Below are 72,089 nucleotides of genomic sequence, written 5' to 3' on the forward strand. Positions count from 1 at the left end.
CCTCAGAATTGTCCCACTGAAGGACAGGAGGCTGGGGCACTTATCTACTCAACTCCCATCTGTCATTGGTTGAGGATTACCGTCAGGGGTATTAACTCCCCTGCACCTGAAGGATGCACCTGCCAGCACGGGGTAAATAGCTCCTGTAGCTTCAGAGAAAGTCCAGAGTCAGGGAAGCAGAGAGACGCTGCTGTGAGAGCTGAAGGAAAGACTGGCAACATGCAAGGAGCTAAAATCAGTGAACCAAGATGAAGTAGCAAGGGTATTCCAAGTGTAGGCCACTCAAAGAAACAGGCTGTAGGGCAGGGTTAAGGAAACTGTTGATATGAGGTGTACCATGAACTCCCACCACCCACTCTTCCAGGTTGATGGTATCAATCCTCCCAATCCTAAGAGGCCCCTTCCACTACCTTGCACTGTCCAACGCTGCTTTTATAACTTCAGATGGAGAATTCATGAAGCAGTGTCTTGCCTCTAGATCTCACACTTCCTGGGTCAGACCGTCCCCCTTCTCCCTCACCTCGACTCCTTGGAGCTTATATGTCCTGCGGTGTGTTCACATGGGGTTAGACAGGGACAGAGTGAAGTTCTATGGTACCCTAAGATGGTGGGGGGAGGGGGTGGCTTCAGAGAGAAGTTCTTCTATGCAGCAGAGTACAAGGCCTGGGTACTAGATGCTGGCGATGGTAGTTAAGCAAGTATCATCCACTGCTCTGGGAAGCTCTGAACATTGGCGACGTTACCTCATATCCATGCTTCAGCCCAGGATGTTAAGTGCCCTGTCCGGTAACATAAATTGGATCCATAAAAAAGACTATGGCCCAGGAAAGTTATAGAAATATTTTGCCTTCCTTCAAACCTCAATCTGGTTTGAGACCCTCTTTAGTTGAAAAATACTGTTTGCTTTGGAGGCGTGATTGTGTCTTTTGGTCTAAGACAGGAGTTGGCCAACTTTTTCTGTAAAGGATCAGAACTGGAAATATTTTAGGCATCATAGGCCGTGTATGGTCTCTACTGCATGTTCTTCTATTTCATAACCCTTTAAAAATGTAAAAACCATTCTTAGATTGTGTGCCATACAAAAACAGGACACAGTGGTTCGCAGGCCATAGTTTTCCAAGTCCTGGTCTAAGAGGTTGCTCCCGGGACATCAGGAGCCAGCAGAATATCCAGACGAGTCCCTTGGGGTGGGAGAGGAGAAGGAAAAGGAAGAAGGCAAAATGAAAAGGAATCCGTTCAGCTCGATCTGGGCTGGACTTTGACCAGCCACAATGGATTTATTTATATCTAAATGAGTCAGGCCTCAGGAGCCGCGTTAGAGTGGCTGTGATTGCCTTTTTTTGTGCCAGGGGATCACGACACAGCCTGTGAGTGGGGAGGAGGTTTCCTCTGAGTCAAGAAATTATAGTCGTTGCTGCATCAGAAAAGAGGCAGCCCTTCGATTGGGAGCACAAAGACATGTCCAGTCACGAAAGAGAAACGACACAGTAATCTGAACATGGAAAGATTAATATAAAGAACTATTACTATTATTACTATAACAGGATACTGAAGTATCAACAGATTGGCCAGTAAGAAGTAAAGAACACAACCCAAAATTCGTTGCCATCAAGTCAATACTGACTCATAGGGACGCTTCGGAACAGAGTAAAACTGTCCCATAGGGTTTTCAAGGAGCAGCTGGTGAATCTGAACTGCCAGCCTTTTGGTGAGCAGCTGTAGCTCTTAACGGCCGCACCACCAAGGCTCCAAGAAGTAAAGAGAACTTCAAAAATATATGAGTACTACCCCTTGGAAACCCTTGTGGCATAGTGGTTAAGTGCTACAGCTGCTAACCAAAGGGTCAGCAGTTCAAATCCTCCAAGCGCTCCTTGGAAACTCTATGGGGAAGTTCCACTTTGTCCTATAGGGTCACTATGAGTCAGAATCGACTGGACAGCACTACGTACTACCTCTAGAGCTGAGATAGAAGACTCAAGGAAGATTCTCCCCTCCCCTGCTCCCCCTCTGCCCCAGGTCTGAGAACTCCTGGGCATAGCAGAGAAATTACTATGGTGCAGTGCCCGTAGAACATTCTAGAAATCTTCCCTTTAGAACTTTCTGGAAACTTTCCTCTAGTGTGCCAAAGAGAAGCTGTTCATGGGGAGTTGTCTCACTGCTGCCAGGTGAAGGGGGTGCCAGAAGAAGTTACTGGCCACTGGGCACAGCAGGAACTGGGCACTGGGAAGCCATCGTGCTGCAGGAATTTGGGGCTACAGGAACACACCAGAACCAGGAAACAAAATCCCTTCATTTCACAGTCTCTCCAGTGCCCTCTACTGGCAAAAGAAAAGGAGCCCAGGTGGCATAGCGTTTAAGCACTCAGCTGCTAACTGAAAGGTCAGCAGTTCAAATCCACCAGCCACTCTGTGGAAGAACGGTGTGGCAGTCTGTTTCCATAAAGGTTACAGCCTTGGAAACCCTAAGGGGCAGTTCTATCCTGTCCTATAGGGTAGCTATGAGTTGGAATCAACTTGACAGCAACAGGTTTGCTTTCAAGTTGGCAAAAGTAAAATACTTACGGGTGCAGTCTTATTTTCACAGCACAGGCAAAAAGGGTGAATTTGGAGCTGAGAGGCAATCAATAACAGGTACAAAGGAATTCCTCATTCCAGGAGAGAGGATTCTGCCTGGACCTTGACTGAGGAAGATGCCTCATTGGTGGGGCTTGAGTTTTCCTACCCAATCTGCCTCACTGACTCAGCAGTAGCCAGAATTTGAGTTTGGGCCTGAAGTCATTAAGAGTGGCATTTCTGTTAATCCTGGGATATCCTTCTGTGGAGCCATAGCCTGGGCTGAGTTGTCCTGTGAAGAATTGGAGGAGTAACCACTGGTGACACCATTTGGGGGTGCTGTGACCAGCAGATCAAGGGTTCGGGGCTGACTAAACAGAGTTAGCTACAGCAGCCTGGCGACCAGAGGACAGAGGTGGAGGAAAGGTCTAGAGGGATTGGCCCAGGAGCTCCCGCCTGCCCCAACTCCCAGGTCAACCCTTAGGAATCCATCCAAATAGTGGGGACTTGGGGGGATTTTTCTGAAATGGGGGGGAAGGCTGATGTTATAGTCATGTGAATATCAAAGGCAAACATAAAATAATGACATGGTCCAAGGCTATGGAGACACAGGAGATACACTTAGAAGAGAATAACATTTAGATCCAAAGAGTCAGTACAATTACTATTGAGGGCAAAGTTTAAAATTGTTTATTTCCTTCTGTATTTCCATGATTTTACATGATATGGGGATAATCCTGACTCAGAGCAACAATTTTGGAGTTCCCCACTCCAGCCCACAATAAAGAACTGAGAAAAGAAAGTTTCCCTTCCAACCACCTTTCCATTTGGGCCAGCAATGAATTCCTGTGTGCTAACATATTTTAACACTCCCATGATATAATTTATTGTACAGTCTTCTTGCAAATGGTAAGTTCATCATTTTTCTAGGTAACCTGATTCTGACACTAGCAAGTTGGGGATGCAGACAACTTCTCTGAGCCTCAGTTTCTTTATCTATCAAGTGAATGGAGAGATTAGTTGCTAAGACCACTTCTAGCTCTAACAGTGTGTTTCACTATAAAACCTGTTGCCATCAAGTCAATTCCACTCATCAGGAATAACCCGCAAAACTTAGATTTACAAATTAGATAAACTAGAGAGCAATTTATTTGCTTTACTAACAGGATTCTTTATTTCTCAAATGATTCACAACCGAATTTCTTTTAAAAAATTTACTCAGTGTCTTTTCAAGAGCATTTTTCAGGAATACGGTATTAAACAGTAATGCTGCCATTCTACCACATTAAATAGTGACTGTACACATGGACCTCACTGGATGGAATACACAGGAATCAAATTGACTACATTTGTGGAAAGAGACGATGAAAAAACTCCGTATCATCAATCAGAACGAGGCCAGGGGCCAACTGCGGAACAGACCATTAATTCCTCATATGCAAGTTCAAGTTGAAGCTGAAGAAAATTAGAACAAGTCCACAAGAGCCAAAGTACAACCCTGAGCATATCCCACCTGAATTTGAAACCATCTCAAGAATAGATCTGATGCATTGAACACTAGTAACATCAAGAATAGCACACACAAAGGAAGCAAAAGGTCATTAAAAAGGCGGGAAAGAAAGAAAAGACCAAAATGGATGTCAGAAGAGACTCTGAAACTTGCTCTTGAACACAGAGTAGTTAAAGTGAATGGAAGAAACGATGAAGCAAAAGAGGTGAATAGAAGATTTCAAAGGGTGGCTCAAGAAGACAAAGTAAAGTATTATAATGACACACTCAAAGACCTGGAGTCAGAAAGCCAAAAGGGAAGAACATGCTCAGCATTTCTCAAGCTGAAAGAACTGAAAAAAAAATTCAAGCCTCGCGTTGCCATACTGAAGGAGTCTATGGCCAAAAAATTGAACAATGCAGGAAGCATCAGAAGCAGATGGAAGGGATACACGGACTCATTGTACCAAAAAGAAGCAGTTGACACTCAGCCATTTCAGGAGGGAGCATATGATCAAGAACCTTTGGTACTGAAGGAAGCTGCACTGAAGACATTGCCAAAAAACATGGCTCCAGGAATTGACAGAATATCAACTGAGATGTTTCAACAAACAGATGCAGTGCTGAAGGGTCTCGCTCATCTATGCCAACAAATTTGGGAGACAGCTACCTGGCCAACTGACTGGAAGAGATCCATACTTGTGCCTATTTCAAAGAAAGGTGATCCAACAGAATGCGGAAATTATCAAACAATATCATTAATATCACAGGCAAGTAAAATTTTGCTGAAGATAATTCAAAAGCAGTTGCAGCCATGTAGCCACAGGGAACTGACAGAAATTCAAGTCAAGCTCAGAAGGGCCATGGAATGAGGGATATCATTGCTGATTATCAGAGGGATCTTGGCTGAAAACAGAAAACACCAGAAAGATGTTTACCTGTGTTTTACTAGTGCAAAGGCATTTGACTGTGTGGATCATAACAAATTATGGATACCACTGTGAAGAATGAGGAGTCCATAACAATTGTGCTCATTTGTGTACACAGACCAACAGACAGTTCTTCAAACAGAACAAGGGAATACCGTGTAGTTTAAAATCAGGAAAGCTGTGCGTAAGGGTTGTATCTTTTCACCATACTTATTAAATCTGTATGCTGAGCAAATAATCCAAGAAGCTGGGACTATTATGTAAAAGAATGGGGCATCAACATTGGAGAAACACTCATTACCAACCTGCAATATGCAGATGACACACCCTTGCCTGCTGGAAGTGAAGAGGACTTGAAGCACTTACTGATGAAGGTCAAAGACTACAGCCTTCAGTATGGATTACACCTCAAAAAAAAAAAAAAAAAAAAAAACACCTCTACAGAAAGAAAAATCCTCCCGACTGGATCAATAAGCAACATCATGATAAAAGGAGAAAATACTGAAGTTGTTAAGGATTTCATTTTACTTGGAACCATAGTCAATGCCAATGGAAGCAGCGGTCAAGAAATCAAATGACGTATTACATCGGGTAAATCTGCTGCAAAAGACCCCTTTAAAGTGTTAAAAAGCAAAGATGTCACTATGAGCACTAAGGTGCACCTAACCCAAGCCATGGTGTTTTCAACCACCTCATAAGCATGCAAAAGCTGTACAATGAATAAGGAAGAGTGAAGAATAATTGATGCATTTGAATTACAGTGTTGCGGAAGAATACTGAATATACCATGGACTGCCAGAAGAACGAACAAATATGTCTTGGAAGAAGTACAGCCAGAATGCTCCCTAGAAGCAAGGACTATGAGGCTTGTCTCACATGCTTTGGATATGTTATCAGGAGAGACCAGTCCCTGGAGAAGGACATCATGCTTAGTAGACAGTCAAGGAAAAAGAGGTAGACCTTCAACAAGGTTGACTGACACAGTAGCTTCAACCATGGGCTCAAACATGATTGTGAGGATGGCACAGGACTGGGCAGCGTTTTGTTCTGTCGTACATAGGGTCGCTACGAGTCGGAGGCAACTGGATGGCACCCAGCAACAACAGTGCAACCATAATTGTAACTAGTGTAGCTGCCGGTTACAAATGTTCAGGAATTCAGGATTTTTACGTAAGTTAATCAATCATAATAAGTTATCCCCTTACGCTTGTCCAAGCCCAGTCTTTCTTCAAATCAAGAAAATGCCCTTTACGTGGTGAGATTTTAGAGACAACAGTGAAGTCTTAGGCCCAGGGAAAAGCAAGCAAGCAAACAAAAAGATACAGTTCTTATCTGACATCATATCATAAAGGTTTCATGCCTTTGTCTCAAGGCTTCGAGAGTTCTTTTTTAAAGCGAATATCTTTGGTATGAATAAAACCATAATTTCTTTACAGATATTTACAACGTCAGTGTGCCTGGGTTAATTAGTTGCTCTCCTGAGGGGTCTTGAGAGAAAGGTGTTGGAAGCCGAGGGGTGAAGACAGACTGGAGGAGAGGCTGGTAGAGGCGGTAAGGGTGAGGTAGAACCACTGGGTACGAACTCTCTCCTATCCTTGATTTATTCCCGGCCACACGCTCAGTGCCTGACGCATGGGGGCGCTCAAAAAATATTTCCTGAAAGATTCTGAAGCTGCTTCGCCCAAAACTGGCTGTGTGGCAAGGTTGGAACCTGAGAAGGCTAAGCTGGCATCCTCGCGCCCACGAGGGCAAATTTCCAAGTGGAAGCAACGTCTGGGAGCCGGGAAGACCTCAGCAGATCCCACGGCTGGCCGGAGGGGGCGAAGGTAACTGTTATAGATATAGGTCCGGAGCGGCCCGAGGGACAGGAGCAGCACAGACTGGGGTCAAGGGTCAGGCTGGGGACGAGCCCTCTGGCTCTGGGAACTCGGTATCCGCGGTGATGCGAAGGCCAAGATCGAGGTCCTACTCTAGGGGCAGCCGCGGGGGCGGCGTTGGGGACCGAGGGTGGGTGGTCATCGCGACCGGATCACTTTGCGCGCCGCTGAGTCTTCAGGGAGCGCTCCCCTGGGTCACTGTAAAAGCGGCACTTTTGCAGAATAAGCGCTTCCCGGAACTGTGCGCGCAACGGCGGGATTTAACTCCGCAGACTTCGTGAGGCACGCTCTCGGGTGCGAAGAGTGCCCTCTTCGGGGATGGTGCGCGCTCTCCCCGGCGGTGCGCGCTCCCCTCGACAGTGACACAGGTCATCTTGCGCGCCGTCAATTTTGGGGAGCGCCGGGTCCCGAATCAGGGGCGGTACCCGCAGTCTCGCTCGGCTCCGCGCCCTGCCCCGGCGGCTCCTCCCCCTGAAGCACGCGGGCTTTTACTTTCGCTTTCGCTACAGCGGCCCCTCAGACCCCCGCACCGGAGTGACCGACGGAGCGGCTAGCTCTGGCTGCCCGACGGCCTTGGGAATGGTAACTGCGGCCTCCCCTCCGCCTGCCCTCTCCCTCTCCCTCGCTCGTTTCATGCGTGGTTTCCGCCGTTGCGAGCGCAGTTTGGAGACAGCTAGGAGCGGGGTGGTGTGGTGGTAGGAGCGGGGAGGGCGGCCCGGACGACAGGCGTTGAAACTTTGGGGGAACGGTTTACCCCGCCCCTAGCCCCGCTTGCTTTGCTCAGCTTGTCCTCCCTTCCCTCCTTGCCAGGGGGCTTAGGACACCCCATACTATACGGATTTTGCTAGAATCCCGCCTCCCCGCTTCTGCCCCCCGGCCGCAAAATCTTTTGCGGTCGAGTCGATTGCGAATCATAGCGACCCTAGGTTTCCAAGGTGCGGCTGGTGGATTCGAACTGCCGGACCCTTTAGTTTGCAGCCGCGCTCTTAACCACTGCGCTGCTAGAAAGGAGGGGTGCGATGTCTGGCACCGCAGTTAACACCAAGGACTCCAGGTCAGAGAGGCCTGGTGGAACCAGTCCCCTCACTTCTGCTTGCCGGCTGTAGGACCTTGACCTTGTCTGTGCCTGCCTGTTAAATGGGAATGATGGGATCCCGGGCTGAGGGTGGCTGCAGGCATGGATGGAGGTGATGGTGCACAAAAGAGCCTCAGTCCAGGCTCAATACCTGTAAGCTAGTACCCTCATTGTCGGACTAGCCTTGCTGCAGGGGCTCATGGAGTGGTCTCGAGGAGGTGAAAAAGGCCTGTGGACTCCCAGGCTACAGGCGACCTTGCAACCCTTCACCAGTGTACCCAGCTTTGTGGTTTATGGGGCAGTAAAGTTGCTTGCAAGAGCCATGGTGGCACAGTGGTTAACCACGGGGCTGCTAATCAAAAGGTCAGCAGTGCAAATCCAACGCTCTTTGGAAACCTGTGGGGTAGTTCTCTTCTGGCCTATACGGTCTGTCAGAATCCACTTGATGGCAACGGGCTTCGGTTTCGGTTTTGTTTTCAAGTTGCTTGCGCATGACTGTGGATGAGTCATGCGCCACCCTTTTCTCGGAAACACTTGGACTGGGTGATGTTTACTTAAGGGCTATTTCCTCCTTTAGGATCTTCTAGGCAACCAGCCTGACCTTCGTCCTCAGTATCACAACCCAGGTTCCAACACCTGGATTCAGAACCCATCTTCTGCACCTCTTTACTGTGTGGTGTTGGGCAGGTTACTTAGCCTCTCTGAAGAAACCTAGGTTACCTCAGCAAAACAGAGGGCAAGGTTCAAGTCTCCTGGCAGTGTTGTGGGGAGCAGGTGATACAGTGGAGCACTTGAATGCCCAGGAGAGCTGCCCCCAGGTGCAGAGGTGACAGGTGAAGGTCACCAGGGCTGCTTCTCTTTGAGCCCTGTAGAAAGATTGCCTTTATTTGGTCAAGAAGTGCAGCACAAATTGCATCATGTTGCTTTTCAGGAGAAACAGCTGCAATGAGTCCATTTTCTCCCTCATGAAAAAAAAAAATCCAAGTTCAGACAATGCTGGGAAGTGATTTCTTACCCAGATATGTACCAGTTGCCCTAATATGGGGGCAGTAATTAAGTGTGTTTTGAAAGAGTCACTAGAGGAATTTTGTTTCTGTCTTCACAAAAGCTGTTTAAAGCATGGACGTGGTTTTAAAATACCAGTGCAAGTAGATGGTCCAATGTCTCCTTAGTCTTGAGTTCTGTGGACAGTGATGATAATAGGGCTACTTATTGAACATTCAGAACGTGTCACAGTGTTCACAGCCACCTGTGACTTAGGTGCCAGGGTTTGCCCATTTTCCGGATAAGGAGACTGAGACTCAGAGACGTTGAGTACTTTGAGGTTTCATGGCGGAGTGTGGAGGAGCTGATTTGACCCCAGATCAGCTGATTGCCGTGCCTGGACTCTCAACTGTCCTCCTGGGTCCCTTTGGTTCCGTTGTCTGTCCTGTGTCAGCAGTTTATTCTGGCACTAAAGGATTTAAAAATGCATTTCAGTTATAACATTCATAAAGAAATATTTCTTGAGTGCCTGCCGTGTGTGGGGCACTTTTCTGTGCCTGATTGTCATGGATTGAACTGTGTCCCCCAAAAATATCAATTTGACTAGGCCATGATTCCCAGTATTGTGTGATTGTCCACCATTTTGTCATCTGATGTGATTTTCCTATGTGGGGTAAATCCTATCCCTACAATGTTGATGAGATGGGATTAGCGGCAGTTATTTTAATGAGGCAGGACTCCATCTACGAGATTAGATTGTATCTTAAACCAGTCTCTTTTGAGATAGAATAGAGAGGAGCGAGCAGAGAGACATGGGGACTTCATACCACCAAGAAGCCAGAGCTAGGAGCAAAGTGCATTCTTTGGACCCGGCGCCCCTGTGCTGAGAAGCTCCTCGACCAGGGAAGATTGATGACAGGGACCTTCCTCCAGAGCCGACAGAGAAAGCCTGCCCCTGGAGGTGATGCCCTCAATTTGGCCTTGTAGCCTACTAGACTGTGAGGAATAAATTTCTCTTTCTTAAAGCCATCCACTTGTGGTATTTCTGTTACAGCAGCACTAGATAACTAAGACACTGATAAAAGAAAGATGATTAAGATACACTCTTAGTCTGCCAGTAGTCAAGAGTTCTAGCTGACGTTAGCATTAATAGTAATAGGAATGACTAACAGAGTGTCACTGTTAGTGCTTTGTCTATCGTATTGACTTTTAAAGAGAAGGTAGACATGTTTAACAATCCAGTAAGGAGTATCCCTTGGATGACTGCTCTTTGCACCGTGGGCCTCCAGAAGGGGACAAATACAAGGAAATGGTGCCAGCAAGCTGTTTCCGGGTGGTGTGGCAGACTGAGATAGGCCTGGAGTTTCTTGCTGTGCCATGAGGATGAATGGAAATGAGGGGCCCATTTATACCAAGTCTTGGTTCTTGAGGCAGCTTCTTTCTTGATTGAAATGGTGTGCCTGGGATCAGGCACCCCACTCGATCACCCCCCTGGAGTATGAATGCCCTTTGGCTGGCTCCAGAAATCAAACTCAGCCTGAACGTTTAGCCTTATGGATTTAAAAAGGTTAGGTACCACCGGACTTGCAAAAATTCACTCTGGCAGGTGGGTGGAAGGAAAGCTACCTGCCCCGCAGGTGTTATTCAGCATCAACCCGCAGAGAGGCTATAGGTTTCAAAAAGAAGACTCTTATGGCCTAATGTTTGGAGGGAAAGTTCTGGAAAGCCTCCTGCCATTTGAGCCATAGAAATCCACCTGAACTTAATGTCTCTAGCCAAGTTCAAGTGTCTGGGAAGGATGAGATTAAACAGGGTGTTTAAACCTGGCCATATAGAGTTCCTTCTGACTTGAACGGTCCTCTCCATGTTCCATCTGCTTCCCATTTACCTAGTTGACCCCTACTTGTGGTTCAGTTCTCAAGGCGGACATTTCCTCTCCTGCAACCCTTCCCTGACTTCTCAAAGAGGCTCAAGGCTGAAAAGGCTCGGAGGCTTAGCTCGGTCAGGTCTCCTGGTATGGTTACAGTTAGTTCTGCTCTCGTGGCACTCACCTCCATCACAGATATTTACATGGTCCTTTTATCAATGTCTGTCCCCAACAAGGCAGGACCACGTCAGTTTTGCTCATGGGTAATCCCTGGCTCTGAGCACTGGGCCTGGTACGTTAGACTTCCAGTAAATGTTTATGGAAGAGAGTGAGGGAGGGGGTTTCCAAAATTCTGCACAGCCCCAACAGTATTTTAAAAAAAAATGCTTAGCTTATCAGGAGATATTGTGCTCAGGGTTTTCTTTTTTTAAGTGGTCACGTTGCTTTATGCTCATACATCCTAGGTTCAGCCTTTAAGATGAGCTTCAGCGGAAGGCTCAGGCTGAAACACTACGTGTCAAAGTTAGTGTCTCTTTCTGGTGGATTTTGTCTAACTTTAACTTGTTAGTTTTGAGACTATCTGAGTACTTTGTTAATAGCAACCAACACTGAAAGGTAACAGAGTCTATATAAACGGGACAGAATAAAAATTACCATGTGTTTTCTGTGTGCCTGGCCTTGCATGTGGCTCCTCTGGAGATGGGGTTACCTCTGTTGAGAAACATTTTGGGTCCTAATCTGAGAAATCTACCTCCCAAATGGAAACACATGGTGGTGATGGTGAGATTAAGGACGTGTTAGGAAGCAAGATGGCCATTTGACTGCCAATGGTCATTGTAAAGATCTGGCTGTGGGACTTTACCCTCTTGGTCCTCTCCCCACTGCCCAGCTCAACCTCAGGTAAGCTGGAGAGTGACATGGTAATGCCACCCAGAACTCGAGGCTGAGGTCATCACTTTGCCTACTTGGGCACCTCTCCCAAAGCTGAATGCCTTCTCCTTCCCATCTCCAAAAGCCGTTACTCGTTTACGACCCTTGACAGGCGGTCCACAGTGTCTTGTCCCAAATGAGTATTGAACAAAACAGTGGATGCTACATTAGAAGCTCCCTAAGTTCAAGGACTTCGTTTCTTTCCTTGCTATATACCGTCTCTGGAGCAATGCTTAGAATATAGTTGGCACTCAGACACTTGGATGAACTGATGGTACAGTAACCCAGGGGCCTAAATATGCTGAACTGCTTACTGCTAGGCTTAACTAAAACCTGTGTCACGTAATGAGTTTTATTTAAAAATGTCATAGATTGGTGATGTCCCCTGATACTGATTTTCTTTTTTGTCCTCCCAGATGGCAGATGATCAGAGCTGTATGGTGGAGCAGGGAGCCGGGGATTCAGCAGATAAAGATGCGATCGATGCCAAGCCAGACCGGTCCTCGATTGTCCAGAGACTCTTCAAGTAAGTCACCTTCCCTGCTGGGCTAAACAGTGGCGTTGGGCCACTTAGGCCTGCCAAGCCTCTGCCATCCCCATCCACCATGGAGAAGGGAAAATCCAAGTATGGAGGCTCATGCTATGTGATCTAAACAAATACATTTTGATAAATCATTAGTATTATTAAATAGCAATTATTAATCAAAATAATTATTAAATTGAAATTGCCGCTTTTAATGGGATCCACCACCACCACCATGATTCCAACTCACGGTGACCCACTGTGTGTCAGAGTAGAACTGTGCTCCACAGGGTTCTCAATGGCTGACTTTTTCAGAAGTAGGTCACCCGGCCTTTCTTCTGAGATGCCTCTAGGTAGTATCAAGCTGCCAACCTTTCAGTCAGCAGCCAGCTGCATTAATCATTTTTACCACCCAGGGACTCCTTTAATGGGATAGATGGGACTTTTAAAAAAGTTAGTTTATGGATCTACGGACGAATAATACTTACTGTTAAAATAAGAAAGAATTTAGTATCATTTTTTCCTGTTTTTCATTTATATATATATAAGTGTTTGGAAACCATTAATAAATACATAGGGGTGGCAGGAGTTTTGTTACAATAGTGTCTTTTAATTTTTTTGAATTGAGATTATTTTATTTATTGTGCTTTAGACGAAGGTTTACAGAGTAAATTAGTTTCTCATTAAACAATTAATACACATATTGTTTTGTGACATTGGTTGCCAACCCCACAATATGTTAACACCCTCCCTTTCTCAGCCTTAGGTTCCCCATTTCCATTCGTCCAGCTTTCCTGTCCCCTCCTGCCTTCTGGTCCTTGTACTTGGGCTAGTGTGCCTGTTTAGTCTCGTATACATGGTTGAGCTACGTGTGTTATTGTTTGTTTTATGGGGCTGTCAAATCTTTGGCTGAAGGGTGAACCTCAGGAATGACTTAAGTACTGAGTTAAAAGGGCGTCTGGGGGGCCATACTCTTGGAGTTTCTTCAGTCTCTATCAGACCAGTAAGTCTGGTCTTTTTTTGTGAGTTTGAATTTTATTCTACATTTTTCACCAGCTCTCTCTGGGACCCTCTATTGTGATCCCTGTTAGAGCTGTCAGTAGTGGTAGCCGGATACCATCTAGTCATGCTGGACTCAGTCTGGTGGAGGCTGTGGTAGCTTTGGACTAATCTTTCTCTTGTCTTTGATTTTCTTCATTGTCCTTGCTCCAGATGGCATGGAACCAGTGGAATATCTTAGATAGTCACTCACAAGCTTTTAAGACCGCAGACACTACTCACCAAAGAAGAATGTAGAATATTTTCTTTATAAACTTTGTTGTGCCATTTGAGCTAGATGTCCCTTCAGACCATGATCCCCAGCCCTCAGCCTAGTAATTTGGTTCCTCAGGGAGTTTGAATGTGTCTATGAAGCTTCCACGACCTTGCCTTGGTCAAGCTATGCTGACTTCCCCAGTGTTGTGTACTGTCTTACCCTTCACCAAAGCTATCACTTACTTATTGTCTAGATAGTGTTTTTCCATCCCCACCCTTGCCCTCCCTAGTCACCATCAAAGATTGTTTCTTCCTGTGTGTAAACCTATTCATGAGTTTTTAGAGTAGTGGTCTCATACAATATTTGTCCTTTTGTGATTGACTTTTTTCACTCAGCATAATGTCCTCCAGATTCATCCATGTTGTGAGATGCTTTGCAGAGTCATCCTTGTTCTTTATCGGTGCATAGTATTCCATTGTGTGTATGTACCATAGTTTATCTGTTCATCTGTTGATGGGCACTTAGGTTGTTGCCATCTTTTTGCTCTTGTGTGTATGTCTATTCATGTGATGGCTCTTATTTCTCTGGGATATGTTCCAAGGAGTCGGTGTCATTTAATTTTTTTAATTCCTTCGGAGTTATGTGCCAAAAATGACAACTCACTTAAGTTCTTCCTCCATTGTGTTGAAGAGAAAGAATTGGAAATTCTGTTACTTACAAAAGAAACTGTTATTCAGCCCTTGAAGACCTTTATTTTCTCAGTTTCTGGGAAGCACACCAAAAAGGCTTTACTAAAACCTCTCTAACAGCTGTTAATTAAACCTGTTTCTCTTTTACTTACAAGCAACTTGTTTAACACAAAATACTCAAAAAAGAGATAAGATGATTAAAACAGTATAATGCACATTTGTGAATATCACTTTTGATATGAAGCTCTTTCATACATGAAAAATGTCTGCTGTCAAAACTCATTGGTAATGCCGAGCTTCCTTGTCAAACTATCAAACTTGTCAGTCAAGCCAAACTTGTTTTCTCTCAGTGAAACTCTGATACCTTTTTTCATTCAACAAATGTGTGATAAGGCATCCCTGTGACAATCATCAGAACGAGCCCTGGGAGCTCAGTGGTTAAGGCACTCGCCTGCTAACCTGAAGGTTGTCAGTTCAAACCCACCAGCCACTCTGCAGAAGGAAGATGTGGCAGCCTGTTTCCATAAAGATTACAGCCTTGGAAACCCTATGGGGCAGTAGTACTCTGTCCTATAGGGTTGCTGTGACTTGGAATCAACTCGACAGCAATGACAGTCATCTTGTTTCTAAATCTTAAGATGGATGGTTGGATGGATGGAAAGGAAGGAAGAGAAGAAGGGAGGTAGGGGCACAAAGCCTAGCCCTGCGTTTACCTCCTGGAATCAGTATCTGCATCCCTGCGTGGTGCAGATGGTTAATGTGCTTGGCTGCTAAGTGAAAGACTGGCGGTTTGAGTGCACCCAGAGGTACCTCGAAAGAAAGGCCTGTCATTCTACTTTCAAAAAATTACCCATTGAAAACACTGTGGTGCATGGTTCTACTGTGACACACATGGGGTCACTATGAGTTGGAAGTGACTTGAGAGCAACTGGTCAGGGTCTCTAGCTCAAGAGTGATATAGTCTTTGAGAATAACCAGGGTATGAAAGAGGCAAGGTCATTAAACAAGATCTGTCATCATTTCTGTCCCATTCTGCCATATGATTGGGTCTGGAACATCCCACGCCGGCCCACATACCCATTTGTAATACCATGCTGCAGCCGTGACTCTTAGAGTCACTGCAGTGGGGCTTCCTGCTTATACATGACTCTCCTACGGCTGCAGCATGGTATTACAAATGGGGTATGTGGGCCGGCGTGGGATGTTCCAGACCCAATCATATGGCAGAATGGGACAGAAATGATGACAGATCTTGTTTAATGACCTTGCCTCTTTCATACCCTGGTTATTCTCAAAGACTATATCACTCTTGAGCTAGAGACCCTGACCAGTTTCTTTCAAGTCACTTCCAACTCATAGTGACCCCATGTGTGTCACAGTAGAACCATGCACCACAGTGATTTTTTTTTTTTTTTTCGTTAGAGGCCCTGGAGGTTTCCACACCATGTAGGGTTTCGGCTGGGTGAGGAGAACCGGGAGAAGGGAGAACGGGGAAAGGGTCTCCAGACCAGTTGCAGGAAAAAATACAAATGTAAGTTGAGGATCTGGTAATTGATTCCCTTAAAACTGAACTCTCTGTGTCTGCAGCCCTTGTTACGGCTTTGTGCATCCCTGTTTGAGGACCTCTGCCTTAAAGACCCATCATGTTGCAAAAAAATGTATGTGGCCTTGTCGTATGGTTTTTCCCTCCCTCTTGAAAGGTTAAATAAGCCTGGATTACTTCCTACACTTGGGTTCACTGTACCTTTTTTAGACCGTGACTAAAGTTGACATGAAGCTTCACGTTATCAAAATAAACAGAACATGTCTCTGCAAAATATTTAAATTCCATTTTCTGAAATGCTTACTTTAGCTGTGTGAATTGTAAGGCATGATTGTTGAATTATTAACAATATTGAACTAAAATAAATGGCAATTTAATGTCTTAGTCTTCTAGGTTGTGAAATGTCAGATGCCTATTTTCTCTACTTTTTCTAGGTGTCTGACTCTATTCGTGTGTCAAATGACCTACTCGCCACTTCTCAGGTATGCAGCCCATTGAATGGAATTCCATTAGGATTTGTGACACACCTTAACATTTAGATTTTCCCTTCCATTTTTTTACCAGCATCACCAGATTTAAAATTAACCACTTCAGGTGCTGTTCTTCTTCACCATTTCATTCTTTCATTCTTTTGTTAAATATTTATGGAGCAACAGAGAAGTTAAGTCCTTGTACCAAGTCACATACTTGGTACATGGCTGAGCCAGGATTTGAACCTAGATTTACCTGCCTCTCAACCTGTATTCTCTGTTGCTGCCTTTATGAGCCAGGCCCTGTTTGGGGCCCCTGGGGATACAGTTATAAGTTAGATAAGCATGGTGCCTGCCTCAGACACTTCATTCCTGTAGGGAAGGCTGACAGAGAACAGATGATGGAGCTGTGAGGGGGCTAGAAGAAGGGCAGGAGAGGGTGCTGAGGTATAAAACAAGAGCACCCACCCTGGTCTTGGGGCTTCAGTAAAGCCTCCTGGAGGTGTGATGTTTGTGCTGCGACATGAGGATGAGGAGGGGTGGGGGGGGTGCATGAAGGCCTGGGGCAAGAGTCCAGGGTCATTCTAACTGATAGCAATCTGAAGTTGAAGGGGGCAGGAGAGAAATTTGGGAGAATGAACAGGGCCCAGATTTTAGAAAGGAGTCCCTGGGTGGTGTCAGTGGTTAACACGCTTGGCTACTAACCAAAGGGGTGGAGGTTAGAGCCTACCCAGAGGCACCTTAGAAGAAAGGCCTAGCCATCTACTTCCGAAAAATCAGCCATTGAAAACCGTATAGAGTAAAGTCCTGCTCTGACACGCATGGGGTTGCCAGGAGTCGGAAACAACTCTACGGCAACTCGTTGAGGTTTGTTTTGGGTACAGGTCATGTTAAGGATTTGGAATTAATCCGAAGGATAGTGGAAGTCCTTAAAGGGGTTAAGCAGTAGAGTGACTTAAGCACATTTAAAAAAAAAACAAACCACGTGAGCTTCAGTGAGGAGGAGAATGATCTTAAGAGGGCCGTGGTGGGCAAGGGAAGCCGGGTAGGAGGCTGCTGCGGATGGTTTAGACTGGAGGGGGACCAGGGTCAGTGGAGGGGAGCTTGGACCCCAGAGGTGTCTGGGAGGTAGAAGTAACAGGACTTTGTGACCCGGCAGAAGGAGGCTGAAGAAGAGGGAGACGATGAGAAGAATGGCAGCTGGGACCCCAGGGCTGGGAAGCGGGGGTAGTTGACATCATCTAGCGACCACTGAGCACTCTTGCTGGAGAAAGGAGCAGTGAAATTTATATTCATAACGACAGGCTGCTGCCTTTCCTGGTTCCCCCAAATGTTTCCGCCGCCTGGGTTCTGTTGACTGAGCCCTCATAAGTAATGTGGGTGGTGTCAGACTTTATCGTAACGGAGTGAGACTGTAAGGTGTGGTTCAGACAGTGCAATTTGAAGCAGAGGATGAGTGTCCATTATCACTCTTGGCCCACTGACACCCTAAACTTTCACCTCTGTGCCTTAAGCAAAATCCTAGCTGGGATTGTTTATTCTGTTGGAATTTAAGTGATGTGGAAGACCTGAACTTGCCACTAGGTGGTTGGTTATTCCCGCAAACCCGGAAGTGCTGCAGAGCCTCCCGGGCCCTCTCTGCCTTTGGGGTCGGGGGCACTGTGCACCCCACATATACGGTACGCTGACAACTCTGTGTGCTCTTTGCAGCTGATGACAGCACCTTCCCCCTCCCATCCCACCCGAGTTCCTTTCTCTGCAGTGGTCAGGATCCCTGTCAGGTAGGGGAATGGAGGCAGCATCTCAGCTTGAGGACCAGCTGTCCACGTGTTCCCTCCACCCCACCGCCCCCAAACACCAAGACCTCAAGGATTCTGGGAAATGGAAAGTAGCCTCCTTTCCGGCTGGGTGTGTGTGTGTGTGTGTGTGTGTGTTGTGTGTGTGTAGAACTAGGCTCCACATGGTTTTCAGTGGCTGATTTCCAGGCCTTTCTTCTGAGGCACCTCTGAGTGGACTCAAACCTCCAGTCACCTTTCAGTTAGCAGCTGAGTACATTAGCCATTTGTACCATGAGGGACTCCAGGACTTAATGGCTGCAAATAATTCCAAGTCCTCGTGAACTGGAATTGACTCCGTGGCAAGGAGTATGGGTCAGACTTTCTTGGCTTTTTTGTCTCAGTGCCACTAGATGGCAGGACAGCATCATTTTATTTCCATTTTCAAGGGCTTGAGTAATCCAGACTATTCTTCAATTTAGTGTTTTTTTTTTTAATTAAACCATTTTTGTAATTTTCTAATTACTGAAGAGCATTTGAGAAATGCAGGAAAATATAAAGGAAAAATATTTGTGATATTTTTAAATTAGGAAAGCATTGGGCTTTTAAAGGAAATAAGTATGGATATATCTACATCAATTATGAGTCACAGTTTATAACTAAGGCCTACTGTCACCTGTGGACACTTGAAATCTTTTTTTTTCCTGATTTTTATTTATTTTGTTGTTGAGAATATACACAACAAAACATGCACCAATTCAACAGTTTCTGCATGTACAGTTCAGTGACTGATTGCATTCTTCGACTTGTGCAACGATTCTCACCCTCCTTTTCGAGTTGTCCCTGCCTCATTAACTCTCTGCCCCCTAAGGCTCCTATCCAGTCTTTCCAGGTGCTGTTGTCGATGTGATCCTGTTTAGATAGTTTTTAAAAGAGCATAATGCTCGAGGTAGGCCTTCTTTACTAAAAAACTTCTTTACTAGTTAAGCTAAATTACTGTTTGGCTTTAAGAAAACTTCAGGGGATATTTTTGGTTTAAGGTTTCAAGATTATCTCAGGGCAAAGGTTTCAGGGGTTCGTCCACGCTCCATGGCTCCAGGATGTCTGGAGTCCTTGAGAATGTGAAATTCTGTATTGTATTTTTAACCTTTTGATCAGGATTCTTCTATGGAATCTTTGATCAAAATTTTCATTAATAGCGGGGCACCGTCCAGTTCTGGTCTCATGGTAAAGGAGGCAGCTGTTCATGGAGGCAATTGGCCACACAGTCCGTATCCTCCTCCTATTCCTGACTTTCCTTCTTCCTCTGTTGCTCCAGGTGAGTAGAGACCAATTGTTGTGCCTTGGATGGCCGCTTACAAGGGATCTCTCTCTCTCTCTTTTCTTTTCTGAATTTTATTTTGTTGTTGTTGAGAATATACACAATGAAACGTACAACAGCTCAACAGTTTCTACACATACAGTTTAGTGACACTGCTTACATTCTTTGAATTGTGCAACGATTCTCACCCTCCCTTTCTGTGTTGTTCCTCCCTCTTTAACATAAACTCACTGCCCCCTAAGGCTCCTAGCTAGTCTTTCAAGTTGCTGTTGTCAATGCCATCCCATTTAGATAGTTTTTAAAAGAGTGTAATGCTCGAGGCAGACCTTTTTTACTAGTTAAACTATTTGGTTTTAAGAAGACTTCGGTGGATATTTTTGATTTAAGATTTAAAGATTATCTCAGGGTAATAGTTTCAGGGGTTCATTCAGACTCAGTGGCTCCAGAAAGTCTGGACTCCATAAAAATTTGAAATTCTGTTCTGCATTTTTCGTAGGATACAGACTGAGCTGTGGAAGGGCTGGGAGAGGCAGGATGGAGGACACTGGAGGATGAGCAGAACTTGAATTGTCAGAGAAAAGGCAGTGGGGTCATTGGGACTGGAAGAGCCTGCTTTCCGGGGACAGGGTGGGGATGACGGTCAGGCTAGGCCGTGTAGCACAGGGTCTTGGAAAGTGGGCAGAGGCCCTTGGACAGGTGAGTGTGATCCTGATGGCTCCGGCCACAGAGAGCCATTGTAGGTACAGGACCCAGTCCTGGCGGCAGCCTGGATGGTGTCCTCTCCCAGGAATGCATCATTTGCTAAAACTGAGGCTTCTTCCTGAGCTCTGCTCAAGGTCAGAATTAAACAAAACAATAAAACAAAGTGGCAAACAGATTTCACACATTCTCCCATTTCTCCAGGGCCTTCTTGGAGCCTGAGTGTTCCTGCAGAGGGGCCCGTTTATCCTCCCAGTCCCCCGGAGGGAAGAGGGCACAGAGAAGGCTTGTGTTTGAAATTTGATGACCTCCCTGTTGCAGGAGTACTGGTTGAGGTCATGTGGGCTTTATCTTCTGTATCATCTTTGTTTTCCATCTTTTGTCCCCCTGGAGAGTGTTTAATAAATGCCACTGGATTATAATTCCTTCCCCTGGACTCCAGCTTGGGTTTCTTCACCAGTGTTATGTGTAAACAGGTCCCTATGAAAAATGTGTTATTTGTGTAATTATAAGAAAAACCCAGGTGACCTGCCTTATCATTTGGAGAGAGGGGGAGAGTGTTTCAGAAAAAGCAATACTTTGGGATTAGAAAAAAGAACAAAGAAGACAGGCCTTAACTTACTCTAAAAATGTTGCAGATTGAGTGAAAGCAGTTTGGTCAGATTTATTGATTGCAAGAGGCCAGATCCGTGCCCATTAAAAGAATTAAAAAAAAAAAAAAAACCATTGCTGTTGAGTCAATTCCAATTCATGGCGACCCTATAGGACAGAGAAGAACTGCCCCAGAGGCTTTCCAAGGCTTCCAAAGGTTTCCAACCATTATGGAAGCAGGCTGCCACATCTTTCTTCTGTGGAGCTGCTGGTGGGTTTGAACCACAGACCTTTCGGTCAGCACCTAGCACTTAACCACTGTGCCACCAGGGCTCCTTCTTTAAAAATATGAAGATTAAAGCATACTCAGGGCGTTGAAATTCAGACTTCAGAACAATAGACCCCTGTCTCGAAAGTTTTTATATAAAGAGTAATAAAGATTTAAAGCTGCCTTTGATGCAGTGGTGATGCCACGGAAAGTCACAGCCCAGCAGTGGCAGAGTGGAAGGCCTGGTGGTCTGTTTCCAGAAATCAGACAGACAGATTAGATCCTGATCCTGCATCCCATCCACTAGCTGAGGGCAGACAACAGCCAAGTCACTTAACCTTTCTGAGCCTCAGTTTCCTCATCTGTAATTGTCCACTGAATTGTGAGAATTAAATGAAGTCACTGTCAGCCTGAATGTATCTGATGCAGAAGAGACCACAGAATCATAATGTTAAAACTGGAAGACTCCTTAAAAGGTAATTTATCTAATTCCATTCTGGTATACTCAAGGAAAACAAGACCAGAGAGGTGAAATGCATTACCCATAGTCACCCAGCAGGGCCGGGGCCAAGACCTAGGCTGACTTGGGGTCCAACACTCACTCCCCTTACAGCAAGTGCCATCCACAACTGTGGTGTCAGCAAGCTGCTCAATGACATTTACTCACCAGCAGAGCATTTTCTTCCACCTAAGTGGGTTTTTTTTAAGTGGGTTAGCAAATTTAATTCTTCATTAAAACTGCTTCCTTTCTGCGTTACTTCAGCTGAGGGATGACGTAGGGACAGCTGTTCCCAACAGGGCTGGGGATGGACTTTCCAACAAGGAGGTCCAAGTGTATGTTTCAGGAGCTGTGAGCCACACACTGCAAAACACACCCCCCGGCTTTGGAAACGTGGAAGCCGTAGTTCCTCCATGTTCTAGAAGGGGAGAAAAAAATCAACCCTGAAGTTAAAAGGAAAAGTAAAGAAGGGATGTAAATGATCAGATTTTTATAGTAGTAGAAACTTAAAGATAATATTATAAAAATTAAGCCTATTAATAGAATGGAGCTCTGGTGGCACAGTGGTTAAGTATTCGGCTGCTAACCAAAAGGCCTGCGGTTCGAATCCACCAGCCACTCCTTAGAAACCCTATGGGAGCAGTTCTGCTGTGTCCTATAGGGTCGCTATGAGTCAGAACCGACTCCATGGCACATAGCAACAACATTAAGATTATAAAAATTCAGTCTAGTAATAGAAAAGTGGAAGAAAGGCCTGGTGATCTATTTCCAGAAATCATCCAATGGAAACCCTATGAACCACAATGATCCAATCCACAAGCAATCAAGGGGAGACGACATTCAATTGTGCGTGGGGTTGCATGAGTGGAAGCCGACTCACAGTAGAAAAGTACCATGAAAACCTGATTGGTTGCTCCCTGAGTGAAGATAGGCTCAGAAGTAAGAAATGTAGGGTGTGGCATTGCATGTTCACCCTGACCTTGCAGGGACTTATGCTGTCTGGCAAGCACATGTGATGGCGAGTTTGTGTACTCTTCTGCTGAAAGTGAAACACATGGATGAAGTGGGTACGCAAGAATGAGGACTGAAATATTTTAACCCTTCCAAATTCTGTACCCTGCAGTCATAATACAGACATACTATTATATCTTTCACTTAATCTATTGTTGGGTGTCATTGAGTCGATTCCTACTCATAGGGATCCCATGCGACAGAGTAGAAATACTCCATAGTGTTTTCTTGGCTGTAATCTTTGAGGAAACAGATTTCTTCTGTGTATCGACTGGGGGGATTCGAACTGCCAGCCTTTCGGTTAACAGCCACGTACTTAACCGTCTCGCCACCAGAGCTCCTTACTAAATTTCTTAGGCTATTTAGAAATAATTCAGTCCTTTATTTCCCCTGGATTTTTTTTTTTTAAGTCCTTTGTTAATTTTTATTGTCAGGGGTCTCTCTGCCTTTCTTTAGGGGGAAGAGGAAATTTGGAGGTTGACAGACTTTGGGGAAGGGACTCAATTCTTCTCCTTGGCCCATTTTAAATTGAATTTGTTTCCCAGTATAGGTGCGTTTCTGCAAGCTGAGTTTCAGAGAAAAACATGTAGAGCCAATTTTCGATCTTGTTCATTGACCCGAGGATAGCAAGTGACTAGGGGGTTTCCCCAGCATAGTGGGTGTTGTCGCCTCACTTCATCAGCTTCACACCTTTTCTTGACTGTGACTCTGAACCAGGAAACTGAGAAACACATTGCTGAGCAGTGTTTTGGCTTTATTTGTTCATATATTTTTCATTGCATTAGAGGGTTGAGGTGTCAAAGTGCAATAACTCCTGGATCGTTCACTTTATTCAAGATCACTGGAAATGTTTATAATCTGATTCAAAAAGGAAGTGCCTTTGTAGTCCTTATTTGATAATTTGTACTACTAGCTTAATTAAGCATCTTATAAGGTAAAAAATAACATAATGAACTCAATATAATGTTAACTCTTCTCAATTCTGGAGTGCCTGTTTTATTGCAAACTCCCTCCCTATTTTTGTCCATTTATTCACATGTAATTTTACATAATTTGCAATTCACTTGTGTGCTGTTTTGCAGCCTGCTTTGTAGATTTGGCGTTTCCGGCATTTTAAATAGCTGTGCAGTATTTTACTCTGTTGATATGTGGTCTCTTGCTTAGCCGTTGCCCTCTTCTTACAAAGTGAGGATATTTCCAGTTTTTTACCCTTGAAGTTTGTGCTGCTGGCTCCATCTTTGTGGAATTTTTTTCCCCCTTTGGACCCCATCCTTGTAGAGCTGGGAGCCAGGCTAGGTTGGGGGGATGCAGCCATGTGGGGCCTGGACATTTCTGCCAGTCAGCAGAGGTGGGTGAGGCCCGTGTGACCTTCCCAGCCCTCATTTGGCCCTATGGAAAGCTCCAGTGCACGGCTCACTGCTGATTCAGTCACAGGCCTTCAGGGCCAGCGGGCGGTGCCAGTCTTCTGTCCCCTGCTGGACTCGGAGCATGCTGAGTTTTTACTATTTCAGAGAAGAAGGAAGCTCACTCCCCATCATGGCATGGGGAAGCCTAGTTCTGATGCCGAGGGGGGTGCTTTCGGATGGAGACTCTAGGTACTGCCTTCACGCTGTCTTTACCTCTCTGCCTTGCTCCATGCCTGAGGACTGTGGGGATGCCCTCTGTTGAAATGTTGAAACCATGAATGAATCATCCCAAAAACATTTAGACAAAGCTATGAAAACCAGAACTCTTGTTCTGAATGAAGAAGCCTTGGGGAAATGTGTGCCTGGTGGTGTGTTTATTTTCTGTCTGAGGAATGTCTGCAAACAGAGCTACTGAGACTCCATTCATGGAGACGTGCTTCCAGGGTAGATGTAAAAGTTCCTCGCGCACTTTCTGGCCTTTTTTCATTTGTTTTGTAAAGTAGGCAGAGTATTTTTATCCTATAATGTTTTCTGGTATGAATTGCTGTAGGCTCTTCAAGGAAGCTTTTTTTCTATAAATAACCAGCTGAGCTTGGTTGTAATTTTTGTGTGTTGACTTGGTTGTAGTGGAAATGACGGAGTTGGCCCCACACTGTGAAACGTGAGGTTCCAAAGGCGTTAGGATGATCTGGCTTTCCTGAGTCAAGGCTAGAATTCTCTCTACTCCCAGCAGATACTTGAGCTTGTCTGAATGCATCTGGGGAATAAGGATAATGGTATTTGTGCAACCAGATGAGGAAATACAATACCACAAAACAGTGAGGGTGGTTAGGAAGCACCTATCCAACCTGCTTCTGTAAATTAACTTCTCATTTCCTGTAGCACACATTTCACTGTGCTTTCTACATCATTCTACCAGGAGGTCAGAGCTGTTGTGATTTTGCCTGACTGACCATAAGTACAGTGATTTAGTGGTCAGGTTTTTTGTTGTTATTTTTTTAAATCTGCAGCCAGTTGTGGGACACAAAAGTTTTTCAAAGGATTTAGAACTTTGAATTCACTAGTCTGGTTTATGGTGAAATTTGCCCTTAAAAACAGCAGGTTCCAAAGCAAGAATTCAGTGTTTCTTAGCATGGTGATCTTGGCAAAAGTCTTCAGACGTTAAAAAAGTTCGAGATAAAGGCTAGGTTTAACAGTGTAAAATTAGCAAAGGCAGAAAAAAAAAAAAAAAAGAGGTAGAATGAGAAGTGGTACAGTCTGGTTCTAAAAAAAATGCCTTGGCCGAATTTTATTTGCTGCCTTTCCCTGCCCGTCATCTGCGCATTGCAGGTTAATGGGATCCTGACTCTTACTGCCATAAAGCATGGAGCACTATAAAATTACTGATGATAGAAAAATCTGGGCATGGATAAGGGTGATGGTTGAACAACATGGTGGGCATAATTACTGCCACTGAACTGTACATGGGAAGATCACTGAAATGGCAAATGTCTTGTTACATGTATGTATTTACGGCGATAGAAAGTAACGATGCTTGTTCATGATGACTTATTCCTCCACCACTCGTCAGGTTCATCAGAAAGACTTGTTTTCCTTGATCTGTACCTGAAAGAAGCTTGGCGTGCTTTTCTTTCTGCCCACCCTGTTGGAGTCTGTGCAACCACAATTCTCACATATTCCAGAATCTTCTTTAGAAAGGTCATATGGACCTGGGGTTTTTAGAAAATCTTATCCCTGGGGATGATCGCCGGCTGAGGAAGTTTCTAATCTGGCTCTTTGAAAGCTGCTTATTTCCCTTCTTATTCTCTCCCTGCCCCCCACTCCTGGGAGAACCTGCGGTGCTGAGCTGTGGAACGTTGCCATTTTTCTGCAGTTGGCTGATTAATTAGCAAAATCTCTTTGGAGCCCTTAAGGCCCTTTGTGTGTGTGTGTGTGTGCGCGCGTGTGTGCGCAATAGCAGTTGTTTGATGATCTACTTGGCTCCAGCAATTGATTTACAAACAGATAGTAACTATTTAGTAGCTGATAGGACATGAAGTATACTTACCTCCCCTGCTCCTGACGTGTTGACAGTGAATACTGCTCACACCAAGCATGGCCACTTACCCAGGGCTGTTCGGAAACTCTCCAGCGGTTTGTTACAAACAAGGCAGAATAATGATGACATTTCACACAGAATGGCATTTCCTGGAAGCATTTGGGTTGTGTTGTAAAAGTAATTTCGGTTTAACGTTCAGGTTCACTATTACTACTGGGAGGCCATCTTGCAGGTTTCACAGAACCGTAAATTTCACATGTCTCCTGGATACACAGTGCTGCTGCTGAGCAGTGCCCTTTGGAAGGCCTGCTTCCGAGGGCACATCTTGTTCAGCCTTCTGCCCAAGAACCAGCGGGCCAAAAGGCTGTGGCCCCGGAGAGTGGTGTCTGACACAGTAAAGCAGGCCCATACTCCTCACCCCCCACCACGGGCGTGTGAATACCCAGCTGGAATTTGAGGCCACCATCGTCTCTGCTTCTGATGGGCTCTGGAAATAGCCAGGGGGCTTAAATCAAGGATGGAGACAGCAGAGGAAGGTCAGGGCCAAGGGCCAAGAGGTCACCCCCAGTGTGCAGACAGGGTCAGCCGTGCACAAACTGGAAAGCCTGTGAACATCTCCAGGAAGATGCCCAGGCCTGGCCTGAGACTGGCTCAGCAGGTGAGGGCTGGGAATCTGGATTTTAACAATTGCTCCAGGTGATTTTGCGATAGGTGAGAAACCTTGACATAAGGGAATTGGTTTTAGACCTCAGAATAAATCCTGGCTCTGCCTTTTTCCAGAGTACTGGTGAAGTAGTGGTTATGAGCTCAGCTCTTAACCAAAAGGTCAACAGCTCAAATCCACCAGCCGCTCCTTGGAAACGCTGTGGGGAGGTTCTACTCTGTCGTATATGGTTGCTATGAGTCGGAATCAACTCGACGGCAATGGGGTTTTTTGCTGCCCTTTCCTAGCTTTATGATCTTGGAGAAGCTAATTTAATCTCTCTCTATAAAAGGGGGTTAATGCTTCACAGAGTTGCAGGACGTCAGTGAGGTGGTATATGTAAGGCAGTAAGTGATCAAAAAAAATGATACTTCCTATTATTGTTACTGAAGCATAGAGGGAGGGGGGTTAAAAGGCTCGAGAGAGGCAAAAACACTGTGGAAAACAGAAGGATGGATGGCGAGGAAGCCCTGTCAACAGTTAGCACACACACAAAAATGAACTCAGTAATCTTTAAATTAGGCCTGTTCTTGAAATCCATTTGCAGTGATTTTTAACTATTAAATAATAATTTTTTAATTCAAAGTTTTGAATAAGTAACACATTCATACATAATACAAAGGTGTACAGTAAAAAGTCTTTCTGCCACTCTTTTGTGATAACATCCCTCCCACTCTTGTCTGCTGTCTGTCCTGTTCCCAGGCCTGGACTCCCCATAACACAGATAGACACTTTTACTAGTAGACAATAATAACATTAGTAATCATAACATTTATTTATCCCTTACTGTCAGGCCTGGCAATCTACTTCTGAAAAAATCAGCCCTTGAAATCCCCATGGAGCACAGGTCTACTCTGACACACGTGGGGTCTCTATGAATTGGGATTGACTCAATGCAGCTGCTTTTATGTGCCACAGACTATTTGTTCTAAGTGCTGTGTGAGTATTAACTCACTTACAATGGGAAACTGAAGCACAGGGAGGTTAGGGAACTTGCCAGTGATCACTCAGCTACATGGTGGAGCGGGATTCAAATCCAGGCAGTCCAGCCTGGGAATCCATGGGTTTACCCACTACTCTGTCTTTCCACAGTCTCTGTGTGCAAGTACAAGCAAATAAAAAATGTCTTATTTTCTCTTAGCTTTCCTCCAAAGGTAGCATGTTCACTGTTCTGCACCTTTGTTTTGTTCTACACTTAATACTACTTTTTAGAGATGGTCCTGCATCAGAACACAGAAAGCTTCCTCATTCTTTTTTACAATAGCATGTGATTTTGATCCCAGCCCTGCTGGTTGTTACAGGAGGGACTGGCCAGTTGAATCAACTGACTGCCTTTTGGTTCTTTAACTGAGGTATGCTATTAAGGATCAGAAGGACAAATGAAAATTGGAATTGAGGGAGGCAGGGGAAAAAGGGAAGAAAATTTGTCAGCCTCAAAATGTTTCCAAATAGCGTCAGGTCTCACACAAAAGAAATGCTAAAGTAAAACAATTGCCCTGTGTTTCTGCAACTGGAAACTACCCTAAAATAGTTCCCTCTGAGAAATGAGTTCTCTCCCTAAACGTGGGCTTTGAGCTGAGGCTGTACTTAATTGATATCTCTGCAGTAGCCTTGTAGCATTAATTGGCAAAATGGAAGGAATGATCCCAAAGTCCCCCTTCCCTCATCCACCTCTGGAGTGCCTGGTGGTCCACAGGTTGTACCAGCAGCTAGGTTCCGGCTGATCTGCACCTTGTTTAAACCATCCGTTGTCCAGGGACTTTGCCCATGAAATTTCTTCGGCATGAAACCCTCTTCATTTCCTTCACCAATGTTTTGAATAAGAAATGCATTCACATATAATAAAAAATCGTGTATAATAATAATTCTTCCTCCCACTCTTGCCTACTGCCTTGCTCCCAGCCCCCACCCACTGTAACATGTTGTTGTTGTTAGGTGCCGTCAAGTCAATTTTCTACTCATAGCAACCCCATGTGACAGAATAAAATACCCCTAGGGTGCTGTAGGCTGTAATATTTACTGGAGCAGGTCACCAGGTCTTTCTCTCGTGGAGCCGCTGGGTGGGTTGGAACCACCAATCTTTGAGTTAGCAGCCAAGTGCTTAACCATTGCGCTGTCAGGGCTCATTCCCTACAACATAGGTAACCACTTAATGATATCCTATGATAACATTAGTAACAATAATAACATTTATTTATTACTTATTACATGCCATGTACTCTTCTAAGTGCTTTGCGAATATTAACTCATTTACAGATCTCTAAGGTAGCACTTACTATGCACCAGACACTTCTAGAAGCTGGGGAAACAGCAGTCACTAATTAAAGTCCTGCCTTCTTAGAGTTTACACGCTAGTGGGAGACAGGCGATAGCTCTGTGATCTGAAGTCAGGGGATGAGGTGCTGTTTTAAACCATAAGGCAGTATAAGGGCATAGAGAATGCTGGTGTTGGGGGGGCGTGGAGTAGACAGAAGTGTGAGCAGAGAGCTGAGTGACGTGAAGGAGGGGGACATGTGACTGAAGGATGAGAAGCCCAGACAGAAGGAGGAGGAGTAAGAGCAAAGGCCGTTAGGTCAGCACAAAGAAATAGTGGTAAGAGAGCTCAGTGAGGCCAGAGGGGTAATGGGAGCTGCTCCGGTAGGCCCCACGGGCTGTGGTCAGGACTCCAAGTTCCTTCTCAGCATGCTTGGAGACCACTGGAAGGCTCTGAGCAGTGAACTGAGGGCATCTGATTCATCGCTTTTATTTATTTAAAAAGCTCACTTTGGGGAGCAGACTGTTCAAGAACAAGACTGAAAGCGTGGAGGCCGCTAGGTGGCGACAGTAGCTGTCGGGTCAAGAGATGATGTGGCTTGGCCCTCCAGGGTCCTCATCAGAGCCAGGTGCTCAGTGAACTAGGATTGTTGTGTCCAGAGACTCGAGGACCTATGGACAAGCCCCAGCTGAGTAGGGCGTGAGCTCACCATGGGTGTTTTGAGTCTTGGCACATCCCCTCAGTCTTCATGAACAGTCACAGTAGATCTGAGCCTGCTTACGGGAGCTGCAACAGGGTGGGGTCAGAGAGGCTGGGAGGATCAGGCAGGGCTTTTGGGGACCTTGGAAAGGAGTCCTGTGGGGAGCCCTGGGGGTCTGAAGCAGGAGAGTTGGGATCTGATGTACGTATGTTAAGGATCACTCAAACTTCAGGAACATTACCGTCTGTCCCCTGAGGCTCCCAGGTCTCCCCTGTCCTTTAGCTTGTTCTGCATCCTCATTGCTGACCTGTTGTCTCTGCCCCTCAGGCCATATGGTAAGGCATGGCCACCAACAACTCCCATTTTAGCCACCTTTGGGAAGAACTGACCCTCCTTCTCCACTCTAGTTCCCAAATTCCCAGGAAGAGGGCTGAGTGGCACAGCCTGGGGCTCACGTGCCCCTGAACCAATCAGTGACAGCCACAGGTCAAGGGACAGGATGGGAAATCACTTTCAGCCAATATGGTGGCCCTCATGACAGCTACAAAGGGAGAGTGGGGTGAAAGGGAGATGATCCCTAGGAGACAGAAGGTGCCCAAAGCTTTAAGCTATTCGGCAGCAGACTGTAATCTCCTGGGCTGCCATTTTGGCAGAATATATACGAAGTGGGCTTCAGTCTTTTTTTTTTTTTTTCCTGGTGTTTTCCCCGTGATACTTTCTGGACTTTATTTTCTTCTTTTATTTGTCTGGGGAATCCTACACAGGTGATGTATTTAAAAGCCCTTCTTTATCTGTTCAGTTTCCTCTCCTTTTATCCAATTCTGGTATTTTCTGAAGGGTTGCAGAGAATGCTGGATTAAGCGCGTCCTGAAGCTGCCTTTGTTGAGGGCTAGCTCCACAGAGAGCAGGACCAGATTAAGAAAGGCCACAGGTTAAACTCCAGCTTCCCCGGAAGTAAGCTAGAAGAGGAATAAATCTTGTCTCTGAATTTTAATGTCGAAGATAGTGTTTGTTCAAAGAACCAAGACAATGCAGAAGAGTAGAGAAAGCACACGCCACAGTGCCAGATCACAGGGGTCATATTTCAGCTGAACTTGTTTGTCTGCAGAATTGCCGTGTGGCAGTGAGGAAGGGTGATGGTTTTATAATGCTCCTGGCCCGTACACAGCAGGTACATGTGGGTTTCAGAGTGCTCTCACATTATCCCATTTGATCCTGACAGTGATTACTAGACTCATTTTTGCAGATGAGAAAATTGAGGCTCTGAGAGGTTAAAGGTTGGCTTCCCCACTGCACTGTAGTTAGAACCAACCAGGCATATTCGGGTAGGTTCCTGTGGAGAGACGGTTTCCAGGATGCATTGCTAAGTGGACTTCCTCTGGAGGATCACCTGGCCACTGTCCTGTCAGTCCTGGTGCCAGGAACACAGGATGATCTCTCTGGAGACAGACGACCTATTTGGCTTTGTCTGGAAGCTCGTCACCTGGCTCTTTCTACCTGGAGGCTCCCCATCACCCAGCAGGTAGGAGGATGGCTTCTGAGGTCCAACTGCCTGGATTTGGGCCTGCTGTGCCCATTCCCCCAACCCAACCCACCACCACTGTGACCTTGAACCAGGTACTTAACTACTCATCCATAAGGGGGCTAATGATAGTGTCTACCTCCCTCTTTGGGTCATCAGGATCCAATGTGAAAGGTTTAACAAGATCTGAAACCCATAGTGGTGGTGGTGGTGGTTGTTAATTGCCATTTGATAATAATGTTTATTATTATTATCACCTGTAAAACGGGCATGATTGTGCCATCTCTAATCACCTCAGAGGTGTCCCCTGGAAACCAAAGATTTCCTGTGTATATATAACCAAAGATTTTGTGTGTATATATGAAAGACCATGCGCAAAGGACACTGTCCATAAATAAAGGTCATTGACAGGACAGCAATGAGGAAACAAATCCTAATTCTCCCTGAGTGACGTGCCCCTGAACAGTGCAGAAAGTCACTTTGCTGATATTCATCTCCTGTTAGCTTTTAAGGTGGACTGGGAGGGGGAGAAGACAACTTTATGGTACAGGAAGTACCTGCTGCCACCAAATCTCCAATCCCATTTTGGGATGATTCCAAAATGCTTCACCTACTGCGTGCGACTAGCTCTGCTTTCAGATAAGGAAGTTGGCACTCTGCGAAGGGCAGGGCCTCACTGGCCCAGGTCACATGGGCAGATGAACATGGAGCTCTGTCTGACCCCAAGTCCAGCGAGCTTTTGTGCTGGCCCTCTAGGGAAGGAGTGTGAAGAAAAACTGGTGTCACGTAGCTCCTGAGGCTGCTGATGTACAACCAAACACCTCATGGAATTTGGTTCCGTGGTTTGGAGGTTTAAGGCCATGGTTTCATGAGACATCCCAGCTAATAACATGTTTAGTGCTTGTTGCATATGGCCTGGGGTCTTAAAAGCTTACAAGTGGCTATCCAAGGCACAAAAAAAAAAAAAACCCGTTGCCATTGAGTTGACTCCAACTCATAGCAACCCTGAAGGACAGCGTAGAACTGCCCCATAGGGTTTCCAAGGAGCACCTGGTGAATTCGAACTGCTGACCTTTTGGTTAGTAGCCATAGCTCTTAACCAGTATGCTACCAGGATTTCCAAACACTAAGGTCCCACTGAGATTTGAACTCAGATTGCTGGATTCAGAGTCCAGAGTGCTCACCATTACACCATGTAACTGCCAGGGCACAACAATTGGTCTCTATTTGCCTGGAGCAACAGTGGAATAAACCAAAACCAAACCCATTGCCGTTGAGTCAATTCCAACTCATAGCGACCCTATAAGACAGAGTAGAACTGCCCTATAGGGTTTCCAAGGAGCGTGTTGTGAATTTGAACTGCTGGCCTTTTGGTTAGCAGCTGTAGCTCTTAACCACTATGCCACCAGGGTTTCCAGAATAAGGATTCAGAAATAGGAGAAGGATATGGAATGTGTGGCTAATTGCCTTCATGAACTACCACCTCCTTTGCCATGAGACCGGAAGAACGGGATGGTGCCCAGCTACCATTACTGAACGTTTTTTTAGACTATCCTTTAGATGAAGGTTTACAGAGCAAGTTAGTTTTTCATTAAACAATTTACATAATTGTTTAGTGACATTGGTTGCCAACTTCACGACATGTCAACACTCTCCTCTTCTCGACCTTGGGTTCTCCGTTACCATCTTTCCTGTCCCCTCCTGCCTTCTCATCCTTGCTCCAGAGCTGGTGTGCCCCTTTAGTCTCTTTTTGTTTTATGGGCCTGTCTAATCTTTGGCTCAAAGGTGAACCTCAGGAGTGACTTCAGTACTGAGTTAAAAGAATGTCCAGGGGCGATACTCTTGGGGTTTCTCCAGTCTCTGTCAGACCAGTAAGTCTGGTCTTTTTTTGTGAGTTAGAATTTTGTTCTACATTTTTCTCCAGCTCTGTCCAGGACCCTGTATTGTGATCCCTGTCAGAGCAGTCAGTCATGATAGCCAGGCACCATCTATTTGTGCTGGACTCAGTCTGGTGGAGGCTGTGGTACATGTGGTCCATTAGTCCTTTGGACTAGTCTTTCCCTTGGGTCTTTAGTTTTCTTCATTCTTCCTTGCTCCAGATGGGGTGGAACCAGTGGAGTCTCTTAGATGGCCGCTCACAAACTTTTAAGACTCCAGACACTGTTCACCAAAGTAGGATTTAAAACGTTTATGTTATGTTATGTTATGCTGTGCCATTTGAGCTAGATGTCCCCCGAGACCATGGTCGCCAGCCCTCAGCCCAATAATTCGGTCCCTCAGGGAGCTTGGTTGTATCTATGAAGCTTTCATGACCGTGCCTTGGTCAAGTTATACTGACTTCCCCAGTATTGTGTACTGCCTTACTCGTCACCGAAGTTACCACTTATCTACTGTCTAGTTGGTGTTTTTCCATTGCCACCCCTCCCCTCCCTAGTAACCATCAAAGATTGTTTCTTTTTGTGTGTAATCTTTTCATAAGTTTTTGTAATAGTGGTCTCATACAGTCTTTGTCCTTTTGTGATTGACTTATTTCACTCAGCATAATGCCCCCCAGATTCATCTATGTTGAGAGATGTTTTGCAGATGCATCATTGTTCCTTATTGTTGTGTAGTATCCCATTGTGTGTATGTACCATTGTTTATCCCTTCATCTGTTCATGGGCACTTAGGTTGTTCCCATCTTTTTGCTATTGTGAATAATGCTGCAGTGAACATGAATATGCATATGTCTATTTGTGTGACGGTTCCTATATGTCTAGGATATATTCCTAGGAGTGGGATTGCTGGATGGTATTTGATTTCTATTTCTAGTTTTTTAAGGAAGCGCCATGTCGTTTTCCCAAATGGTTGTACCATTGTACATTCCCACCAGCAGTGCATAAGAATACCAAGTTCCCCACAGCCCCTCCAACATTTGTTATTTTCTGGGTTTTTTTGATCCTTGCCAGTAATGTCGGGCACAAGATGGTATCTCACTGTAGTTTTGATTTGCATTGCTCTAATGGTTAGTGATCTCAAGCATTTCCTCATGTCTGTTAGCTGCCTGAATGTCTTCTTTGGTGAAGTGTCTGTTCATTTCCTTTGCCCATTTTTTAATTGGATTATTTATCTTTTTGTTGTAGAGGTATTGAATATTCCTGTAGTTTAGAGATTAGACCTTTGTCAGATTCGTCATAGCCAAAATTTTTTTCCCAGTCTGTGGGTTCTCTTGTTACTGTTTTGGTGAAGCCCTTTGATGAGCATAAGTATTTAATTTTTAGAAGATCCCAGTTATCTAGGTTACCTTCTGGTGTTTGTGTATTGTTAGTTATGGTTTGTTTCATATTTATGCCATGTATTACGGCCTCTAGAGTTGGCCCTATTTTTTCTTCTATGATCTTTATAGATTTTTGTTTTGTATTTAGGCCTTTGATCCATTTTGAATTAGTTTTGTGTATGGTGTGAGGTATGGGCCCATGTTTCATCTTTTTGGAAAAGGACATCCAGTTTGCCAGCAACATTTGCTAAAAAAAAGACTATTTTCTCCATTTAGTGGACTTTGGGCCTTTGTTGAAGATCAGGTGACTGTAGGTGGATGGATTTACATCTGAGTTCTCAATTCTGTTCCATCAGTCAATGTGTCTGTTGTTGTACCAATATCACGTTGGGTTTTTTTTTTTTTTACTTTTTTTTTTAATGGTACTGAAGGTTTACAGAGCAAACTAGTTTCTCATTAAACAGTTATTACACTTTGTTTTATGACATTGGTTAACAACTCCATGACATGTCAACACTCTACCTCTCCTATCCCCTCCTCCCTTCTAATCCTTGCCCCTGGACTGTTGTGCCCCTTTAGTCTCGTTTTGTTTTATGGGCCTGTCTAATCTTTGGCTGAGGGATGAACCTCGAGAGTGACTTCATTACTGAGCTAAAAGGTTGTCTGGGGGCCATACTCTCAGGGTTTCTTCAGTCTCTGTCAGGCCAGTAAGTCTGGTCTTTTTTTGTGAATTAGAGTTTTGTTTTACGTTTTTCTCCAGCTCTGTCCAGGACCCTCTATTGTGATCCCTGTTAAAGCAGTCAGTGGTGGTAGCCACACACCATCTAGCTATACTGAACTCAGGCTGGTGGAGGCAGTGGTAGATGTGGTCCATTAGTCCTTTGGACCAGTCTTTCCCTTGTACGTTTAGTTTTCTTCATTCTTCTTTGCTCCCAAAGGGGTGAGACCAGTGGAGTATCTTAGTGGGCACTCACAGGCTTTTCAGACCCCAGATGCTACTCACCAAAGTAGAATGTAGAACATTTTCTTTATAAACGATATTATGCTAATTGAGCTAGATGTTCCCCAAGACCATGGTCACCACCGTCAGGCTGTTTTGACTACCCTAACTGTATAGTAGGTTCTGAGGTCAGGTAGTGCAAGTCCTCCTACTTTATTCTTTTTTATCAGTAGTGCTTTACTTATCTGGGGCTTCTTTCCTTTCTATATAAAGTTAGTGATTAGTTTTTCCATCTCATTAAAGAATGCTGTTGGTATTTGGATTGGGATTGCATTGTATTTGTAGATTGCTTTGGGTAGAATTGACATTTCCACAATGTTGAGTCTACCTATCCATGAGCATGATATGTTTTTCCATTTATGTAGGTCTCATTTGGTTTCTTGCAGTAGTGTTTTGTAGGGTTTTTCTTGTATAGGTCTTCTATGTCCCTGGTTAGACTTATTCCTAAGATTGTTTTTTCAGGGGCTATTACAAATGGTATTGCTTTCCTGATTTTCTTTTCATAGTTCTCTTTATTGATGTATAGGAATCCAACTGATTTTTATATGTTCGTCTTGTATCCTGCTATTCTGCTGAATCTTTCTATTAGTTCCAGTAGTTTTCTTGTGGAGTCCTTTGGGTTCTGTATGTAAATTACATATCATCTGCAAACAAGGATAGTTCTACTTCTTCCTTACCAATTTGTGTGTCCTTTGTTTCTTTTTCTTGTCTTATTGCTCTAGGTAGGACTTCCAGCCCAATGTTAAATAGGAGTGGTGATAAAGGGCATCCTTGTCTTGTTCCTGTTCCCAGGGGGAATGTTTTCAGCCTCTTCATTAAGAATGATGTTGGCTATTGGTTTTATATATGCCCTTTATTATGACATTTATTATGGCATTAGAATTTCCCTTCTAATACCTATTTTATTGAGAGTTTTTATCAGGAATGGGTGTTGGACTTTATCAAATGCCTTTTCAGCATCAATTGAGATGATCATGTGATTCTTTGCGTTATGTATGTGGTGGATTACACTGATGAATTTTCTAATGTTGAACCATCCTTGCATACCTGGTATGAATCCCACTTGGTCTTGGTGTATTATTTTTTTGATACTGAATTCTTTTTTGGCTTGAATTTTGTTGAGAATTTTTGCATCTATATTCATGAGAGATATTGGTCTATAATGTTCTTTTTTTGTGGTGTCTTTGCCTGGTTTTGGTATCAGGGTTATGCTGGCTTCATAGAATGAATTTAGAAGTATCCCTTCCTTTTCTGTGTTCTGAAATAGTTTGAGTAGTACTTGTGCAAGGTCTCTGAATGTTTGGTGGAATTCTCAAGTGAAAATATCTGGGCCAGGGCTTTCTTTGTTGTTTTGGGGAGTTTTTTTTTTTTTATTGCCTTTCCAATCTCATCTCGTTGTGGGTCTGTTCAGATTTTTTACCTCAGTTTGTGTAAGTTTAGGTAGGTAGGGCATTTCTAGAAATTTGTCTGTTTCCTCTGAGTTTTCAGATTTGTTGGAGTATAGTTTTTCTTAGTACTCTGTTATGATCCTTTTTATTTCAGTTGGATCTGTTGTACTGTCCCTCATTTCGTTTCTTCTTTAGGTTATTTGCATCCTATCTTGTTTTTCATAGGTCAGTTTGGCCAGTGGTTTGTCAACTTTGTTGATCCTTTGAAAGACCCAACTTTTGGTTTTGTTGATTCTTTCTATCGTTTTTCTAGTCTCTATTTCATTTATTTCTGCTCTTATCTTTATTATTTCCTTTCTTCTGGTGGCTGTGGGTATCTCTTGCTGTTCTCTTTGTATTTGTTTGAGTTGTATAGCTAATGTTTTGATTTTGCCCCTTTCTTCTTTTTTGACATGTGAGTCTATTGCTATAAACTGTCCTCTGAGCACTGCCTTTGGTGTGTCCCAGAGGTTTTGGTATGTGTTTTCATTCCCATTTGATTATAGGAATTTTTTTATTCCACCTTGATTTCTTCTGTTACCCAGTGGTTTTTAAGCAAGGTGTTATTCGGTTTCTATGTATTCAATTTTTTTCCTTGCTCTTCCTTTTATTAATTTCTACCTTTATGGTGGTGTGATCAGAGACGATGCTTTGTATTATCTCAGTGTTTTGGATTTTTTTGAGGGTTGCTTGCGGCCTAACATGTGATCTGTTCTGGAGAACATTCCATGCGCTTTGAAAAAGAATGTGTACTTTGCTGCTGTTGGGCGGATTGCTCTGTATATGTCTATAAGGTCAAGCTGGTTGGTCGTGGCCTTTAGATCTTCTGTATGTTTGTTGTGGTTCTTTCTAAATGTTCTGTCCTTTGCCGAGAGTGGTGTGTTGAAGTCTCCTACTATTGTGAAACTGTCAGTTTCTCTTTTCATTGCTGGTAGAGTTTGTTTTATGTATTTTGGAGCCCCGTCACTGGGTGCATAAAGATTTATCATGGTTATGTCCTCATGGTGGATTGTCACTTTAGTCATTATATGATGTCCTTCCTTGTCTTTTGTAGTGGATTTTGTTTTAAAGTATATTTTATCTGAGATTAGTATTGTCACTCCTGCTCTTTTTTAGTTACTGTTTACTTGATAATTGTTTTTCCAGTCTTTGATTTTTAATATATTTATGTCTTTGTTTCTAAGATGTGTCTTTTGTAGACAACGTATTGATGGATCCTGTTTTTTTATCCATTCTGGCACACTCTGTCTTTTTATGGGTGTATTTAAGCCATTTACATTCAGTGTGATTATAGATAAGTGTGAATTTATTGCAGTCATTTTGTAGTGCTTTTTTTTTGTCTTGCTGATGTTTTCTTTGTTCTTCTTTTCTGTGCTGAATTTCTTTTTTTTAATTTCGTTTTTGTGGATTTTGTGTTTACTGAGACTTTATGTTTTTCTTATTTTGATGAGTAGGTTTGTTAACTTTCTTTGTAGTTACCTTGAAGTTTAACTCCATCTTCCTAAGTTTAAACAAGGCTATTATTACTTGATAAAGCCTTGACTTCCTCTCCATTTGAAAGTTCTATACCTACACTGTTTATTTCCTCTTTTATTGTTCTGACATTGTCATTTACAGACTGACCTCTGTGGTTCCCTGATATAAATTTTTTAGGTTTGTTTTATCATTGAGAGTTTGTTACCTGGGTTGGTATCTGGTTGATTCTGTCCTACATCTTAGATTCAGGCTGTTGTCTGATGTTGTTGGTTCTCTAACTGAAGGACTCACTTTAATAATTCTTGTAAGTTTGGTTTGGCTTTTATGTATTCCTGTGATTTCCGTTTATCTGAAAGTGTCCTAATTTTACCATCATATTTGAGCGATAGTTTTGCAGGATATATTATTCTTGGTTGGCAGTTTTTTCTTTCAAGATTTTATATATATGCCATCTCATTGCCTTCTTGGCTGCATGGTTTCTGCTGAGTAATCAGAGCTTAGTCTTATTGTTTCCTGTTTGTATGTGACTTTTTGTTTTTTCTTGAGCTGCTGTCTGGATTCTTTCTTTGTCTTTGTTTTTAGGGAGTGTGATTATGATACATCTTGGTGATTTTCTTTTGGGGTCTATCCAGTATGGGGTTTGTTGAGCTTCTTGGATGGTTGGCTTTTCATCTTTCATGATATTAGGGAAGTTTTCTGTTGGAAAAGTCTTCACCAATCCTCTCTCTGTTTTCCGTTTCTGTCCCTGTTGTGGAACTCTGATCACAAGCAAAATCTCGTCTGCGGCTCTTGGTAACTGAGGTCGAAGATGGCAGATCTGGGCCGCAGTGAGCTGGTATCTCTCTGGCTGAGTGACCACGGACCATTGGAAAGTGGCAGAGGCCTCGTACAGGGAAGAAGGGTGGGTGGTGGGAAAGCATGTATCCCTGGAGCGGGTGTGCTCTCTCCTGTTGGGAGTTCTGTGCAGTTGCCTTCCCGTATTCCCTGTCTGTGTTCCTTGGTGGCTATAGTCCAAGATGGTGAATCTGTGCTGCATTAGCTGTTAGGGGACCTCCACTCCGTAGCTCTCTTCATTCTCTGTTCTCTGTCAGTTTCTTACCCTATTCAGTGCTTGATCAAGTTCTTTATTCCTTCATTTGATGCTTAGGGTTCCAGGATTGATATTTGTAGCTGCTTTACTTAGTTTTTTGGGTCTTTGCTGCAGAGGGACAGCATGGTGCTTCTGTCTGTAGAGCTATGTTGGCTTTGCCCCATTACAGAACATTTTGATCAAAGAGTCCCTAGAAGAATCCTGATCAAAAGGCAGGGGGGAAATGCAGAACAGAATTTAAAATTTCAAATTCCAGACTTTCTGGAGCTGTGGAGGCTGAATGAACTTCCAGAATGATTGCCCTGAGGTAATATTTAAACCTTAAACCAAAAATATCCCCCAAAGTCTTCTTAAAACCAAATAGTAGTTTAGCTACTGGTAGAAAAAGATCTGCCTTGAGCATTATGCTCTTTTAAGAACCATCTGTATGGGATCAAAGTGACAACAGCAACTTGAAAGATTAGATAGGAACCTTAGGGGGCAGGGAGTTTATGTTAATGGGGGAGGAACAACTCAGAGAAGGAGGGTGAGAATGGTTGTACAACTCAAAGAATGCAGTCAATGTTACTGAATTGTACGTGTAGGAACAGTTGAATTGGTGTATGTTTTGCCGTGTATATTCTCAACAACAAAATGAATAAAAAATTTTTAAAAAGTAGACATACAGAGGCGGGGCCAAGATGGTGGACTAGGTGGACGCTACCGCGGATCCCTCTTGCAACAAAGACTCGGAAAAACAAGTGAATCGATCACATACATAACAATCTACGAACCCTGAACAACAAACACAGATTTAGAGACAGAGAACGAACAAATACGGGGAGGCAGCGATTGTTTTCAGAGCCTGGAGCCAGCGTACCAGTCAGGTGACCTTCAGCCCCCGATTTCGGGCAGAGCCCAGGGGGGCAGACGGCACAAACAAGGGGCCTAGCCCTGGCCCCAAACTCATTCCGGGAGGGGGCCTGTCCGGTTCGCGCGGGCAGCGTGGCGACGCAGCCGGTGGGAGAAGTCCCCGGGAGGCAGTGACAGGTCTTGGAGCGGGGAGAGCAGCATCCCAGACGGGGAGCCGTCCCGCCGGGATTTTGGCGGACTGCGGCACGGCATAAGCGCAGGGAGCAGCTCCACCACCCTGAACTGACCCCGGGGGGGCCCATCCGGTTCGCGCGGGCGGCCTGGCGACGCAGCTGGTGGGAGAAGTCCCCGGGAGACAGTGACGGGTCTTGGAGCGGGGGGAGCAGCGTCCCAGCCGGGGAGCCGTCCCACCGGGATTTTGGCGGGGCGCGGGCGCGGGAAGCTGCTCCACCCCCCTGAACTAACCCCAGGAGGGGGCCCAGCCGGTTCGAGCGGGCGGCGTGGAGACGCAGCCGGTGGGAGAAGTCCCCAGGAGACAGTGACGGGTCTTGGAGTGGGGAGAGTGGCGTCCCAGGTGGGACGTGCGGTCGCGGCGCAGGCGCAGGGAGCAGCTCCGCTCTCCTGAGCTGACCCCGGGAGGGGGCCCAGCCGGTTCGCGGAGGTGGCGCGGTGACGCGGCAGGCGGGACGGGGAGTCCCCGGGAGGCAGCGACTGATTTTGGAGTCGGGAGTGCACCGTCCCAGGCTGGCAGCGGAGGATCTGACCGTGACTCCAGCGGGCCAGACCCCCCAGGGGCAATCTCCACACAGCCAGCACACATAGGCGATGCGCCCCGCGGAAATCTCAGATATAATAGTCATTCCAAGCAAGACAAGCAACTCTGGCTATATTCTGAGGTGCTACTCTCCTATCTCTCTGATCCCTCCCCCACCCTCCCCAGGCGGCTTCATTAACATCTGAATAGCCTGAGCCAGGGGGAGAACTCTGATAGGGATCTGACTGCATTTTTTTTTTTTAGCGGATTTTCTGGAAAAACTAGTTTCCCAGTGATGGCTTGGAGACAGCAGTCCATATCAAACCACTTAAAGAAGCAGACCATGACAGCTTCTCCAACCCCCCAAACAAAAGAATCAAAATCTTTCCCAAATGAAGATACAATCCTGGAATTATCAGATACAGAATATAAAAAACTAATTTACAGAATGCTTCAAGACATCACAAACGAAATAAGGCAAACTGCAGAAAAAGCCAAGGAACACACCGATAAAACTGTTGAAGAACTCAGAAAGATTATTCAAGAACATAGTGGAAAAATTAATAAGTTGCAAGAATCCATAGAGAGCATGTAGAAATCTAAAAGATTAACAATAAAATTACAGAATTAGACAACGCAATAGGAAGTCAGAGGAGCAGACTCGATCAATTAGGATGCAGACTGGGACATCTGGAGGACCAGGGAATCAACACCAACATAGCTGAAAAAAAATCAGATAAAAGAATTTAAAAAAATGAAGAAACCCTAAGAATCATGTGGGACTCTATCAGGAAGGATAACTTGCGGGTGATTGGAGTCCCAGAACTGGGAGGGGAGACAGAAAACACAGAGAAAAGAGTTGAAGAACTCCTGACACAAAACTTCCCTGACATCATGAAAGACGAAAGGATATCTATCCAAGATGCTCATCGAACCCCATTTAAGATTGATCCAAAAAGAAAAACACCAAGACATATTATCATCAAACTCGCCAAAACCAAAGATAAACAGAAAATTTTAAAAGCAGCCAGGGAGAAAAGAAAGGTTTCCTTCAAGGGAGAATCAATAAAAATAAGTTCAGACTACTCAGCAGAAACCATGCAGGCAAGAAGGGGATGAGACGACATATACAGAGCACTGAAGGAGAAAAACTGCCAGCCAAGGATCATATATCCAGCAAAACTCTCTCTGAAATATGAAGGTGAAATTAAGATATTTACAGATAAACACAATTTTAGAGAATTTGCAAAAACCAAACCAAAGCTACAAGAAATACTAAAGGATATTGTTTGGTCAGAAAACCAATAATATCAGGTACCAGCACAATACAAGGTCACAAAACAGAATGTCCTGATATCAACTCAAATAGGGAAATCACAAAAACAAACAAATTAAGATTAATTAAAATAATAATAATATAACAGGGAATCATGGAAGTCAATAGGTGAAAGATCACAATAATCAAAAAGAGGGACTAAATACAGGAGGCATTGAACGGCCAGATGGAGAGTGATACAAGGCGATATAGAACAATACAAGTTAGGTTTTTACTTAGAAAAATAGGGGTAAATAATAAGGTAACCACAAAAAGGTATAACAACTCCATAACTCAAGATAAAAGCCAAGAAAAATGTAACAACTCGACTAACATAAAGTCAAACACTATGAAAATTAGGATCTCACAATTTACTAAGAAAAACGTCTCAGCACAAAAAAGTACTTGGAAAAATGAAATGGAAAACAACACACATGAAAAGGCATCTAAATGACAACACTAAAAACTTATTTATCTATAATTACGCTGAATGTAAATGGACTAAATGCACCAATAAAGAGACAGAGAGTCACGGACTGGATAAAGAAACACGATCCATCTATATGCTGCCTACAAGAGACACACCTTAGACTTAGAGACACAAACTAAAACTCAAAGGATGGAAAAAAATATATCAAGCAAACAATAAGCAAAAAAGAAGAGGAGTAGCAATATTAATTTCTGACAAAATAGACTTTAGACTTAAATCCACCACAAAGGATAAAGAAGGACACTATATAATGATAAAAGGGACAATTGATCATGAAGACATAACCGTATTAAATATTTATGCACCCAATGACAGGGCTGCAAGATACATAAATCAAATTTTAACAGAATTGAAAAGTGAGATAGACACCTCCACAATTATAGTAGGAGACTTCAACACACCACTTTCGGAGAAGGACAGGACATCCAGTAAGAAGGTCAATAGAGACACGGAAGACCTACTTAGAACAATCAACCAACTTGACCTCATTGACTTATACAGAACTCTCCACCCAACTGCTGCAAAGTATACTTTTTTTTCTAGGGCACATGGAACATTCTCTAGAATAGACCACATATGAGGTCATAAAACAAACTTTTGCAGAATCCAAAACATCGAAATATTACAAAGCATCTTCTCAGACCACAAGGCAATAAAACTAGAAATCAATAACAGAAAAACTAGGGAAAAGAAATCAAATACTTGGAAACTGAACAATACCCTCCTGAAAAAAGACTGGGTTATAGAAGACATCAAGGAGGGAATAAGAAAATTCATAGAATGCAACGAGAATGAAAATACTTCCTATCAAAACCTCTGGGACACAGCAAAAGCAGTGCTCAGAGGCCAATTTATATCAATAAATGCACACATAGAAAAAGAAGAAAGAGCCAAAAGCAGAGAACTGTCCCTACAACTTGAACAATAGAAAGTGAGCAACAAAAGAATCCATCAGGCACCAGAAGAAAACAAATACTAAAAATTAGAGCTGAACGAAATGAATTAGAGAACAGAAAAACAATTGAAAGAATTAATGAAGCCAAAAGCTGGTTCTTCGAAAAAATTAACAAAATTGATAAACCATTGGCCAGACTGACTAAAGAAATACAGGAAAGGAAACAACCCGAATAAGAAACGAGAAGGACCACATCACAACAGAACCAAATGAAATTAAAAGAATCATTTCAGATTACTACGAAAAATTGTACTCTAACAAATTTGAAAACCTAGAAGAAATGGGTGAATTCTTGGAAAAACACTACCTACCTAAACTAACACATTCAGAAGTAGAACAACTAAATAGACCCATAACAAAAAAAGAGATTGAAACAGTAATCAAAAAACTTCCAACAAAAAAAACCCTGGCCCGGACGGCTTCACTGCAGAGTTCTACCAAACTTTCAGAGAAGAGTTAACACCTCTACTACTGAAGGTATTTCAAAGCATAGAAAATGACGGAATACTACCCAACTCATTCTATGAAGCCACCATCTCCCTGATACCAAAACCAGGTAAAGACATTACAAAAAAAGAAAATTGTAGACCTATATCCCTCATGAACATAGATGCAAAAATCCTCAACAAAATTCTAGCCAGTAGAATCCAACAACACATCAAAAAAATAACTCACCCTGATCAAGTGGGATTTATACCAGGTATGCAAGGCTGGTTTAATATCAGAAAAACCATTAATGTAATCCATCACATAAATAAAACAAAAGACAAAAACCACATGATCTTATCAATTGATGCAGAAAAGGCATTTGACAAAGTCCAACATCCATTCATGATAAAAACTCTCAGCAAAATAGGAATTGAAGGAAAATTCCTCAACATAATAAAGGGCATCTATGCAAAGCCAACAGCCAATATCACTCTAAATGGAGAGAACCTGAAAGCATTTCCCTTGAGAACGGGAACCAGACAAGGATGCCCTTTATCACCGCTCTTATTCAACATCGTACTTGAAGTCCTAGCCAGGGCAATTAGGCTAGACAAAGAAATAAAGGGTATCCGGATTGGCAAGGAGGAAGTAAAGTTATCACTATTTGCAGATGACATGATCTTATACACAGAAAACCCTAAGGAATCCTCCAGAAAACTACTGAAACTAATAGAAGAGTTTGGCAGAGTCTCAGGTTATAAAATAAACATACAAAAATCACTTGGATTCCTCTACATCAACAAAAAGAACACCGAAGAGGAAATAACCAAATCAATACCATTCACAGTAGCCACCAAGAAGATAAAATACTTAGGAATAAATCTTACCAAGGATGTAAAAGACCTATACAAAGACAACTACAGAGCTCTACTACAAGAAATTCAAAAGGACATACTTAAGTGGAAAAACATACCTTGCTTATGGATAGGAAGACAACATAGTAAAAATGTCTATGCTACCAAAAGCCATCTATACATATAACGCACTTCTGATCCAAATTCCAATGTCATATTTTAAGGGGATAGAGAAACAAATCACCAATTTCATATGGAAGGGAAAGAACCCCCGGATAAGCAAAGCACTACTGAAAAAGAAGAAGAAAGTGGGAGGCCTCACTCTACCTGATTTCAGAAGATATTATACAGCCACAGTAGTCAAAACAGCCTGGTACTGGTACAACAACAGGCACATAGACCAATGGAACAGAATTGAGAACCCAGATATAAATCCATCCACGTATGAGCAGCTGATATTTGACAAAGGCCCAGTGTCAGTTAATTGGGGAAAAGATAGTCTTTTTAACAAATGGTGCTGGCATAACTGGATATCCATTTGCAAAAGAATCAAACAGGACCCATACCTCACACCATGCACAAAAACTAACTCCAAGTGGATCAAAGACCTAAACATAAAGACTGAAACGATAAAGATCATGGAAGAAAAAATAGGGACAACCCTAGGAGCCCTAATACAAGGCATAAACAGAATACAAAACATTTACCAAAAATGATGAAGAGAAACCCGATAACTGGGAGCTCCTAAAAATCAAACATCTATGCTCATCTAAAGACTTCTCCAAAAGAGTAAAAAGACCACCTACAGACTGGGAAAGAATTTTCAGCTATGGCATCTCAGACCAGCGCCTGATCTCTAAAATCTACATGATTCTGTCAAAACTCAACCACAGAAAGACAAACAACCCAATCAAGAAGTGGGCAAAGGATATGAACACACATTTCACTAAAGAAGATATTCAGGCAGCCAACAGATACACGAGAAAATGCTCTCGATCATTAGCCATTAGAGAAATGCAAATTAAAACTACGATGAGATTCCATCTCACACCAACAAGGATGGCATTAATCCAAAAAACACAAAATAATAAATGTTGGAGAGGCTGCGGAGAGATTGGAAGTCTTATACACTGCTGGTGGGAATGTAAAATGGTACAACCACTTTGGAAATCTATCTGGCGTTATCTTAAACAGTTAGAAATAGAACTACCATACAACCCAGAAATCCCACTCCTCAGAATATACCCTAGAGATACAGGAGCCTTCACACAAACAGATATATGCACACCCATGTTTATTGCAGCTCTGCTTACAATAGCAAAAAGCTGGAAGCAACCAAGGTGTCCGTCAACAGATGAATGGGTAAATAAATTGTGGTATATTCACACAATGGAATACTACGCATCGATAAAGAACAGTGACGAATCTGTGAAACATTTCATAACATGGAGGAACCTGGAAGGCATTATGCTGAGTGAAATTAGTCAGAGGCAAAAGGACAAATATTGTATAAGACCACTAGTATAAGATCTTGAGAAACAGTAAAAACTGAGAAGAACACATACTTTTGTGGTTACGAAGCGGGGAGGGAGGGAGGGAGGGAGAGGGTTTTTTTTATTGATTAATCAGTAGATAAGAACTGCTTTAGGTGAAGGGAAAGACAACACTCAATACATGGAAGGTCAGCTCAATTGGACTGGACCAAAAGCAAAGAAGTTTCCGGGATAAAATGAATGCTTCAGAGGTCAGCGGAGCAGGGGCGGGGGTCTGGGGAACATGGTTTGAGGGAACTTCTAAGTCAATTGGCAAAATAATTCTATTATGAAAACATTCTGCATCCCACTTTGAAATGTGGTGTCTGGGGTCTTAAATGCTAACAAGCGGCCATCTAAGATGCATCAATTGGTCTCAACCCACCTGGAGCAAAGGAAAATGAAGAACACCAAGGTCACACGACAACTAGGAGCCCAAGAGACAGAAAGGGCCACATGAACCAGAGACCTACATCATCCTGAGACCAGAAGAACTAGTTGGTGCCCGGCCACAATCGATGACTGCCCTGACAGGGAGCACAGCAGAGGACCCCTGAGGGAGCAGGAGATAAGTGGGATGCAGACCCCAAATTCTCATAAAAAGACCATACTTAATGGTCTGACTGAGACTAGAGGAATCCCGGCGGCCATGCTCCCCAGACCTTCTGTCGGCACAGGACAGGAACCATCCCCGAAGACAACTCATCAGACATGAAGGGGACTGGTCAGCGGGTGGGAGAGAGATGCTGATGAAGAGTGAGCTAATTATATCAGGTGGACACTTGAGATTGTGTTGGCAGCTCTTGTCTGGAGGGGGGATGGGAGGATAGAGAGAGAGGGAAGCTGGCAAAATTGTCACGAAAGGAGAGACTGAAAGGGCTGACTCAATAGGGGAAGAGCAGGTGGGAGTACGGAGTAAGATGTACGTAAACTTATATGTGACAGACTGATTGGATTTGTAAACGTTCACTTGAAGCTTAATAAAAGTTAATAAAAAAAAAAAAAAGTAGACATACAGAGACACTACACCAGAGAGGATATATGGATGGCAAATAAACACAGGAAAAGATGTTAAAAACAAAAAAGTGGCATCACTCCTGTAGACCAGACAGAAAGCAACGGGAGGGAAGAGCCTAGAAAAGATTGCAAAACAGATTCAGGGTATTTCTCTTTTAAAAAGAAAATGGTATCATGTGATACCATGGAAGAAATTTGACCCCCGTGAAAGTGGAGGATAAAGTCACGTTGCAGTATAAAAGTGGCAGTAAGGAGTGGCAGTAAGGAACGTGAAGGTTATAGCTGATCTGTAATCTGGACCAAAGTGAAAGGCCATGTCCTTCAGGGATCCTGAGAAACTCTAACAGGAAAGATTCATTTAAAGCAAAACTCAGAGTAAAACACCTTTAGACCCACATTTGTCAGGTGACATAAGCTTAGTTTTTACTTTTACTTTGCTTTTCCGCACTTTGGACAAGAGTGTTGGTAGACTGTCCGGTGAATCAGCCTAGCAAGTATTCAAACCACGGAGTTTTGGGACTCTGACACGGAAGTCTGCAGACTAGGTATGAGACCTTGGAAAACCCCTGCCTTTCTCTGGATTGCAGGTTACCTATCCATAAAACAAGGGGACAAAACGCAATTCATTCATTCATATTTATGGAGCAGCTATTATGTACCAGGCATTGTTCTTGTAATTGGGGATTCAACAATTTTCGGAACTGATAATCTCTTCACTCATGGAGCTTACATTTGAGTGAATGACTAGTAAGACTGCTTCTAACTCTGTCATTCAGCATCTTTTTCTCTCCCCTCTCAATGAAGTCTGATGCTCCAGCTACAGTGTCTATAGGCCAAACTTTTGGTAAACTGGAGAGTGTTGGGGGTAGAAGGAGCCTCCTTATTTTTTTCATTGCCGTATTCATTTTTTTCTTTTTAATGCAAATGGGATTGAATCATAACATCCATATAGAAAAGTACACGTACCCAAGAGTTTTCATCAACTGATTCACCTGTGTAGCCAGCACCCAGATCCGAAACAGAATATGACCAGCACCTGAGAAAGTCTTTTTGTCCCCTTCCAGTCCCTAAGTCACTCAGCATAGGGAAAAACACTCTCATGACTTCTAATACCAGGGATTATATTTTTGAACTTTATAAAAATGGAATCATACAATATGTAGCCTTTTGTATATGGGCTCCTTCACTCAGCATTATATGGCTATGCAACAATTTATCCATTCTACTGTAAATGGTAAGCAATATCATGATAAACAGACAAAAGATTGAAGTTGTCAAGGATTTCATTTTACCTGGATCCACAGTCAACATCCACAGAAGCAGCAGTCAGGAAATCAAAGGACCCATTACATTGGGCAGATCTGCTGCAGAAGACATTTGAAGTGTTAAAAACCAAAGATGTCACCTTGAAGACTAAGGGATGCCTGACCCAAGCCATGGTGTTTTCATTCGCCTCATATGCATGTGAAAGCTGGACAATGAATGAGGACGACCAAAGAAAGACTGATGCTTTGGAATTGTGTTGGCAAAGAATATTGAATACACCATGGACTGCCAAAAGAACAAACAAATCTATCTTGGAAGAAATACAGCCAGAATGCTCCTTCGAAGCAAGGATGGTGAGACTTCCTCTCACGTTCTTTGGACATGTTTTCAAGAGGGATCAGTCCCTGGAGAGGGACGTCATGCTTAGTAAAGTAGAGAGAGGGTGAAAAAGAGGAAGACCCTCAACGTGATGGATTCCCACAATGGCTACAACAATGGGCTCAAGCATAACAATGGTTGTGAGGACGGCACAGGACTGGGCAGTGTCTCGTTCTGTTGTACACGGGATCACTTTGAGTCAGAACCAACTTGATGGCACCTAACAACAGCAAAACTATAAATGGACATTTGGATTATTTCCTATTTGGGAGTACAGCTGCCATAACAAAGTACCACAAAATGGATGGCTTAATAAAACAGAAATTTATTGGCTCACAGTTCTGGAGGCTAGACGTCTGAGATCAGGATGTCAGCTATGTTGATTACTTCTGAGGGCTCTAATGTAGAATAAGTTCATGCCTCTCACCTAGCTTCTGGTGATGACCAGCAATCCTTGGTCTTCCTTAGCTCGTGGTAGATGCATCACTCCAATCTCTGCCTCGGTCTTCACATGGCCTTCTTCTCTCTGTGTGTCACTGTGTCTGTGTCTCTTATCTTTTAAAGGACACCACTCATCTTGGATTAGGACCCCCCTACTCTGGTATGACCTCATGTAAATTTAACTGACAGCATCTTCAAAGACCCTGTATTCAAACAAGGTTGCATTCACAATTACTGGTGGTTGGGACTTCAGCATATCTTTTTGGGGGACACAACTCAATCCATAACAGGGACTATTGCTAAATAGTACTGCTGTGATCATTTGTGGACTCGTCTTTTGGTAATGTGTGTTTGCATTTCTTTTGGATATGTATCCAGGGGTGGAATTGTTCTGTCATAGTCCAAGCATAAATTCGATTTTAGTAGATGCTGCCTCTTTTCCAGAATGGATGTAGGAAGTAGACTGCCATCAGCAGTTTATGAAAATTCCAGGTGCTAAATGTGGTGGACAACACACGGTTTCTTCTACATTGTAGCCGTTCTAGTGAGTGTGCACTGTTATCTTGTGGTGATTTTAATTTGCATTTCTCTGGCGTCTAATGAAGTTTAGCAGAGGAACCTGTTCCTTTTTTAATATGAACAAACAACCCCAGGTGGCAGCTTTCTTGGGAGCCTCCTTTAGTAGTAAAATCAAGAGGCGGTTGCTCTCCAAACGTCTTCTTCCATAGCCCCTGACCACCTTTATTATTTCCCCAGTAAGAAGATAAAAAATGGCTCAACACCGTCGATCAAAACCCAGGACCAAGAGAGTGTGTCTGCATATCGGTACAACATGAATTTCAAGAAGGTGGGCAAATGCATCATAATAAACAACAAGAACTTTGATCAAGTGACAGGTAGGTGTTATGGACATGGTCTGGCCTTTTACATTCCCTTCCATTTCCTTTTACTTGTATCAAGACATGTATTCCTCTCCAGGGGAAAGGAATGCCAGGAAATCAGGAGCTTTCAGTCTGACATCTCACTATGTATTAAACAATGTAGGACTTTGACCGAAGGACTAAGAATAAAGGGCAGAATACAGGAGCCGTTTGGCCCTGACCGGAGCTGAGGGTTATCAAGGTGGGCCTTACCTTTTGTGGGTAGGCTGAGTGAATCTGTCATTTGGGGTCACTTTTCATTTCATTTCCTTCATTAAAATGTGACCCTGGAGGGCACTGTATGTACTCAGAGGATTTATACTGTACCTGCGTTCAGTGCCTTGCATGATGATACCTTTCTACCCTACCAGGTGCCTTCCAGTTGACTCCAACTCGTGGCGACCCCATGTGTGTCAAAGTAGAACTGTGCTCCGTAGGGTTTTCAGTGGCTGATTTTTTGGAAGTAGATCACCATCCCTTTCTTCTAAGGCACCACTTGGGTGAACATGAACCTCCAGCCTTTCAGTTAGCAGCAGAGCTTGTTAACCATTTGCATCTCCCAGGGACTCCTGATGATACCCACACGCCAGTGTTTGGCCGGAGGTTGCTCATCCACAGACTTGTTGCTTGATTTTCACAGGTATGGGCACCCGGACTGGAACGGACAAAGATGCCGAGGCCCTTTTCAAGTGCTTCCGAAGTCTGGGCTTTGAGGTGACCATCTACAACGACTGCTCTCGTAGCAAGATGCAGAACCTGCTTCAACGAGGTGCGTGCTTACCCCTCCACCCTCTTGTCTTTTTCCTGTGCCCAAGAGGGGCAGAACCCACACTGGCCTTAGGAGGAAGCCTTGGCAGGGCAGAGGAATTCCAGAGTGGGAAGTCTTTCCTTCAGTTCTTTCCAGTCCAGACCTGTCTCTGGGGTAAACAGGACTCTTTGAGGAAACTTAGATACCTCCACCAAAAGGCGACAGTTTAACTGACAGCAGAATATACAGAATACTCTCAGTTTCAGACAGGTAATTCCTCAGGAAGTAACAATTCTCTATCATTCTGTCCAGAATGGAGTGTAAGTGTAAGCTCTTCCCTGGTTGCAGGTAAATATAGATAGACAGACAAGATAGATTAGATAAATAGGTAGACAGATAAGATAAGACAATAGATCTAAGATAAACAGATTAGATAGATTGATTAACTAAACAGACAAGATCAGTAGATAAGATAGATAGATGCCCTCCAGCCGATTCCTACCCATGTCGACCTTGTGTCCTGCATCACCCTCAGGATCGCCACCACCCTGTTCAAATCTATCATTGTGGCTGCTGTGCCATCCATCTCACCGAGGGTTTCCTTCACCCCGGTGGCAGGTAGAGAGTAATAATCCCCATGTTGTTGTATGCCAGTTAAGTCGATTCTGACTCATTGTGTAATCACTACACCACCAGGGTTTCCAGGATGGACTTTAGAGAGGATAAATATACAGTTGGGGGAGGGGGGTAGAAGTGAAACTTGAGCCCTGGTCTTCGCCTCTGGAACAGCATGCATTTTATTACATCACACTATCTAATGGGTGCCATCTAGGGTATGATGGGATTTAGGGTAAGTGTTTGAGAGTAATGGCGCAGATGAAGTCCAATCCCTCCAGAGGAACCTGGTCTGCCAGCTCCTCTCTCCCCACCTATTCCTCTCCCACAGCCACTTATTGCTGCAAGGCTGGAGGAGAACACTATACCTGAGGTCCTTCTGGACTGATGTTCTGATTTTTCAGTGTTGAAATCACTTCCTTGTAGCTTCGGAAGAGGACCATTCAAACTCAGCCTGCTTTGCCTGCATCCTGTTAAGCCACGGAGAGGAAAATTTAATTTATGGAACAGATGGATTGACACCAATAAAGGATTTGACAGCCTGCTTTAGGGGTGATAGATGCAAAACGCTTCTAGAGAAACCCAAACTCTTCTTCATTCAGGTAATCGTTTTTCAATGCCAGTGCAGTTAAAATGGGGGAAGATTACAGTTGCTGGGCCTCTGTCATTTTTACAAGTCTGCATGCTTTTTAGTTGAGATCTGCAGTTGTGGGGTTTTGTTTTTCTACCTTTTACATGGTTGGCATATTTATTGCAGTGGATCACAATTGTGAAATTTTCTTTAAGACACTGCAGTACTTTCGTTTTCCATTGAATTTTTTTTAATTGAGATGAAATTCCCATAACATAAAATGAAGCATTTTAAAGTGAACAATTTAGTGGAATCTAGTACATTCCCAGTGTTGTAGAACCACCACCTCTGTATAGATGCAAAACATTTTCATCACCCCAAAAGGAAACCCCATACCCATTAAGCAGTCACTCTCTACACCCCTAACCCCAATACCTGGCAACCACCAATCTGCTGTCTCTGTAGATTTACTATGTCTGGATAGTTCATATAAACGTGCCTGGCTTCTTTCACTTAGCATGGTGTCTTTAGGACCATTCACATTGTAGCATGTATCAATACTTCATTCCTTTTTATGGCTGAATAATATTCCTTTGTGTGTGTGTATGTATATATATGTGTGTGTATATATATATATGGAAACCCTGGTGGCGTAGTGGTTAAGAGCTACCACTGCTAACCAAAAGGTCGGCAGTTGGAACCCACCAGGTGCTCCTTGAAAACTCTATAGGGGCAGTTCTACGCTGTCCTATTGGGTCACTATGAGTCGGTAATCGATTGGACAGCAGTGGGTTTGGGTTGTTTTTTTTTTTTTTTTTGGTTTGTATATATATATATATATTTTTTTTGGTGTATATATTTATGTGTGTATGTGTGTATATATATATATATATACACACCCCACATTTTGTTTATCCGTTCATCCATTAGTGGACATTTGAGTGGTTTTCACCTTTTGGCAATTGTAAAATGTTGCTATGAACGTGCATGTACGTGTGTGTTTGAGTACCTGTTTTCAATTCTTTTGGGTCTAGCTAGGAGTGGAATTGCTGGGTCATATGGTAATTCTATATTTAACTCTTTGAGGAACCACCAAACTTTTCCGTGGCTGCTATACCTGTACTATTTTACATTTTCACCAGCAGTGCACGAGAGTTCCAGTCTCTCCACATCCTCATCAACACTGGCTATGTTCTGTTTTTTTTTAATCGCCATCCTAACGGGTGTGAAGCGGTATCTCGTGGTTCTGACGTCCATTTCCCTAATGACTAATGGCGTTCAGCATCTTTTTGTGTGTTTGTCGGTCATTTGTATATCTCCTTTGAAGCGCTGCAGTTGCTTTATTTGCCTTGCTTAGTGATTCAGCAGAACATTCATTCATTGATCGCATTATTGAGCTCCTGGTACATACCTTGGAGCCCTGGTGGTGCAGTGGTTAAAAGCTACGGCTGCTAACCACAAGGTTGCCAGTTCAAATCCATCAGTCACTCCTTAGAATCCTTATGGGGCAGTTCCCTGTGCTCTGTTCTACAGGACCGACTATGAGTTGAAATCAATTCGACTTAGTACAAGCCAAGCACAGTTCTTGGACACAGCAGTGAGTGACACACGTTTCCGTTCCTGCTCCATGGTAATCTCTGCTTTGATTTTAGGCTTGCCGTGGATCAGAGTTGGATGATGGGATCCAGGCTGACTCAGGGAGTGTCAGTGACACAGATGCTAATCCCCGACACAAGATTCCAGTTGAAGCTGACTTTCTCTTCGCTTATTCCACAGTTCCAGGTATCAAGTCACACATATTGTCTGCTAACTGGACCATTCCAATCCAACGTCAAAATGCAGCTTCTGATTGCTGCTCCAGCAAATTAACACAACCATAGTGACTTAAAACAATACAAATTTATTATTTTAGAGTTCTTTACTTCAGAAATCTGATACCAGTCTCACTGGACTGAAATCAAGGTGTTGGCAAGACTGTATTCCTTTCTGGAAACTAGGGCAGAATCCATTTCCTTGCCTTTTCTAGCTTCTAGAGGCAGCCTGTGTGGCTTGTGGCCCTCTTACCCCATCTTCAGAGGCAGCAATCTCACATCTCCCTGACCTTTCTTCCATCATAGCACCTGTCTCTTTGACCACAACCAGGAACGGTTCTCCACTTTTAAGGACTCCTCTGACTAGTTTGCCTAATCCGGAATCTGAAATAATCTCCCCATCTCAAGACTCATAACCTTAATTCCAAGTCCTTTTTGCTTTGTGAGGAAATATATTCACAGGCTCCAGGATTAGGGTGTGGACATCTTTGCGGGGGGCCATTATTTTGCCTACTACGGGGACGTATTTACTTTTCTTTCCAGGAAAGCTGAGTTCTCTCATATATGCTTACTATCGCTATTGTTAATTACAAGAAAAAGTATTTCTGTGGTGCTCTAAGTTTACAGAGTGCTTTTCATACCTTCTGCTTCATATCACCCTTAAAATAATGGCAGATAGCTAGAAAAAGTGTTACTGCTGTCCTTAATTTACAGATGGAAAAAAAAAATTACAGTTGGGTGAGCTTAAGCGATATACCCAAGGTCAGATAGAGATTTGGGGACACAGGGAGCTGTGGCTTGGACCAGGAGCTTTGACTTGCGTTCCAACCACTTTATCCTGTAAACAGGTACCAGAAAATAGCAGTCATCAGCCAGCATAGTCATTTACCAAACACCATGTTTGCCGGAGCGTTCAGTCAAAGTCCTTCCTTTGTTTTGAATTCTTCTCGTTTAGAATTCTTCCAGCTAGAATAGTAGTTTTGTCAAGTGCTTGATAGAAAGGTAGTAGTTATAGTAAGTAGGGCAATGTGTTGGGAAAACCAGCTCTGGCAGAATCTACAGAGAGGATTTGGTGAGACTGCTAACTTGACAACTTTTAAGGATCTTATAAGATAGAAAATAATTTGTTCTCGCTGCTCGTGAAGAAGTCCCTGGGTAGTATAAACAGTTAACACACTCATCTGCTAACCAAAACGTTGGAGGTTTGAGACCACACAGAGGTGCCTCAGAAGGAGGGCCTGGCGGTAGACCTAAACCACACTAAAAAACCAAACCCATTGCCATCGAGTTGACTCCGACTCATAGTGACCCCGTAGAGTTTCCATCTCCACAGAAGCAGACTGCCACATCTTTCTCCTGCGGAGCCGCTGGTTTCAAACCACTGACCTTTCCGTTAGCAGCAGTTGCTGTAACCATTGCACCACAAGGATCAGCCATTTAAAACCCTGTGGAGCACAGTTCTACTCTGACGCACATTGAGTGAGTCATTATGAGTCAGAATCCACTCAGTGGCAACTGATAAACTGGTAACTGCTCACGAAAGGGAAGTAGCGTAATGGATGCATATATTTGTGTAGAAAACCCAGTCGGGTTGTAGGTGCTCTGAGCAGTCAGATGATTAAAGCTGGGTTCTTGCCTGAGGTTCTGGGTCCCCTGGGCCCCTGATCCTGCAGTTCCTTGGCCTGAAGGTTTGCATCTCATTCCTGGGTTGCCTTGTGATTTCTTCTTCAGCTCTTGGGCATCCTTCAGGGTAAATGTCTAGCCTCTTCCTGCTGAGATCCTCTTGCCAGGACCCAGGACAACCCGAGAGCAAGCTTTCTCTGCCATAGACATCCCTTGTCCTGGCAGAGCCGGCCATTCAGGGCTGCAGGTCTCCAACCCTGAGACCAACCCTAAGGCATTTAGTCATTCAGCTGATGTCTTGCCTCTAGATTTCTTCAGCAGAAGCCAGGCCCTAGGTCTCTGTGTCCCCCAACAGCAAAAGTATATCTCAGAATTCTCCAGGTGACCCCCTGCAAGTTTCTTTCGCTGTGCTTGGGTTAGAAAGTACCATTCATCCCCTAAAAGGGTGGTTAGGAATTCCAGAATTCTGAAGTAAGTTCTACATTTCCTTGGGAAAACTCCGCGTGCAGATTTATCTCCCACTCACTTAGGTATCTGTTGTATCACATGGGTGCCTCCATCAAGACTGGTAGAGTTCCCTGCGACATCCACCAACACTGGCCCTTAGTGGTGTATGTTACGGGACTCCATGCTGGAACACCAAAGCATTTGTTGGGCATCTTTATGCAGCCCTCTAAATCTAGGGTGCTTGCACCCTGAGCACACCAGCCTAATTCTCATAAGTGACTCGCATGCAAAGTAGAGTGGAATCCATTCAGAAAAGCATGTGTGAAGGCCCCAGAGCTCATTCTCAGTGCTGAGTTCGAGCCGTGGCCAATTGATTTGATCCTCTCCTTTCTCTCCTTCTGAAGGCTATTACTCGTGGAGGAACCCAGGAAGAGGCTCCTGGTTTGTGCAGGCCCTCTGTTCCGTCCTGAACGAGCACGGGAAACACCTGGAGATCATGCAGCTCCTCACCAGAGTGAACAACAGGGTGGCCAGGGACTTTGAGTCCCAGTCTAATGACCCGCACTTCCATGAGAAGAAGCAGATCCCAAGTGTGGTCTCAATGCTCACCAAAGAACTCTACTTCTGAAAAATAACCATCTCATGGGCGTGCTCTGGCCAAGAAGCTACGCATCATTTATTGATGAATCAGTTTTTTTTTTTTTTTTGAGGCTCTTGAAATATCCAAAAGTTCTAAGGGATTTTAATTTCAGGAAAATTCATTGATTCAACAGAGAAGAAACTTTCTGCTATTGCCTTATGTTTCTCTGACTTTCCAGAGACTCATTTTTTAAAATGTTACTCATTTGATGACTGCAGTTTCCTCTTAAGATTAGTTTCTGTTTGTATTCCTTCTACCTCGTTATCACACTTAGTCCATACAACAAAAATGACCTCCTGAGTTGACTCCTGGCTGTGTCTGTCGTGATCAGTGGTGACATTGGTAGAAAATCAGATTGATATTTGCACCTGGCAGAAAGAATCCCAGTACTTGACAAAAAACAGCTGAGAGGATATTCATTCACCTGTATTGCAGGAAATGGGTATTGAGTGTGGTTTGAGTGGTTTTTTTTTTTTTTTTAATTGGCTCAGGGCAAATCCTCAGGCAAAAATGCCCTGATAAGTTAGAGAAAAAAAATACTTAATAATTCCATATGTATCAGTCAGGATCAAGTCAAGAAAACAGAAACCATTCTCAGTGTTTCGACAGAGGGAATTTCATACAGGAAATTGATTTACATAGATGAAAAAAGAACAGCTAAACAACAGGAAGCTGTTACCATGCCTGTGTCTATCAGGATAATGGGAGGAGATATGGTTTCCCAGAGTTGAGAAGCTGGGGCCATCCACAGGAGCTAGCACCTTGATGGAGGTTTCCCAGTGGGCGACAGAACCCAGGAGGAAGTGTGGAAAATAGGCCCATGACAGGGACAAAGCCACTGCCTGTGATGAAGCCAGTCCTAAAGCCAAATCAGACATGGAGAGATACCCTGGTTTCACCCTTTTTGCCCTCTGGTCACCCACCAGTGCCATACCATCCTATTCCTACCTGGAAGCCAGCTGGCATGAGGCCTGGGAAATGCAATTTCCTGTGGTACAGAGCAGAGCAAGGGATAATGAGGCAGCGGAGGAGCAATAACTAGATGTAAGCCTCGCATATAATGTGAATATAATCACTTTCCCTGATGTTCAGCAATTCATCCATGCAATGGTTTTATTCATTGAGTTTTTGGATATCTGTGTATTTCCCACGTTGTGCAAAATAATCTGCTTTAGCTTTAAAACAGACTTGGAAATTTTTATGTTGTATCAGGCCTTATTCTGGGTAAATTTTTGTTACTTCTAATTCTGTTAAGTGGGTAAGAGTTCATGGCAAAGATTCTTGTACGTTGTTTCCAAGGTGGTGGTATCTTTTGAATTCTTGGATAAATTTTATTCTGCCTAATTGGTTAATAAGCAGATGTTCATATTTATTGATTAAAATATGGTTGCTTGATTCTTAACCTCAGTTTGCCTTCCTTTAGAAGTTACTTATGGCTGTGAGAAAATGAGAAAACAGACTAAAAATTGTCGTACTAACTTGACCTCAACACAGATGTAATAATTTTTCTTTTGAAGCTCAAACACTAATAAAATAATGAGTAGACAATCATTTAGGAAGCTGACACTCTTCACATAAAGGATTAATCAACTTGGAAAGCTGTTTATGGTAGGCTGCTATTTATTAACTTAGCAACAAAATCAGATGGTGTGAAAGTTTTCTTGGCTTTTTTTTTTCCCCAATAAGAAAGCTAATTGATGGCCTGCTTATGAGACTTGTCCTTGGCTTTCTGCCACCTAAAATACACCAATGTTCAGAATTTGAGTGGAGATTCATGAATTAAGACGAACAACCATGTACCCTGCTGTTCTGGGAATTTGCAGGCTGTTCTTCTTTGGAAAGTAGACTGTTCTATTCATCGTCCCTGTCACAGTAATGCACAGTCTCTGGGTGGTGCAGACTATTAAATGCACTTAGCTACTAACGGGAAGGAACACAGCTGATAGCATAGTTTATGCCTAAGGAGAATTAGCTCCAGTGTTTTGGAACTTTCAAGGAAGACGTGCTTTCGGGAATCTCTTAACTCTCAGCGAAGCCCCCTTTTTAAAACTATATGATAGAGGGGAAGGAAAGGGTATAGGCGTACTCTGCTTTCTGCATAAGTTTTCTGGAAACCCAAAACTGCTCTAAAAAAATTAAGTATTAAAAACTAAAACAACAACAAAGTATACGATGCCCCCAGTTTACATGGTATAGTATCTACTTTTTGTGCCTTTTTCCACTTTAAATTAGCCTTCTGCCAAATGATAGAATTGTTTATATGTTCTCAAAGTGTCTGAGAATGTGAATTGCAGCCTTTAAAATGCCTTCCTAAACAGAAGGGGATTTAGGGAGCCATTCCTTGCGCATTTTCGTTGGCAGGAGCTGTTGTGATGGAAGCCTGTGTCTCTCCCCACCTGTCCTCAGAGCCCACTGGACACTCAGAGAATTCTCTCCCTGCCGGTCTACCCTACCATTCTGATAAACCTCAGGGTTTTATTTTGGATCAGATGGCAAATAATTCTTTTTGATTGATAAATCATTAACACAAACACACCAAAGAGGTATTTGGAAGGCCCCAGCTACCACCGCAGTACCGCTGCAGACATGGAAACTCCATTAGCTTACAGGTTTGTGCCGGAACTGAACAACCCTCTCAAAGTATGTGACCAACATTTGAAAACGCAAAACCCAAATAATGAGTTGGCTTTGGCGTGAGTTTTGGTTTATAGGCCCCTATAAATATTTATGGCATACTCTAATACATTTGATTTAAGTATTTAAAGCCAAAGTATGTCAAAGTATTTGAATTTGGGAGGCACAAGGGGTCATGGCTGCAGATTTATAAGGCTGAGCGTTTCTTGAGCTTGACCCTGACCCAGGCAGATGGCATGAGGTTCAGGAAGGATTTGGTAAAGAGAGGCCAAGTGTAAACAGCCTGATAGGTTTGATCTAAACTGCTGTTCACAGCTTCAATTGTTTAAGGCATAACTCAGCACAGCATCAAACTATCCTGCGGATCCAGGGCTAGCAGAGGTGCCTTTTACCGCTAGTGTTTAAAAATTAGGCTTTGAGTCTGATTTGAGTTCTAATCCCAACTCTGTCCTTTGACCATTGAATACTGGTGGAACCTTAGGAAATCCTTGTTTAGCGGCAGCTTCCGCCTTTGACACATGAGGATAGTGATGTTGTAAAGATGAAATGAGATAATGTGTGTGAAGGGCTTAGTGCAATGCTAGCACAAAGTGCTTATCAAAGACGACGATAATGACAATGTGAGCCTCAACGAAAGATTTGAGTGGAAGAAGGTGTACCGGACCTGCCATTCGCTTATCTTTGAGCATGTCTTCTAGTTTATGCCTTTCAAAGTGAGGCCTCCCAGAAGTCTGGGAATCATACCAAAGACTGATTTATGCAGCATACATTTAAAGAGTCCCTGAGTGGTGCACATGGTTAACAATCTCAGCTGCTAACTGAAAGGTTGGAGGCTCAAGTCCACCCTGAAGCACCTTGGAGAAAAGGCCTGGAGATCTACTTCTGAAAAAATAAGCCACTAAAAACCCTGTGGAGCACAGTTCTACCCGGACACACATTTGGTTGCTATGAGTCAATTGGTTTTTGGCTTTTTGTTTTGTTTTTTGCTAAATGTCAGGCATTGTGTTAGGGTTGAGACTAAAAAGATGGCCAAGAAATGATGCTTGCCTATGAAGAGGTAAACAAATCATTAAATTGGGGCCAATGAGCTAACAGAATTGCGTGTGCATTGCTCTGGAATACAGAAGAGGGAGCGTCCCCAAGCCTAGGGATTCAGAGAGGGTTTCCCAGAAGAAATAGCTCATCCGCTTCCATTTCAGCCTCCCAATAAGACAGAAGAGGGAATTAGGTTAACAAGTAGAAGATGCTCTTTACTCAAGTGATTCTCAAGCTTTAGGGTTGGGTGCCTGAGAATCCTGGAGGACCTGTTTATGAAGCAGATTCCTGCATCCCACCCCAGTCCCTTGTGATTCACTAAGTCTGGGTTGGAAATCGGAAACCCTGGTGATATGGTGGTTCAGAGTTTGGCTGCTAACCAAAAGGTTGAATTTACCAGATGCTCCTTGGAAACTTTATGGGGCAGTTCTACTCTGTGCTACAGGGTCACTATGAGTCGGAATCGACTCATCGGCAATGGGTTTGGTTTTTGGTTTTTTTTTGGGGGGGGGTGGGTGGGAATTAGGAATCTACATGTTTAACAAGCCTGCCTGGAGATTCTGATGTAAGAAGCACTAGGACAATGTGCTCCATAATGATATGAAGAGGCTTCTCCTAAACCAGCATGAGTGGCAATAAAGACTGAATTAAAAGGCTGGAAAGACCACCAAAGGGCCAGCAATGCATGGGCTACTGGCAGACATGGCTAGTCACCCGGCCCCCAGAGCAAATGGCCAAGGATTCAGGGTTCAAAGGTTCTCGGAACCAGGGCACTTTTCCCTGGGAGCTTCCAGAGGTGGAGTAGGAACTTCAAGCCCAGGGAGGAATGGAGGAGCAAACAGTGCTCAGTGAATGGGCCCAGGTGCACTGGCTCCTCCAGCCGCTGTCAGCGGGTGCACCTCTTTCCTCTCCAATCACGTAGGCAATCATTTCTAGCTAGGAGAGGCTGCTCTGTGTTTCCCCCTCCTCCAATACCTCGTAGGTGCCACAATGCAAAATGCTCCCTTTAGCTTTACCAGTATTTTTAAAGGAACTTTCCTCTACATGCTCTTTCATGATTAATGTTATCTGGATTGGTGTTGTTAAGTAGGGAAGGGAACAAATAATTCTCAAGTGAATGTTTTTTATACCAGGGTATAGGACCATCTCTTAAAAGCTTAGGAGAATCAGCTTTTGCAAATTATTTTTTCTAAAGCCTCCAGCTGTATTAAGTGCTGACAGTTTTTAAGCACTGAGATGAGAAAGACAAATTCTTCTTTTGCGTTGCTAATTACAATTTTGCTTGGCGTTATGAAACCTGCTTTCCTGAGACATTTGCCAGCATATATTAATTGCACAAATATTTACAGACTGCTAAAGCACAGGGGCTGCTTATCCCAAAAAAGACATGGAACACTTCAAAAAAAAAGCTTCTTTGACACATTATGGCCAGTCACCCAGAATCAGCATAAACTATTTGCCCCTTAGCCTCAGCCAATGTGTTTAAAGGACTTTGTCCCTGGGTTGGTTTCACGTTTACTTTGCTGGCAATGGCTGCTGAAGTCTTTCTTCAAGAGCCTTGTAAGTGACACTTCTTTTTTCAGGGTTAAAAATAAGTTTTCTAAGAATATGTATCTTATGGATTGCTATATCGTCAACATTTTTAATCTCGAAGCCACCCACATGGGATGGAAGACGTTTATCTAGTAGTCGTTCCAAACCCCAGGAGCTTCAGAAAGCTGAGTTGAACAAGCTGGAAAATTTGAATAGCAAAGCCACAGGGCTCTGAGTGCCATCTTCTTCTTTTCATAGCATGCTAGGTAAAAACAGCTCTGGTGTCAGGCAGCCCCAGGTTCAAATCCCAGCTTTGTCACTTCCAAGTTGTATGACTTTGAGGAGTTGCTTAACCTCTCAAAATCTATGTTTTCCCATCTGTAAAATGGGAACAGACATGGTGCTGACCTCAAAGGGTCTTCTTGTGAAGAGTAAATGAAATCATGAGTGCAAAGCACTTAGCACAGTGCCTGGAATACAAATAAACTGATAAATGTTTGGTTGTGTTTTTAAAACAGCCTGACCTTGTAGGAGCTCTAGTGGCACAGTGGTGAAGAGCTTGGCTGCTAACCAAAAGGTCAGCAGTTCAAATCTACCAGCTGCTCCTTGGAAACACTGTGGGGCAGTTCTCTTCTGTCCTATAGGGTCACTATGAGTCAGAATTGACAGCAAGGAGTTTAGTTTTTTATTTATTTTAGGGCACAGAAAGATTAGGAAGGAAAAAAAAGGTACAAGTGAACTCTAATACGCAGAAGAGGTTCTTTTTGAGAATAATGGTTATTCACACAAAGAAGGGAAAGAATGAGAGCTGAAGTCCTCAAGGAGCTGGGAGATCCATAGGCAGGCAAGACAGTAGCATAGCTACTAGCCTGACCTCCAAAAGAGGAATGGGTGCTGAATGTAGGGTTTCCAAATAAAACACAGAATGCCCAGTTAAATTGGAATTTCAGGTAAACAATGAGGACTGTTTTAGTATAGGTAACAACAACAAAAAAAAAGCAAACCCAGTGCCATCGAGTCGATTCCGACTCAGCGACCCTATACGACAGAGTAGAACTGCTCCATAGTGTTTCCAGGGAGCACCTGGTGGATTCGAACTGCTGACCTTTTGGTTAGCAGCCGTCGCACTAAATTACTACACCACCAGGGTTTCCTTAGTATAGGTAGGTCCCAAATATTTCATGATACATACTTATGCTAGAAAATTATTTGTTGTTTATCTGAAATTCCAGTTTAATTGGGCATTGTGTTTTGCTGAGTTTTTGTTTTGTTTGTTTTGCTAAATCTGGCAACCCTAGCTGAGTAAGTTCAGCAGACTATTGCTCCGGCTGCCTTCATCTTGGCCCTGAATGCCCACCACACAGGAATGTTGGGAGGAGCCAGAGAAATAACAGGTAGAAAAGTCTTTGTAAACTCCAACCAACCAAAAACCAAACCCAGTGCCATTGAGTCGATTCCAACTCATAGCGACCCTATAGGACAGAGTAGAACTGTCCCATAGAGTTTCCAAGGAGCACCTGGTGGATTCGAACTGCTGACCTCTTGGTTAACAGCCGTAGCACTTAAACCCACTACGCCACCAAGGTTTCCGAGTAAGAGCTAAGCCTTTGTTAATTTGGCACATACACTTTGTGCTCGAGTGCTAACCTAAACGTTGGAGGCTCGAACCTACTAGAATCCATTAGGTCGCAATTCTCAACAAGGAAAATGTCAAGAATTCCGGGGAGGTGGTGGGTAGTCATAAAAGGGTTACTAAAGATGCTAATGAAGGGACTAGTTGCCATGGTTCTCCACCATGGCTACAGGTTGGAATCACATGGAGAGTTTTTATAACTCCGATGGGTATGCTGTTCCCCCACACAATTAAGAATCCCTGAGTCATGGGACCTAGGAATCCATAGTGTTAAATCTCCCTGGGTGATTTCAATTTGCAGTCAAGATTTCAAGCCCGTGGTAGAATACACCTGGGAACAGATGAGTTGAACAGTTTAGAAACTTTGGGCCTGGAGAGAATCCTAAGAAATAGATTTACCCTTTATAGAGGCTGGATCATAAAAGGGGAAGAGGAAGGAAAAAGAAAACAAAGGAAGAGAGAAATTATAAAGATGAAAATATTGCATCTGCTTTTAAAACAAACAAAACCCTTATATTTTAAAAGATTTTAAAATAACAAGTACCAAGGGCAAAAGAACATGGCCATTTTAAAAATCAGGAGATTGGGTGTGAGCTAGAAGCACTGGATTTGGTAATACTAGATAAGAACTAGGCATAATTAATCAACCGGCACCTAACAGTCACATACCCAGTGGGAACGGAGGTCCCTCTCATTTGAAAGGGTGAAATTATTCATTTGTGATTGGAAAAGGGCTGTGTTGGAGGGCTCGTGAAATCACAATTGGTTCACAATTTCTCTTCCAGCTCATAACAGGACTTGTGGGAGCTGAAGACCAAATTCTGTTCAGGCCTAAAGATATCAAAGGTGTGGGTGGTTATGTAAAAATGCCCTTGTTCTAAGAGGAAATCGGCCATCCGTCTGTCCATCTGTCACACTGCAGTGGCTCTCATGTTGCTGTGATGCTGGAAGCTATGCCACCAGTATTTCAAATACCAGCAGGATCATCTATGACAAACAGGTTTCAGAGGCACTTGCAGACTAAGACAGACTAGAAGAAAGGCCTAGAGATCTACTTCTGAAAAGTGGCCAATGAAAACCCTATGGATCACAACAGAACACTGTCTGAGATAGTGTTGGAAGATGAGCCCTGTGGGTTGGGAAAAAAAAAAAAAAATTGGAAGGCACTCAAAATACACAGTGGCTGCAGGAGGGGACTCGAACATACCGATGATGATGAAGATGGCGCCGGAACCAGCTACATTTTGTTCTGTTGTACTTGGGGTTGCCATCAGTTGGAGCTGGCTGAATGGCAACTAACAACAATAACAAGAGGAAACACCCTTGACAGACTTGAAGTATAATCAGATAAGAAGATCCAGGATGATAAAAAGGTCTGGAAAGCAATACATAAAAAAAAACCTGAAGTTAGAAGGCTCTGTATCCAATGTGTTGAATAAACATGATTCCAGGCACAATAAAAAAAAAAAAAAAAAAAAAAGCCCTAATCCATGTTCTGAGTAAGCCACATCTACATGGGGAGCCACCATTTGTCATTGACTATCCATGACACCTAGAAGGAAATTAACTTTTGTAGATAAATTTTTTTCAGTCAACAAATACATATTGAACTATAGGCCAAGATCTTGGCATTGGGGCTAGAACAAGGAACAAAACAGGCTAGAAGTTATATTTTAGTGGGGAAGGCAAATATTTAATATAATTTCATACAGTGAAAAGTGGTATGAATAAAAATAAAGCAGGATAAGAACTCTGGAATAGTGGGTGAGAGAGGGGCAGGCTGTTTAGTAGAGTGGCTGGGCAAGGCCTCTCTAAGGACACTTAGCAGAAACCTGAGTGGAGTGAGGGAGTAGGCCATGGGAATATCTGAAGGACGAGGGTTCTAGGCAGCGCAAGCAGTGAGTTCAGAGGCCCTGAGGCAGCCACCCCCTGGGCCTATTTGAGAAACACCAAAAGACCAGTGCAGCAGAGCGGAGTGCTGGGAAATGAGGGTGAAAGTTAGGCAGGACCACATCTTATAGGGTTTTCAGCCATGTTGAGAACAGTGAATTTCATTCTAATGCAATGGGAAGCCACTGGAGGAATTTGAGTAGGGGAGGGAGTGATAGGATCCAATATATTACTTGTCTTAGTCATCTAGTGCTACTGTAACAGAAATACCACAAGTGGATGACTTTAACAAAGAGAAATTTATTTCCTCACAGTAAAGTAGGCTAAAATTCCAAATTCAAGGTGTTAGTTCCAGGGAAAGGCTTTCTTTCTCTGTCAGCTCTGGAGGAAGGTCCTTGTCCTCAATCTTCCCGTGGTCAAGGAGCTTCTCAGGTGCAGGGGCCCGGGGTCCAAAGAACGCACTCTGCTCCTGGTACTGCTTTCTTGGTGGTATGAGGTCACCAACTCTCTGCTTGCTTCCCTTTCCTTTAATCTCTTGAGAGAGAAAAAGTGGTGCAGGCCACACCCCAGGGAAGCTCCCCTTACAGTAGATCAGAGAGGTGACCTGAGTAAGGTTGGTGTTAAGATCCCAGCCTAATCCTCTTAACATAAGATTACAATCACAAAATGGAGGACAACCACACACAGCCTAACCAGGTTGCTACACAGATTTTTGGGGGGACATAATTCAATCCGTGACATTACTTTAAAAGATACTCTGGAGAATGGGTCAAAGAGGGAAAGAATGGAATCAGGGAGCCCAGGTGGGAGGCTGTAGCATATAAGGTTATTAAGAGCAGGATCTCTGTTTAATTCCTTTTTTTTGTTTTTTAGTGCTTAGTTTTAGTTTTTAGTTAACAGTGCCTGTTAAGCAATTAGTGCCAATAAATGCTGAAATAAAATGTTCTTTATTATTAACTGCCTTCAACTTAAATAGAAAGTAAAAAGGATAAAATATTACGTATATACATATATATGTTTTCCCCTCCTCCCAGGACAAAAGGCATAAGAATAAAACACAGCGCTAAATGGAATCTGCAATCTGATTTGTGGGCCTTGCCTGATTGCTCAAATTCATGAGTCCTACAAAATCCATGAAGAACATGCTCTTTCATCTCTAGGTCCCAGAAACAAAAGATGGTTCTTCGGCTGTTATAGAAACTGAAGTACAAATGAACTGGGAAACTCCGAAATTCAGAGCAGCAGGGAAGCCCAAACACTGGCTAAAAGGGAATCTAGGAATCTTATGGTGCCAGCAGCCGCACCTACGTCCTATACATGTGATGGGCTTCTAGGAAAGAGCCCACTGGTGGGATCCCTTCTATGTAGGGGTCTCCCTCCTACTCTGTTTATCCCTCCCTCTTCACAACTTTTTGCTACTATGAACTACACTGCCACCCCTTCCCTCCCAACACTGATCCTACTTCCCCAATGCCAGCCAGGTGGGTAATACCAGGATTCAGGGCAACAAGGGGAAAGGAAGGAAAGAAAAAGAGGAAGCTTCGCCATCCCTTCCCTGGTCCCAGAGGTGGTTATGCTGGTTGTCTCTCTAGCCCACAACCTCAAGGCGAGCCTCTATCACCTGTACATATTCCCCAAGTCCCAGAAACTGGGCCTGAGTGTTCATTTAAAATAAAGAGGATTCTGACTTCAATCTTAAACGTTCTCCTTTGGCATCTTCGTTTGCCTTTTGCCTTTACAAATGAATCCAAGTACAAAAATAGACACTGTTGTATATGTGTTGGGGGAGGTGGGCAGAGATGGTTACATTTATTCTCATATTTCAAAAGCCTTTAAAGAGCCTCAAAGGATTTTTTTCATTAACTAGACCTTCATACGGATGACAAAACACCTTAGCCTCTCAGTTCCTTGATCTTCTCATTGCCAATGACCTTCTTTTACGCTTCAGTGCAGATCACTCAAACGTGCTCTCTCCAAGCACTACCTCCTATGTTTCCAGCCAGCTTGCTTGCTCCACCTTGCCTTTGTTCTCACCAGAACTCCCTCCCAAGAGCCCCCTCTAATCATCTCTTTCCTCCAATTCCATGGTTCATCATTTTGAGAACTCTTTGCAGGTATCCTAGACTTCCTTTCTCTTTTGCCCTTCTGTGGCAAAAAAACAAAAAAAATGCTAACCCTGAAAAACTCCACCCTCTGGTCCACCCCATTCCTGCTTCTGAACAGCTGGGTACTGCTAGAGAAAATCACACACATTGGACATATAGGAACCATGTCAAATTCATGGTCATCAACCTCAATGGACCCACCCGGGATTGAGGAGAAATACTTGCAGAGTAAGGAAATATCTAAGGAAGGAACTCTGGGGATCCCAAACTATGAAGATTGCATTCATGTAGAGGAGCAAGCAAAAGAGACAGAGAACATAAATTAGCCAGGAAGAGAAACAAATGAGAAAAGTAGCTTGGAAACAAAGGGAAAAGGAAATTTCAACAATGCTTAATTATCATTGCCCCTTTTGATCAAAATTCTTTGTATCAGGCCATTCTAGAAAGTGACGGCCCTTGGTACATACTCTTGGTCCAGTCAGTGGTCATCCTGGTGCAAAGCCCAGCCCAGCTCAGCTCCTTTGGTATGGGGTTGAAGAAATGGCAGTTTCAGCTAGTAAAGATCACTGAGCATAGCAGGTATGCTGAAAAAACGAGGAAGGGTCAAGAATCTTGAGGTCTTAAAAAGGCTGAAGAACAAGTTTGATTGAAGTGAGGGAGTAGAAAAGGTAAAGGAAGGGGATACCTGAATTAAAAGTTAGCGAAGGCCAGGCAAGGATGGATATTTCCAAGATCCAGAGCACGGCCACGGGAGTTAGAAACAAATGAAGTAGAAGTGATTACTTTAGAGTTAGTTGTCTCTATGTCTCCCTGGCCAAATTATGAGCTCTCAAAAGATATTCATCATTCAGCTTTTTATCCATCTCCTTATTTATCTTTTTATCCATAATGTAACACCTAGCATATACCATGCACACAATAAATAAATAAAGACTGGGATAGGCATTTAAGTTAGCTACTGGGGATACGGAGGCTTCGTGGCACACTGGTTAAGAGCTCAGCTGGTAACTGAAAGGTTGGCAGTTTGGATCCACCAGCAGCTCCTTGGAAACCCCATGGGGCAGTTCTACTCTGTCCTATAGGGTCACTATGAGTCAGAATTGACTTGATCACAACGGGTTTTTGTTTGTTTACTGGGGATACAACGGTCAGAAACAGACATAGTACTGGTCCTCAGAGCTGAAGTATGGTGGAGGAAGAGACAGATATTAATCAAATAATCAGACAAATGAATATAAAATTAAAAAGTGCTCTGAAGGTAACCCAGCACAGCGGTAATATATCATAAGGAGATCTCGCCCTGTTTGGTGGAGAGAAGGAGTTACTGAGAAGTGATGTTTGAGTAAAAATCTGAAGAATAAATAGTGGCTAACCAGCTGAAAAGATGGGAGAAGAGGGAACAGCACGTACAAAGGCCAAGGTGTCTAGTGTATGGAGACCAAGAGGGAGAATTCCCAGAGATGATCTTGCAGAGGGAGGCAGAGACCAGGTGATGATGTCTGAAACAGCCATTCTTCATCCTCCTGGCTAACAGAACCCCAATTTTGTTCAAATGGCAAGGAAAAGAATTATGATTCATCCAAGCCGACCAAGAAAATCTCATTTCCTCTTTGCCAGTGATTGGTCTGGAGGTGGAAACACGACCTAGTTTGTCCAGTCAGATGCAAGGGAAAGTTTTCTACAGGCCTTGTAGGAAAAATTTACTTCCCTGAAGTGGAAGATGCATAAAGACAACGTTTTCCTGATCTTTCCCTGCTTCTTGAGATGCTGTCTCATGAGAACATGATACTTGTGCCAGTTAGCTTATGTTGTTGTTGTTGTTAGGTGCCATCAAATCAGTTCCAACTCACAGCAACCCTATGTACAACAGAACGAAACACTGCACCATTCTCACAATCAATTCTATGTTTGTGCCCACTGTTGCTGCCAATATGTCAATCCATCTTGTTGAGGGTCTTCCTCTTTTTCACTGATCCTCTGCTTTACCAGGCATGATGTCCTTCTCCAGGAACTGGTCTCTTCTGATAACTTGTCCAAGGTACATAAGATGAAGTCTCGCCATCTTCCCTTCTAAGGATCATTTGTGCTGTACTTCTTTCAAGACAGATTTGTTCCTTCTGGCAATCCATGGTTGTGACCGTTAAGGTTGTATGTCAACTTGGCTGGGCTATGATTCTCAGTGGTTTGGCAGTGATGATGTAATTTGGCAGTCATATTGGAAACCCTGGTGGCATAGTTGTTAAGTGTTACGGCTGCCAACCAAAGGATCAGCAGTTCAAATCCACCAGGCACTCTTTGGAAACTCCATGGGGCAGTTCTACTCTGTCCTGCAGGGTTGCTATGAGTTGGAATCAACTCGACGGCACTGGGTTTGGTTTGGTTTGATAATGAAGTGATCACCTCCATGATGTGATTTGATATAATGTGATCACTTCCATGATAGGATCTGCTGTGAGTAGCCAATCAGTTGAAAGGGATTTTCCTTGGGGGTGTGGCTTGCATCCAAAAAAGGTGGCTTTCTGGCAAGGCTGGTGGGCTTTTGCTTGCTCTGAATCCTGCAGCTGACTCCTGTTCATCTGACCTCCAGTTCTTGGGACTTGAGCTAGCAACTTACCTGCTGTCTTGCCTGCTGATCTTGGGATTCGTAGGTCTCTGCAGCCGTGAGCCAGAGCCCTGCTGTCTGACCTGCCGATCTTGAGTTTGCCAGCTCCTGCAGCTACCTGAGTTGGGAGAAGCCTCCAGCCTGACCCAGGGACTTGGGACTTTCCAGCCTGTACAATGGCGTGAGCCTTTTCCTTGATATAAATTTCTCTCTACATATATTTATATGCTTTATTGGTTTTGTTTCTCTAGAGAACCCAGCCTAAGACAATGGTATATCCAGTATTCTTTGCCAACACCGTAATTCAAATGCATCAGTTCTTCAGTCTTCCTTATTCAATGTCCAGCTCTCGCATGCATGCATTTGAAAATATCATGGCTTGACTCAGGCACGCCTTAGTCCTCAACTTATGACCATAAGGAAAAGGTCAAGAAAATCAGAGACATAAGCTTGATGTTCTAATATCAACAAGTCATCAAACTAACTTGGTAACAGCTTAACATCTAGATACCCTTCATAATGTATAATAATTAAGTTATAAGCCACTATTATTGAGTTTTTTGTTTTGTTTTGTTTTTTACTTGTAGCCATAGAAGAGTAGTACATGTGTATCCATTTCTCTTTACAAACTTAAGATGATTCAGATGACCACCAAACAGGTGATAGAAAAAAGATGATGACTTAATCTAAAAGGCATTCTTTTTTTTTTTTTTTTTTAAGTTTTCTCCTTGCTTTTTTCAAATTCCTCGTTCCAGAGAAAAGGCATAGCAAGGATGTCCTGGAGTGATATAATTGATGTCACTCCTTCACTGGTGGCATCCACAAGGGCATATTCAGTATCCACATGGAGAATGGGCAGGCAACATGCAGCGAGACAGCCTGCATAGTGATAAATTCTTGGCTTTGCTTCAAGTCCACAGTCATAAGTAGAGCTGGAGGGGTCCTCACTTGAGCTCTTTAAGAAAGGGGTAGCAATGGGAATATGAGGTTCAGAGAGTTGGCAATTTATGCTGTGTCACACAGTCAGTCAGTGGCAGAGCAGGCTGAGTGCCCAGGCCTCCTATCCCAGCCCAAGACTCATACAGTGTCAGGTAGGAAAGAGCACATACAGGCTCCTGGGTCAAGACAGACCAGAGTTTGATTTCTGTCAGTCACATACCATCTGCATGACCTTGAACAAGTTATTTAATCTCTCTAAATTTCCATTTCCTCCTTTTAAAATTAGGAATAATAATATTTATTTTGCAAAATTGTTGGAATTAAATGAAATATTCTATGTAAAAGAAAAATTCTACAATGGCTCCCATTAAATGTTAGGTATCGTCAGTTGTGTTTTGACTAAGGTGCAAAAAAGCTAAGAGCACTCTCATGATGGAGAAGGAAAATTAGCACAGTCATGGGATTACTTATTTGATATTTCAAATGAACAGCTGATTGCTTATTTGCCTAACAGATATTTACCCTTCTGTACAGGTCACTGGAGACAATAAAAAAATTATGTTTGGTTTTCATAGGTATGTTTGTGTTTCAAAAGTTTAGTATTTCATGTCTGTGCCAACCTTAGCTCACACTTTCATGGTAATATTTTTTTTTTTTTTTACAGGTTTATAGGTGTCATCTACAATATGAATAGCTTTCCCAGGCACCTGTGAGATATATTAAGCATTTTCCTCAAAGAGCTTTGTAATACTCTTAGGGGAATAAGACAAAAAAGCCTGAAATAAGGTGGGGTGGGTGGATGGGTGAATGGGTGGATGGGTGGGGGGGTGGGGGGTTGGGGG

General features: G+C 43.5%; 1 protein-coding gene across 4 annotated transcripts; it reads left to right on the top strand.

The window, feature by feature from the left end:
- The first annotated feature begins 6,639 nt into the window (after window positions 1-6,639).
- On the top strand, window positions 6,640-58,278 carry CASP7 (caspase 7). 4 transcript variants are annotated; one of them, XM_049854673.1, is made up of 8 exons: window positions 6,640-6,795; window positions 12,119-12,228; window positions 16,147-16,194; window positions 50,258-50,397; window positions 51,062-51,190; window positions 52,211-52,386; window positions 54,008-54,137; window positions 56,641-58,278. In XM_049854673.1, exons 2-8 carry the CDS (start codon window positions 12,119-12,121, stop codon window positions 56,862-56,864), a joined length of 957 nt encoding a protein of 318 aa, XP_049710630.1. In that variant the 5' UTR covers window positions 6,640-6,795; the 3' UTR covers window positions 56,865-58,278. The 4 variants fall into 4 exon arrangements, with proteins under 4 accessions (XP_049710630.1, XP_049710629.1, XP_049710631.1 ...); XM_049854672.1 differs by lacking the exon at window positions 6,640-6,795 and adding an exon at window positions 7,103-7,428; XM_049854675.1 differs by lacking the exon at window positions 6,640-6,795 and adding an exon at window positions 15,592-15,700 and having other exon boundaries at window positions 12,142-12,228.
- The last annotated feature ends 13,811 nt before the right edge of the window (window positions 58,279-72,089 follow it).

Source organism: Elephas maximus, chromosome 16 (assembly GCF_024166365.1).
Source record: "Elephas maximus indicus isolate mEleMax1 chromosome 16, mEleMax1 primary haplotype, whole genome shotgun sequence".
In the NCBI taxonomy this organism is placed as follows: Eukaryota; Metazoa; Chordata; class Mammalia; order Proboscidea; family Elephantidae; genus Elephas; species Elephas maximus.

What these genes read in the sequence shown, in the direction of transcription:
- CASP7 (XM_049854672.1), top strand. An exon ending in CCAAACTCTTCTTCATTCAG is followed by an intron (nt 52,387 to 54,007) that starts GTAATCGTTTTT and finishes CTTTGATTTTAG; the next exon opens with GCTTGCCGTGGATCAGAGTT. An exon ending in CGCTTATTCCACAGTTCCAG is followed by an intron (nt 54,138 to 56,640) that starts GTATCAAGTCAC and finishes CTCCTTCTGAAG; the next exon opens with GCTATTACTCGTGGAGGAAC.